This window comes from Triturus cristatus, chromosome 3_1 (assembly GCF_964204655.1).
Source record: "Triturus cristatus chromosome 3_1, aTriCri1.1, whole genome shotgun sequence".
Classification (NCBI taxonomy): domain Eukaryota; kingdom Metazoa; phylum Chordata; class Amphibia; order Caudata; family Salamandridae; genus Triturus; species Triturus cristatus.
In genome coordinates this window covers 932884834-932956922 of record NC_140583.1, presented here as the reverse complement: position 1 = coordinate 932956922, position 72089 = coordinate 932884834, and the positions used below count along the sequence as shown (strand labels likewise).

The following is a 72089-nucleotide window of genomic DNA, read 5'->3' as shown; positions in this document are numbered from 1 at the left end:
CGTAATTTAAGTTCTTTTTTTGTGCTTCCAATATATTTCTTAAGGCAAGGGCATTCAAGGGCATACACAACGAACTGAGTTTTGCAGTTAATCAGTTGTTCAATTTTCCATGTTTTATTGTTTGCCATTCGTAGCTCCTTCGTTGTTTTCGCGATGCAACAAACTTTGCATCCTGAACATTTGTAGAATCCTTTCGGTCTACACCATGCCTCCGGTTTTTTTGGTTCCTGAAAATGACTGTGGATCAATTTGTCCTTCAGGTTTTTTGCCCTTCGATACGTCACATTGGGGTGGTCTCCCACAATTTGAGATATTGTGGGGTCCATATGGAGAATATGCCAATTCTTTTTGAGAATCCTTGTGATTGCATGGTTGGCCGTTGAGTGGGTGGTGATGAAACGTATTTTGTCTGATTCCTCTTTTAATGATTGTTGTTTATCCATCAGTAAATCCGTTCTGTTGATCATTGTGGAGCGATTGGAGGCAATTTGTATCCATGCTGGGTTATATTTTCTTTTTAAGAATCTGTTAATGGACAGTTTCTTTTGTTCTTGCCAATCGTTCTCATTTGAACAGATTCTTTTAATCCGGAGAAATTCTCCATACGGGATGTTTTGTAGGAGGCTGAGTTGATGGAAGCTCTGAGCATGTAAAACCGCATTTGTCGCGGTACTTTTGCGGTGTAGAGTGGTATGCAATACATTATCTTTAACAAAGATCTCAGTGTCCAAAAATACAACCCTTGAATCACTGATTGTGTACGTGAAGTGTAAACCAAAATTTGAATTGTTCAAAATTTCAAAGTACCTTTCAAATTCTTCATTTGTTCCTTCCCAAATTAGCAATAAGTCGTCTATATACCTTAGCCATGCTATGGTTTTTTGGACTGCTTGATCATTTTCCGATCTCCATGCCCATGTTTTTTCCCATTGTCCCATTGTTAGGCAGGCGTACGACGGGCTAAAGGAAAAGCCCATTGCGGTACCTTTTGCTTGCCGGTAGATTTCATTGCCAAATAGGAAGATATTTTGCTCCAGGCACATCGAGATCATCTCCAACAGCATGTTGTTATGGTCAGTTAGCTGTATGCTTCTGTCTTTAAGAAAAGATTTAACTGCTTCGATGCCAATTTTGTTTTCAATGTTGGAGTATAGGGATATTACATCCATTGTAATCAGTTTATACGTTGGTTGCCATGGAGTATCCTGTAATCTTCTTAACATATCACCTGTGTCTTTTATGTAAGATGTTAAGCCCTTTACATATGGTAGCAGAAATACATCGATATAATTGGCAATAGGTTCTAGCAATGCCCCTTTGGCAGAAATTATTGGTCTTCCTGGCGGTCTAGTGGCATGTTTGTGGATCTTGGGCAAGAAGTAGATTGTAGCCATTTTGGGGAATTTAGTTCGAAGATATTTAAGTTCATCAATGTCTAGAAGTTTTTGTGAGAACCAAAAATCCAACTTTGTATCTAAATCTTGTTTTAATTTTGGTAGAGGGTTGGTTTTCAATTTTTCATAATATTCCTTGTTGCCTAGTTGAGAATGAGCTTCCCGCATGTATGCCTCCTTATCTAGAACAACGACATTGCCACCCTTATCTGCAATTTTGATTTCAATGGTGTCATCTTTTTGCAATGAGTTAAGAGCCTGGCGTTATTGTCTAGATAGATTGTCCTTGGTGAATGGTATGTTTAATTGGTAAAGATCTTTTACAACGCATTCCTGGAAGAAATCAATTTTGTTCCCAGGGGGGAGTTGTGGATAAAATCTAGATTTTGGTTTGATATTAGAAATTCCAGCCCCTAGCTGTACACAATATGTTTGTACTTGTCCACCTCCTTCTTGTGGCGTTTGACTTAATTCCATAAGGTTTACAAAGTGTTCTGCGTCCTCTATGGGAGTTTGGAGGGTTGGTAGAACGATACTTCTTCTATATGCAGCCATATCCGGTTTATCAATGAAAAGTTTTGCAAGTTTGATCTTCCTTATAAACTTGTAAAGGTCAATTCTGGTTTCCGCTAAATTAATGCCACTGGTGGGGCAGAAATTCATGCCTCGTTTAAGTACCTGTAATTCCAATTCACTGAGTTGTTTCATAGATAAATTGATGACTTGTAATTCTTGATCAGTGGATGTGTCCAATTGGTTTATTTCAATGTTTGTCATGTTTTTTGCTGGATCCGAGTTTAAGCGTTCCATTTTTTTCTCATGTTGCGTGTCATGGTTCCTACGCGGTCTGCGCCAGAAGCTTGTGCCGTATTTTCGCTTGCCTCTCCTTGTTTGTTTTGGGGTGTATTTCCCCGTCCTCTTCCCCTCCCTCTTCCTCTTGGATTCGTGTATCTGGGGGGACCCTTTGTTTTTTCCCAAGTCTTTTAGTTGAAAGCCAGTTTCAGATCGCCTAAAAAAGAATTCCTTGCTCTGGCTTCTCTTTGCTCTTCTTCCCCCCCACTTGATCCTGATTTTCAATTGATTATCTCAATGACACACAATTCTTTCTTTTTGTATGATAATATTTTGATAAATATGGGTAAACGTTTACCTCAACATTCTAATTAACGATAAAAATTAGTAAGGCAAACTGGATACGCCCACTGGATGGCTTCGATATTATGTGATGGATTGGGAATGTTAATTTTTCAATGTCAACGAGGTCGATAACCAATGTCTAAGTTAAATGTATTCACTTCGCAATTTGAGAGCAACTCGTGATCTCCCCCTTTTTTTTGTGTGTGTTGATAAGACATAATCAATGTTTGCGTACAGTTTTTGCAATTGGTTGAACAAACTACATGTCCCACAATGCCTGTATAACTTACAGGAAGTGATGTAACCCTATTTGGTTTTTCCGCTTGTTTTTTGATTTAAAAGCACAATTTCAATCTAACACTTTACCTGTGAGCAAGGTCTCCGTAGAGACCGAAACGCGTAAGGCTTTGCTGGTTGCTGCAATAAACGCATGGAAATTTGAATGAAAACCCGGTGTTGGTTTTTATTAACTCAGTACACGGGAGTGCACGAGGAACAAAACTTCCCTACGGGAAAAACCGAATCATATATATATATATATATATATATATATATATATATATATATATATATATATATAAACCCACCTTTTCCTAATGTCCCACTGGCTACTTCTTACAGCTGTATAGCACTTGTTGGGGATGGAAAATCCACTGCAATCAAGAAGCAAGTTTTCTTCAAACATGTCCTGGATAAAAACGTATGCACTGGTAGCTGGTGAATGCTGGTGTAGTTTATTGGCAATACAAAACCCAACATACTGGCACTCCAAGATTGCTGCTGTAATATGGAATTTATTCCTGATGATTACGCGTTTTTCTAATCAATATGCCCCACCACCTCACAAAACGTTTATGCTCAGTGTATGAACATAGAAAACCTACTATGCATGTTTGGATGCTAATATCAAATATCTACATAATAAATACTGATTGTAGCTCTTAGTATAAACCAAGTATTACATGCATACCTTTAAATGAATATATATGAACAGGTGATTTCCTCATATTGTATAGTTACAAAAAACAGAAGCTCTTTTTATAATGTTATAACATCAAAAAATAGCTTACACTTACCACAGTGTGTCAAATTGTTCAACGAGCCACATAATATTACAAATATAAAGATATTAATTTTAATTATCCTACGGACTCATATTTATCGAGTGCAATGTGTCTAATATTGAATTAAAGTGCCAATGTGAAAAAAGTGACAAACAGCAGGACTGCCAAAACGTAGCTTATGTGACTGATTTACCAATCACACCTTTATTCTCAGCAGTATGGCAGACAGATTACAAAAAAGGATGGGAGGCAGCAGCTTGGTTATTTGATGAAGCATATGTCAGTGAATTTAGCACCTTGGCCACCACAAGCTTGGGATCCTACAAGGGCAATCACTGTGGAAACAATTACAAGTGCTAGAGAAACTCTTGAAAATGGAAATAAGTAGGTGGGGAAGATCACATCATTAGAAATGTATCTATATTTAGCAGAGTGCCAAAAGGTCGCCACATTTTTATTATCCCAATTAATGAGAACACAAACCCCAAGCTATTGGAGGAAAGGTCCAAGTTGATGGGTACATCATCTAAACATATGATGGAGTTGTTGGTGAAATACACAAAAAATTAACTTGACTGTATATGTGTAGAACTCAAACAAATCAAATTAATTAAATAACAAGAAAGAAAAAGAAGAAATAAAAACATTTCAGGGGGAAATGGAGAAAAGATTAGAGAAATATGAAGAAGAACTGAATCAAAAAAAGCATAAAGAATTCTTGAGACAAGACAAGAAAGACTAAATGGATGGGAGAGTATTTCCTTTTGCTAGGAAGTTTGACAACATTAGAAATTAATATAAAGAGAAAACATACAAAGGCAGCAGGATTTACTTACATCGGAATCTAGTTCTGAGGCACCATCTGAATGGATGAGATTGCAACAACATCAGAAGAACACTCACAACCAATTTCATTATAAAAAGTCGGGGTTGCTCAGTTTTGATAAATATAATTTTATTAAGGTTTATGATCCTGCCAATCCATGTCTGTACTTATTACCACAAATTCACAAGAACTATCACAACCCTGCAGGATACCCTATATTGTCCTCTAATCTGAGTCTTCTTGAAAACACTGCTATTTATTTGCACTATTTTCCATCTCCAATAAAGAAGAGTCTACTGCAGAGTTACTATGGATTTTCTGTGCAAGTTTCATGGCATGGGTCTCAAGGCACTGGGGGAGGGGGGCTGCTGATCTGTCTGCGCTATGGTGTTCAATCGAAGAGCCAGGTCTTGAGGTCCTTCCTGAACTGGGTCTACGACAGGGATTTTCTGAGGTGGGTCAGCAGGGTGGGCCAGGTCTTGGCGGTGAGGTAGGAGCAGGATCTTATTCCAGTTCTTGTCTTGTGGATCCAAGGAACAGTGGCCAGGGCCAGCCAGGCCAAGCAAAGGTGTCTGGTGGGGACGTGGAATGAGAGGCGGTGGTTCAAGTATGCTGGTCCTGTGTCATGAAGAGCTTTTTAGGCATGCGTGAGGAGCTTGAAAGTGATCCTTTTGTTGACTGGGAGCCAGTGGAGTTCTCGGAGGTGTTCACAGATGTGGCTGCGCTGAGTGATGCCGAGAACCAGTCTGGCTGCAGCGTTTTCAATGTTCTGAAGTTTTCTGAGGACGTTTCTGGGTGACACCGGCGTAGAGTACGTTGCCATAGTCGAGTCTGCGGCTGATGAGTTCGTAGGTGACTGTTTTTTTGTCAATCAATACTTTACTTTTTTCGCATTATATCAATGCATAAAACTACAAACAAACATACGTTTGTTTGTACTTTTATGCATTGAAATAATGTCAAATAAAGTAAAGTATTGATATTGATTGACTGTTTTTTTGTATTTGGTGGGGATCTATATGAATGTCTTTCGAAGCAGGCAGAGCGTGTGAAACATGATGAGGGGATGGCATTGATCAGATGGTTCATTGTGAGCGAGGAGTCCAGTATGATGCCGAGGTTTCATGCATGGTCTGTGGAGGTGGGCATGATTACCAGTGTGTGGGGCCACCATGAGTCATGGGTGAGGGTCCTAGGATGAGGACTTCGGTCTTGTCTGAATTCAGTTTGAGGCAGCTGCTCTTCATCCTGGTGAAAACTGCCTTCATCTCAGACTCTAGTATTCTTTGTAGCCAGGCTAGAGCCTTCTTAGTAGATCTATGACTCAGATAGATTCATGAGCACGTGACCTGCCTTCAGTTTCCAGCAGCTGCTTAGTAAAATCAGGGATGCAGAAAGTAATGGGCATGGCATCAGTTGGCAGCAGGTCTGCCCAATTTTTCCTTGGCCAGGTAGCATTTGACAATTGTTGCTTCCCTATAAGATGAGATTTTAGAGATCAAAATCATGTGTCAGAAGATCTGTTTCATCTGTAAGCAGGATGGGGAAGGAAGCTGGTTTCCCACACCAGTCTTGGTGTCCCTTTGCTCCGCAGCGCTCTCCCCATCTCTCTCACTGCACCACCACAACTGCTGTCACCGGCTCCCAAATCTGCTGCAGGTTTATCCTGTATCTTCCCCCACGCAACAAACAGTGTATGCACAAATGCTGGAGAGAGGCATGGTACTGAAACAAATACTAGTTGTCCTGACTATGGTGACCAACTTCAAACAATAATACTTATCCAAGATGGAGCCACATTAAAATGTGAAGTCCAGTAGAGCGAAGCTTCTCTAGGGTGGAAGCACAGCAAAAGTATAGTAACTAAGGAAACATACTTCTCGGTAATTACTTTAATCTGACATGTGAGCAGGGCCTGCTCTTGTACTACTTTATGTAGACGTCTAAGCCAAATTCTAAAATTGAACTGGCACCCCATGGAGCCAATGCCTGAAGAGGTTCCCCCAAACAAGTACTGAAGGGGGGGTGGCCAAGCAAGATGGCTGAGAAAATGCGCTCTCGGGAGCTGCCACCAGCTTTCTTGATATCCTGCGACATCCTGGGCTGCTAAAGCCATATTCACCACTCACCTGATGGAATCCCTTCCCCGACTTCTGTCCTGACTGAGCTGGAGCGGTTCTGTGTCCCAGTGCCCCTGTGTTGTGGGGCTTATTCGGGTGCATGAATAGAGCCCCATGGAGAGGATTGCGCTGCTGGATCAAGGGGAGCGCCCGAGCTTGGGCTGACTTTTGGACTGACTTGGGCTGCCTCTCCTCTCATGCCCTGAAATGAGTGCCCCCACTCGATTGCCCATGGGGGGGCCCATGACGGCTGTGGAGGCAGCCCTAGGGAAAAGGACCAGCCCCTTCATTACTTTTGGGCACATGCTGGGATAGCGCTGTGTCACAGGGGCAAGGAGTACTCCTGTGACAACTGTGACTGGGCTCCTGGGGCCCATGTTGGACAGCGGAGGGAGGCACAGTGGGCTGGCGAGCCCCAGGGGCCTCTGCAGGGGTAAGTCTAGAGAGAAATTAGATCCTTTAACTCATCATTAACCGCTTTGTTTGCTCCAGCTGTGGAGGCCCCGGGCATCCAGCCCATATGCTGCTGGTTTCTGGTGCTCCTGGTGCAAGTTGGTGCCTCTACAGGAGCTGGGGTCCGCCAGGGGGCAGATGGCCTCTCTGCTCCATTAATGACAAATGATTTATTTAGGGCTGCATGGGGATTAGTGACTCCTGGAGGCCACGGGGTGTCTGCATGCATCCAGGCCTTGGCTGGGGCTCTTAGCTCGAGAGGCTTCGGCCTGCTATTTTGTTGGAGGGCGTGATTCAGCCCCTTATTGTTAATGGTGGAAAAGGCACCCATGGTTGTGATTGCCTGTGGGAGAGATGGGCCCTACAGTCTCTGTATTTGAGTATCAAGACCGGGGAACGTATTACACAAAGTGGCCCGGGGTGCAATGGGGGTTTGTACCTGCTTTGCGTGCCCCCGGGGCACTTTGGTATTACAGAAGGAGCCGCATACGCTTGTATGGCGCCTTCTGTAATACTGATAGCACTGGCACACATAAAGTACCAGAACTATCTTCAGGGGGTGTTCCCTCATTTGCATGGCGAGGTGCCCCAGGCAAATGAAGGAATCACTTTGCCTCTGCAACCGCGCCGTATTAGAGACGCGGGCGCAGTAGCAAAGAAGGTCTCAGGAAGCGTACTGTCAGTGCGCCCACTGAGAGCATCCCTCTGGAGGGAGGAGACCCACAGACATCCCCTTGAAAGCAGGTGCAGTCACGGACTTGACCCGCCTGCAAGGGGATCTCTAATGCCTTTTAAAAGTGCAAGTGGGTTGTCGCATACACTGTGAAAACACAGAGCAGCTTCAAAGCAGCCGCTCAGTTTTTTACATGAATGCGCTGGCCCCAGTGCAGCGCAAGTTCGCGGCTGCTCTGAGGGCAGTACATTCATCATAATACGGTGCATTTTCCTTAAAATGCGCCACATGTATGATGTGGCCCCAGGTCTGCTGGCACTGCCTCCCTGGGCTCCTGGAGATCACTGGAGTCTTGTCTGTGTGCTACTCGCTTTGGAGTGGGCCACAGCCTGTGATGAGTGCTTGGGCCCGGGTAAGGCTATCTAGTTAGGCTTTTGTTGTGGGGCCACAATGGCAAAGTTCACGCCAGCAAAGCCCGTATTGACTAATAAAATAGACAATTATACCCTCCCTCTGCCGCCTGAGAGTTCAGTGGGAGGACATGCCATACTGGGCCCCCCTGTGCCGCTAGAGACCCCTTTAATGGATGACATATTGGTAGCAATAAAGAGCTCACATGAGGCCATTCTAGTGAAAGTTGATACCTTGGCTGTGGAGGTAGGCCTGCTCCGTGCAGACTTTCTGAACATCTCGGAATGAGTTTCCATGACTAAAGGGCAAGTAACAGACCTCCAGCATGAGGTGACAGCTATATAAAAGACTGTGTCTGCACTCAGCTCACTCTCAGCGTGAATGGAGGTCAGGATTGAGGATGCAGAAGGGCGATGTAGAAGGAACAAGCTCCATTTTGTGAGCTTCCCCGAAAGAGCCGAGGGTCAGTCAGTGGAGTTATTCTTGAAGGAATGGATCACAACTTCTTTGTAACCACAGAGGGTCTCTGAGTTCTTTACTATTAAGATTGTCCACCATGCTTTGGCACCCATACCTAGACCAGGGTAGCTGTGGCGCATTATTATTAACCAACTGTTTAACTTTTGGGACCGAGATGCACTTTTGCAACATGTCTGTGTCAGGATCTGCCTAGGCTTGGTCTCCCTTGGGAGGTGACTGGTGTCCGCTATCATGGGATCAGGCTTGTTCATACAGCTGTGACATTTGAGGCTTTGAATCTCGGTAGAGTGCTAGAGGGACTAAGGCTCTCAGGTGTGGTTTTGGAATACTCTCCATCTCTCCTTGGTGGACAAGCTGGCGTTAGTGAAAATAATAATTCTGCCACGTTGTTTGCATGCTTTTCAGAGGACCATTTTAGAGATCCCTAGGAAACACTTTGTGGACCTGGATACACTGATTGTTGAGCTGTTAGTGGCTTCAGGGAGGAATAGGATTACTCTGTTAACTCTCAAGCGCCCCTGGAGGAAGGGTGGGCTTGAATTACCTTGCTTGGATCTTTATTAACAGGTGGCTCAGTTGCAACTTGCAGTGCATTGGCTTGATAACGGAGAAAACTGTGAGAAAAGATTGTTGTGCTGTACCTGCAATGGTGTTCCTTTGCTGGAGCTCTTGATGTTTGGTGCGTGGGCTCCAGAGTCGGTGCCATTTGTAGTCAGACAGGTATGTAGGGAGTTGAAAAGGCAGTACGACAGGTTCTGTGTAGGGCTCCATATGCACCTGACATTTGTATTTGGACTCTGTGTGTGTTAGCGCTCATTGTGCGGATGATGTCTGTTGATAGGTGGGGAGTGGGTGGGTGTGACACCTTACACAAATTATACCCTTGGGATAGATTTAGCACCTTGGCAGATGCAGTGGAAATGTTTACCTTGGGAACGGACCAATTTCTGAAATTTGCTAAGATTGCTACCACTGCCCGTGGAATATGGACCTCCTTTCCAGCTGTCCCACGGGAATCACTCACTTTGGGAACATTACTGAATATGGCTGGGGGCAAGAGACTGATCTCGCATATTTATAGGGCGCTGCGGGAGGATTTACCTTTCATAGACTTACTGGTGCACAACCAGTGGCATGGGATTCTCTGGACCCTTCTTTCTGATAAAGAATAAGTGGGAATTCATGAATGGGTGAGAGGGACATCTACTAATGCAGGGCTCAAGTAGCTTCAATACAATGTCATCCACCAGGTGTATCTCATCCTGACTACCATATATGCAATTTACCCTATGTGTCCCTCCTCCTGCCCCCACTGTGCTGGACAAGGAGTGGATCTTCTACATATGCTTTGAGGGTGTCCAGACTTGGATTACTTCCGGCCAATAATATTGGACTCCATAAATGTGGTCACAGTGTGGTCTGTTCCCAGAGATGTGGGTCACTGCATGTTGGGAATGTTACCGGTTCATAAGAAAAAAAAGCTTAGTATGAGGTTCTCTTCCTAAGTTTAGTTCTTGCAAAACGGAGATTAACTATCATGTGGTTACCTCCTGTTGTCCCCAATGTGTTATGAGACATGGCTGAATGGGCAGTGACAGAGGAGTGCCATATGGCTTGCTGGCATAGGCAGCAATGCTTACTGAGCTACATAAGCCCTCAGATGACCTGCCCCCATGAGCTTAGAGTGGGTTGGGTGGGAGGTGGGTCAGGAGCTTGATTGTCAATGTATTAAATAAGTGCATATATTGTATCCGATTCTAAGGGACTATAAAGTTGTCTCTACTTTTACTTTGGACCATTCTCTTTTCTAATGCGCTCTGTAATCCCATGATGCACTTGAATGGAGCATGTTGTGCAAAGTGTGTGGAGGGAATGTTAGAGGGTTTTTGTGAAAAAAATGTGTTTGTTATGTATGCAAAAGATAACTCGATGTGGTAAACTTGTCATATTAAAATGCTAATAATAGCTTATACAACAAAAATAAAATACTCAAGAGGAGTGACCCAAAGCCGCTCTCTATACTGTTGCATGTTGTGCAGTATAAATTGTGTGTTGTATGTAGCATTGACATGAACTCTGGCAGACAGCTTAAGATATTGTAGCAAATCCTAAAATGAATATCTCAAAAGTACTGATAGACATCAGTTAAGGCACTTTTAAAAAAAATAGAGCTATAAATATAGTTTAACTATCCCTGAATAATGTAGGAGGAAAGTCATGGAGCATTGGTTAGCATTCAAAAAAAGTAGATAAATGTTTCTATACAGCACTATCATATATCTTTTCAATAACACCCTAACTGACTTATTATAGTATCTGTGAAGCTTGTTTTTTTAGTGGTGTCCACTGCACCGATAATATGCTTAACACCTTTTTAAAAGTTTATATCAAGTGAATAACATTGCCCAGTGGCTGAGCAGAGTTTTCCAGTCTGAATATGTATTCTGTACATTTTTTTAACTAGACAGCATGTATATGAAATATTGTTTTCCTGAATAAATAAGGCTTATTTTATGGTTGGCTTGCTTGGTACATGTTATGTGCTGTTGTGTGTCTACTGTACAAATATATATTATTATTTGAAGGTACATCGTTTTTCAAAATGAACTTTAGGGTAATTTTACATTCATTGGTTAAAATATACTTTATTTCAAATATACATTTAGTCGAATTAATTTACACTTTTTTGCCACAATTTCCCTTATGTAGAGCAAATGTATATTTGATTAGACTCTATTCCATCTGTTCAAGACAGTTAATGAACTGGACTTGACATCAGCTTCTTTCAGGAATACACATTTCATTTTGACCACATAGTAACCAAACTTGAAAGACTCTTTTCAGATGCTGTGAGAAACGGGGTGTCTGTTGCAGTACCTCCCACACACTTTTTGCCTGGTTATCGATGCAACTTTGACTGAGGTGTACTGGGTTCTCTGCTAACCAGGTTCCCAGTACCAGTGTTCTTTCCCTAAAAATTTACCACAATTGGCACTACGTCAGCTATCCCTGTAAGTCCCTAGTAAATGGTACCCTTGGTACCTAGGACATGGGTAATGAAGAGGGTCCTCTGGGCCTGCAGCATGTATTGTGCTACCCCAGGTACCCCCCACTAAGCTGATGCATACAGCCATTGCAGGCTGCATGTCTTGGTGCAGAGATATCCGAAGAGTCGGCATGGTACACAGCCCTATGTGCCATGTCTCCCATACACTACATAAAGTATAGGTAAGTCACCCCTACTGCAAGCCTTTAGCTCTAAGGAAGGATGCACTATATGTGGGCATATCAGCATGAGCAGATATACCCCCACAATGTCCCGTCTATTCTGGGATATTGTAAGTGTACAGGGAAGCCATAAAGAGAACTTGGGCTGGATACTTATCAACATGAATTTCCCAGCTTCATGATGGCTTCACTGATTTCTAAGGAGTGTGGTACTAAACATCTTCTATCAATAAGTACTCACTGATGCCAGTGGTAGATTTATTATTAGATTCACACAGTAGACCCTTTTAAAGGGTCCCCTGAACACCCGCCAAGCACTGGTGTGGTCTCTGGCTTGTTTTCGCCAGTCTGCCACCACCAGGCAGGTCCCTGACTTCATAAGATGAGAGCCAGCACTTTAAGAGGACAGAGACAAAGCCTGCTCTGGGCAGAGGTGTTTCACACCTCATCCAGGACAGGGTGGCCCTCCTGGGTGAGAGGCTTCAAAGGAGATTCCACCTTTGAAATCCAACCAGGAACCTCCAGATAGTGGGGGTGGCCAAGCCCCCTTTCCTGCTTCACTTTTGGTGGGAGGATAGGTGGAAAAATGTGTTAGATTTGGAGTAGGGTCCACACTTAGCCTACACCACCCCTACGGTGGGGAAGGCAAGGTGAACCCATCTCCCAAAATTCCACAATCTTGGGCGGGTGGAGAAACAACCTATCAGGGCTAAGGTAGTGGCCCTTCCCACTGGAAGTGTTCCCTAGAGAGTGTAGACATCCTAAAGGTAAGTAGCCCATTGGATTCTACCTGTCTCCCCTTGTAACGCCCTTAAATTTAGTATTTAAGTGGCTCCTGAGACCTGAACACCAGATTTGACATACAAGAGAAGGAAAAGGACAAAGAAGAACTGCTGTCCGAAGGCTGATGCCCTCCTGCAGAGGAAATCGGCACCAAACTCTGCCTGCTGCATAGAAGACTCGACAATTGTGGTGTGCTGTCTTGGTCTGTGACTGTGAGGCCTCCAAGAACCCTGGAGCTCCTCCAGCCTTCATGACATTGCCAAGAAGCTCCCTTGGACTGAAGGCATCCCTCCCTTGTACGTGGCATGCACAAAGGCCACGAAGTCCGTTTCGTCGACTTGCTGCTCCCCAATAACCTTGACACAGCACCAAAGCAAGCAAATGTGAAACAGCTCCAGAGGGTCAGATCTATCTTCTCACGAAGTTTGGAGACACCAGGACCTACAGGAGCTGCGGCGTACCAATACCCAGGGTAACAGACCTCCAAAGGCAAACACCAAGAAGAAGAGTCCACTCCAGACTCCAACAACTCCAGAAGCAAGGACCCATTGAGGGACATTGAGACACCAGAGACCTAATTCCTGAGTGGCCCTGCTGTCCTGATACCACCTCTCCAAGTTGCCTGCTTTTAACCGCAAGGGCCTCAAGATGCACGACGCCCAGCTAACATATCTACTCTACACCCGGCCCCACCAGCCCCAGTAACGACCAACAAGCTCTGCTCCCATGGACCCCAGGCCCTTGCATCCTACTCCCTCTAAGGATCCCCATTGGACGTACCTGTAAGTCGTCCTGTGTAGTGTGTTTTCAAGTGGCCCCCTTCATCTTTGCACACCAGCTTTCAAGACCCTTAGCACTCTGCTCTCAGCTGAACGGGGATGCTCCCGAACTTATCCTGCTGGAACTTTGGACCAGGTCCCGACATCAACCTAAAACGAGAAGGAGAACATCGTGAACGCATTGCTTGATTTTATATGCATTTACCTGTTTTGCCCCATTTTTTTTAATGGTGCGGAATGATGCACAAAAGTGATATATTTTCGGAACTTTGCAAAATCGTTGCTCTGAAAGTATTTACCTTAGAACTGTGTTCTAGGTCTTAAAAATGATATAAAAATCTATACTATTTATATAAATTGGTCTCAGATTTATTTTTGAGAATGTGTCTCATTTATTGCTTCTGTGAGTACAACAAATGCTTAGCACAACCCTCTGACAAGTCTAACTGTTGGCGCACACTACCACAAAAAGAGCATTACAATTATCTACTTTTACCTCTGTATACCATTTGGGGATCCATTGGACTCACTGCACAGTGTACTTCGTTATAGTACACTATATAGAGCGACAGCTTCATACAGATGCTCCCTGAATATATATTTGCTGTGAATACCCACACTACAGAAAAGTCTTCAATAAGTCTTGAATACATTTACTTGTTTTTCCTCATGGGGTGAAGGCAATTCTTGTGATTTAATAATCTAGACATCAATGAAGTAGATCATACATCCATGTCAGGTTTGGTTAAATTTGATGCAAACAGCTTTTAGGAAGGTATGCTTTAAGATGGTCTTTAAAGAAACCCATGTTGTAATAGTGCTAATAAACGGACTTAAAAAAAATCATCCTTTGAGCTATGATTTCATTGATCAGTGTATAAAAATGTGAGTTTCCCCAAGATTTTCAACATTTGGTGAGCTTTAAGCAAAAAATGTTAAAATGTAGCCAAAAATAGATTTTTAAATCCCCACACAGAGTGCAATGTAACCTAAGTTCGAATGGCACGATTTCACCATTGTGTTACTATAATACCAATATGCCTGGCTATGTAAAGGATACATAATATGAAACTGATTATTGTGTACGGGGTGAGAAATGTGCATAATTTGCTTTCGCATAGTAATGCGAAATGACAGCAAAATATGCGAAATTGTGTAATTATGTGAAATACAAATCTTTCATTTCACACTATAGTTTAGCGCAAAATGTATCCTCCTGTCAATTGTTGGCACAGGAGGTTGAGATAAAGAAATAAGCATAAGTGAGCTAGAGAGAAAGTTCACTTTCCAAAGGTGACCTTTGGAAGGTGGGGGGCCACTTTCCCCGCACCTTAAAGCATCCCTGCATGGGCAGGTTGAGACCCAGGTAGGGCTTCAGGCAGCAAGGAAGAGGAAGCATGCTGCTTATCAGATGGCAGGTTTTGTGTTTCCCCATTATTAATGGCTTCCAGCTCTGGGTAACAATAACAAAAATAATTACCAGTAGCTGGCTATCTAGTGGGCTTCCGATACATAGAATAAGTAGGGGGTGAGGTAATACAAAAAAAGGAAGTTCAAAATTCGAACTTTTCAAGTTATGTAATGCCACTGAGGGGTTATTGTGACAATGTAAACAGTCATGTGTCAGACTGGTTTGTAAATACCTGAACTATGAGGAACTTCGATTTCTGATCACGATCGAATCGACCCGCCATTTTGTGCTCCGCCGCCATTTTATGTTGCCATCACTCAGGCAGCACGGCGAACAAAGTCTATTCTGCTTTTTCTGCAGCCTGGTGTCGAAATATGCTTTCTGCCTCTATTTACAAAGCTGGTGTTAGAACTAGCCGAGTACACAAATCCCTGTCTGGCTTTCCTAATCCCCGTCTCAACTATCTGTTGGCTCACACTATTCTTTCCTGACCTTATCTTATCATCTGGCCTTCACTGTCTCCTGCTAGCATTCTCTCGTTTCACAACTGTCCTCCAACACACACAAACGTATCTTGCCACCTGCAAGTTAGTTACAAATCTGTTAATAAATTAGCTTGAGGGAGGGGTGACAAACATAGTTGGAGGAGAGGTTTCTTCGAGCCATCCGACACTTCTGTTTTCAAACCTTTCCTATTGGTTCTGTCTTGTTTTCGAACTTTCCTTATTGGCTCTTTTCTATGTACTCAGGGTATGTAGTTGGCTAATGTATATTTTTCGTATGGGATATATAAGATTGTGCGCCACAGAGTGAAGTGGCAGTCTCCTGAGAACCTACTTTGTGTACTTCTAGGATAACTGTACTATCTGCAGCTAAATAAATCTGATCTTCTAACGCCGACAGAGTGTCCCGTGTCTCTGTGTAGCTAAGCAGGTGAACTCCGGAGACTTGGGCGTACCCTGCACCGCCAGGCCCAAAAGGTTCTGGTTCTTCAACTGGCGCCCAACGTTAGGCGGCTTCAGTGGTACCGGTTCTGCCCGAGGGTCGTGAGGAACCCCGCAAGAAAATTCCGGAGGGTTCGCGAGCCACATTAAGCGACCCCTGTATGTCGAAAGTGGTCCGAAGGTCTTTTGCAGCGCGGTTACTCCTTCCTGACGGCTACTGACGACCGCTGCCCTGACTGCCGCCCTGCTTTGGCCCTTCCTTTGATGATGTATGGTATGGCAAGACGATAGACGGGCCTCTGTTGGTGGGAGAAGACGTCCTTAGTTAAGTATTTTCGTGGGTCGCGCCCACAATTTTGTATTTCTTTGGGTTCTTAGATTTGTCTATTGCAATAAACAAAGCCGAGGGTAAGTGCATTTGTGCTGCGTAAACTGAGTTTTACTCCCTTGAAGTTTGTGAACAGTCTGGTGACATCTCGAGATGCCTGGTCTGACTAAGTTTGGAAGAATTTGTTGTCTTGGTTGTAATAGGGATTGCCGACTTGAGGACTATTGTCTGATTCCTTCGGTTGGAACTCCCACATATGAGCTCTATTCAAAACATGGTATCGGCCCCATTGCCTTTAACGAGACATGGACCCGATACACGAAGAAAGATGGTGTTCTAAAATGGCCAGAAAATGGTAGTTTTGATCCTGATGTGCTAGACAATTTGGAAGCAGTTTTATTCAAAAGAAAAGCCCGTCCGGCAATGTTTGACTCTTTCCGCCTTTGGCGTAAGGAAGCCAAACAGAAAGAAATTAAGCAAGCAAAACGAGATAGGAAAGCACAGGGTATGACAACTATACAGGCTGCCCAACAGTTTAAAGACGATGAAATTGACAATGCGACTGAAATTTCAGAAAGACAGCATCGTATGGCAATAGATAAATGCTATCCGATGTTGCCTGTTTCTCCTTCTGATAATAAGAAAGATATAGAAGAAGATCCCCTAATGTCCCACTTATTAAGGTTGCCTCCGCCCTATGCACAGAGTACTAATGTACCTCAAGCGTTACAGCCTGTTCAGCTGCCAGTGGTACTTCCGCCTGTTCCGGCTCTTCCGCATTTGCCTCTTCCAGTATTACCGCCCTTGCCGGTTTTACCGTTAACTGCGACTTCTTTGCCCTCATCTCTTGATCCTAGATCTCCTTTGCCTTCTGCTCCTCCTGCAATTAGCAGTTCTTCTCCTGTCAGTTCTCCTAATACTCTGTCTCCAATTCTCATGTCTAATTCTCCGTCTGTGCGTAAGCGTCTCACAGACACTGTCACTGGTATTCTATCTCCTTTCTTTGAAGCTTTAAATGTGTCTCTGGCTTTTGCTCGAAGACAATCTCGTAGTCAGTTCCCAGATTTTGAAGAACGAGAGAGGTTGGACTCTCTTGCACGAAAATGGATCAAGAAGGGTCCAGAATACAGTGTGCTTGATATTATGCCTACCTTTTTACAATGGAATGCGCCTACGCAAAGATATGTTTTTAATGTAATGTGTGACACTCTCATTAGAGAATGGGAAGATGTGAGTTCGAGTCCGATCCCACAAGATTTGTTAAATGTTCAGACTGATTTTGATAAAGGACTTATTGTGGGTTCTAAGGTTGAGGAAGCTGTAAGGACGCTTATTTCTTATAGATCCTTATTGTTTTCTCAGGCTTTCCTTGATTCTGATCCGTCGGTTAAACTGACGTTGAAAAATTATCCTATGAGAGAAGTTCCTCCAGTATGGAAGGAGGCGGTAGCGGGAGTAGGTGGTAATGCACCTATTCCTGCTCATTTCCAACGTATATGGGTACATGTCCGGGGGAGTATTTAGCACATTTTCAACACACCCCATATGGGATTTCCCTTAATGATTTTCTGTTAAAATTTGATTTAGTTATTCACCAACCAGCTCTTGATAAAAAGGGCAACATTGTCCCAACGTTCAAAGGGAGGGACACTGAGTCGGTTATTGACCATTTGTTGATTTCAACCCATTTGATGCTATTCTGCACAGTGCCAATAATTAAGGACTATTGTCTGAGCGATCATAATGCCCTAACTATGTCTATTCTTATCTGGGGCCCCAGAATTACGCATACAGGCAGGGTTGTCGACAATATTGTCCCAAGTAGGCCTAATGGAACCCGGATAAAGTGGTGCACAGAAAAATCAGAAAAACTACATAGTGCAGTTGTGGTAGGTGGTTCCAGGCAGATATTTCGCTGTCTGGAAGTCAATGCCCTCCCTAAGGGTATTATAGCGGATTTTGAGGATCTAGGCACTATTATTAATAGAATTTTTACTAACAATAAGATGAATTCTAGACGGGATAAGGTTGGCTGGTTCGACCATGCCTGTACAATAGCGCTAAAAACCCTTAAGCAAGCACTATCTAACCCCCCAAGAGACAGGGAAGTGATTAAAACCTTGCGGTTCAATTATAACATTGAACTTAAACGCAGGAAAAACGAACTTCGGGAACAAGCTTGGGACAATCTGGATTGTGCCGCAGCTCTCCGGGATTGTAAATTGTTTTGGAGTACGATTAATGCTCCATTCCTCCAGAAAGAAGATTTCCCAGTACTTACCACATTAGTAAGCGAAGATAGCTGGGTTCGATTTTTTTCAGGAATATTTGACCCCCCTGAGGAGTCTTATGTTAAAAATCTGTATGAATCCCCAGCTGACCCCGCAGACTTTGGGAATCACCATCCGAGAAGTAATCACGGCAATTAATTCTAGTAAAGGAGGTAAAGCCCCGGGACCTGACGGGGTCCCGATAGATCTTTACAAACATGATCTGGCCCTTTGGAGCCCCCTATTGACCCAGGTCTTTAATGCTGCCACTGATCTCTCCACCCCGGCAACCTGGAGTGAATCCGTTATTATCCCGATTTATAAGAAGGGAGATAGAGGGGAGGCCAAAACTACCGTCCCATCTCCCTCTTAGACTCCTCCCTTAAAATCATGAGCCGGGTACTACTACTACGTCTAGAGGAGTGGGCGACCAATAATAATATCCTGGCACAATCCCAATATGGTTTTAGAAAGGGTTTGGGGACCATTGACCAGTGCATTAACCTCAACCTTTTAATAGGTAAATATACCAAGGTCAAATCGGGCTCCTTATTTCTTTGCTTTGCAGACCTCTCTAGTGCCTTCGACCTGGTGAACCATTCCCTGTTGTGGACAACCCTTCTCGATATGGGAGCTCCCTCAGCTATTATCCATTTCTTAGCTAGGTTATATTCCAACCTTACCACTCAGATACGATACGGACCAGCAGGAGAGTGTACGAGAAAGATTATGGTAAAATCAGGCATTAGGCATTGGCCCCCTTGCTTTTCTCCCTTTTTATTAATTCTATGGAACAAGAATTAAAACAGGTCCAAGCAGATGCACCACAAGCAGGTGGCCTACCAATTCCAGTGTTGTTATATGCGGACGACACCGTTTTATTATCTAGAACCCCTATCGGCCTACAGCGGCTAATGAACTGTTTTTATGATTTTATCCAGGGCAAGAAACTCAAAATTAACAATTCTAAAACATTCATTATGGTCTGTGGCAAAAAGGTGAATCACCACAAGTCTTTTTATTTTAAAGATAACAGAATTGAGGTTGTAGATAACTTCTGTTATCTGGGCATTACTTTTAACAGTCGGGGCTCATGGACACCTGAACATGTTAACATAAAAGCAAGGTTGGGGAAGGCTACACTAGGTGTCTTCCGATTTGCCAACAAACTGGGCAGCCGACGGATTCCAGCAATGCTAAATATTTATAGACACAGATGTTCATCAATAGCACTTTATGGTTCAGGGGTATGGGGGTACGGGTGTAACAAAGACTTACAAATTCTGGAAAATTTGTTTTTGAAACGGCTACTTTGTTTACCCTCATCGGCATCTAACTACCTGGTCCACGAGGAACTAAGGTTGGACCATATAGCCGATTTAATCGAATTGAGACCCCTCCTGGTATGGAGGTCTATTTGGCAGAAGGATGAAACAAGTTTCACAAAGAGCATTATTAAAGATTGTCTGTCTTTGGATAACTTCAAGAGTATACCATGGATAAAGTATGTGACCACTACTTTTAGAGATCTCTTTGATTTGGATGTACGCAAAGATCCTGAGATTGTAACCTCTTTATCTAAAAAAGAGGTGAAAGATGAATTTATGAGGGTAAAATTCGTTAAACGGAAAGCAGATACAAGTAACTACTCAACCCATGCTTTCTATTCCTCCAATGCAAACGAGGGTCCTGGTTTGCCTTTCTATCTTAAAATAATCTACAGGCAATCTCACCAATTCGTCCTATCCAGACTTAGACTTGGTATTGTCCACAAACTTGTGGCCTTTCCAAAAATGAAATACTATACTACATCTGCCTGTCCATGTGATGAACTAACCAAGCAAAGTACCCTCCATTTTATGTTAATCTGCCCCCTTTATAAAGCCCTACGTATTGTTTACTTGAAACCGTTATTTAAAAAATATTCCGTGTCTTCTACTTCAAATGCCATGAAATTGTTATTTTCACTTGCTAGCCCGGATTTGTGTTTTTTTATAGCAACTTTTATCCTGAAATCTGTTGCTGCAAGAAAAAGTATGGTTTTTTAGCTATTTTTTTCTGGTTTTTGTATGCCCGATATGATGATATGTACTTTCCCTGTGTAATGTCACATGTATGATTTTATCTGTGTACTTTTATGACGTTTTTTAAACTGTCGAATAAAGTTTATGAACTGAACTGGGTACATGTCCCTTGGAAGAGATCTGAAGTTTTGGCCCTTAAGCAGACTCTACCGGATCCTCGTAAAAACCCTGCAGGTTATTATAAAGAATTATCACAGACAGTTGATGCTTGCATCATGAACTTAGCAGATATTGATATGCTAATGGGAAATGTAGTCCCACAGACAATATGGGCTAAGATTCGTAGAGAGGATCACGCGCAGGAACTAGGTGCTACTTGGGATGTTATAACTACTACAGATAGAAACCAAGTGGGTGGCGCAAAGCCTGACGCTTTGATCTCGGAACTCCCTGGTAGAATTATCACCTTAATGAAAACTATGATGCCTGCATTGAGAGCTAATTGGGATAAACTAGCAGCATGCAAACAAAAGAAAGATGAAAGTGTCTCTGATTTCTTTACTTGTTTCGAGGAGACATTTATCGATCACAGTGGTCAAGACATGGCTACAGAGGGTGGACAGCGATTGTTTGTGGACAAATTTGTATTCAATTTGCTTCCCGAGCTGTCACACAAATTAAAAGATTCTGAAAGTTCATGGTCTGTTTCTTCCTCTGCCCAGATATTGGCTACTGCACAATATTATGAGAATAGGGACAAAGAAGAAAAAGAAAAACAAGAGAAAAAGACGAAAGAATTAAAAACAAAGGTTCTCTTGCAACAAGCCTATCCTCTACGTTATGCTCAGGCTCAATTTCAACAGCCTCCGCAGTTTCAGAGGTTGTATCAAAAACCTGAGCCATACATTCCGCGACCTTTGTTAGGACCTAATCAATGTGCCCATTGTAGAGAGGAAGGTCATTTTAAGAATAGTTGTCCGGTTTTATTGCAGCGCAATGGAGCATTATCTGCTCCACGAGGTCGTGCTGGCCTCCAGTCAGCAAACAGAGGTAGAGGTCGAGGTGTGTTGACTCAAGAACAGCGTGCCCTTCCTTCTCCCAATTCCATGAACTACTTTGATCAGCAAAATGTGAGGTCTACTCAGTATTACAATGAAGACCATTATGTTGAAGGTGGAAATGAAAGTCTTCATGCTAACTAGGACAGCCATGGACAAAGTAAGGGAGTTGTGCCAATCCCAGTAGATCAAAATGGACCTTATGTTAACGTCACTACAATGGGTGTTTCAGAGCCATTTCTTCTGGATACTGGAGCAATGAGAAGTTCTATCATTCATTCTAAACTCCCTGGGGCACCTTTGTCTGGCTTAACGAATGTTTCTGTAGGATTTTCTGGCGCCCCTGTTCGCAATCCAGTTTCTTGCCCTTTGCCTATTTCAGTTGGTCCTTCTGATTTGGAAGGTCCACTTCTGTTGACGAATGGTTGCGGTGAGAATGTGTTGGGTCTAGACCTATTGAAAAGAATGCATGCTACGATATATTGTTCTCCTTCTGGTGTACATCTTACTCTAGGACAGAAATTGATCTCCCAATGTATTTGTCCAAAGATCAGTTTTCTCCTGAATTACTTTCTCTTCCAGCAGCGCTTTGGGCCACGGGTCCGAACGATGTGGGTTGTCTTGAGATTCCACCTTATGTTGTCACTCTCAAGCCCAATGTTGAATTGCCACGCATGCCACAGTATAAAATTTCTGCTGAAGGTGAGAAAGCGCTTTTGGGAATCATTCATGACTTGATTCAGAAGGGTGTGGTTGAAGAAACAAGAGGTAACACATGCAGTAGTCCTATTCTTCCTGTTCTCAAATGCAATGTTCCTTCTCAGCCTCCTGTGTACCGTTTTGTAATTGAAATTTCCTGTTGTTCCAGATATCACTGCTTTGTTGACAATGATACCTTCCACAGCGACTTGGTTCTCTGTTATCGATCTAAAAAATGCCTTTTTTAGTATCCTCATTGCAGAAGAGAGTAGGGACATTTTTGGCTTCTCTCTTGGAGGCCGAAGCTTCCGGTTTAAGCGCGCACCTCAAGGCTATTGTGAAAGTCCCTCCATTTACAGCCAAGCTTTAAAATGTCATCTCGATACTTTTCATTTGCCGTCTGGTGCTGCTCTTATCCAGTATATGGATGACTTGTTAGTCGCCGCTGATTCAAAAGATATCTGCAAAGATGTCACTGTTGCATTGTTACGCCATTTGTTTAAACTGAATCACAAGGTTTCACCTTCCAAACTACAATATGTATGTCGAGAGGTTACCTACTTGGGTCATCTCCTATCAAAGGAGGGACGACGATTGACACCAGAACGAATACAGGCGATTACGCGAATGTCTGCACCATCCACACAAAGGGAAGTACGTGCCTTTCTGGGTATCACTTCTTACTGTAGACAGTGGATCCCTAACTTCTCTCTAATAGCCAAACCTTTGTTGGCACTCTCTTTAAAAGATACACCTCAGCCTCTTCCTTGGACTGATGAGTGCCAAAAGAGCTTTTCTGATTTACGTACCGCTCTGTGTTCTGCTCCTGTACTAGGCACCCCAGATTACACTAAGCCTTTTACGCTCTATGTTCATGAGAGAGAAGGTTTTGCGTTATCAGTTTTAACACAGCAATTTGGAGACAAATAGCGGCCATGTGCCTATTTTTCGGCTACATTAGATCCCGTAGCTAAAGCATTGCCCAGTTGTCTCAAGGCGACAGCAGCAGCAGCAATTTCTATTCGACAGTCTACTGGAGTGGTGTTGGATAACACTCTCATTGTCATGGTGCCACATGCAGTGGATACTCTACTAAACAGAATGAAAACACAGCATCTTACGAGTGCTCGTCTAACTGGATACGACCTAACGCTTTTGTCTAGTCACATACACATCAAACGATGTAATACCCTGAATCCAGCTACTCTGTTGCCCCTTCCAGATGAGGAAAGTGTTGAGGAACAGCATGATTGTTTCTTCCATACTGAGGAAGAGACAAAAGGAAGAATTGACCTGAAAGACACACCGCTAGAAAATCCGGATGGAAATGAAATGAAAAAAATATTTAATTAAGCGCACTGCGGCCAAGCGGCTTCCTGGCGCTGGTAGCAAGAGCAACCGTCACAAAAAACAGCCCGAAGGAGTTAACCGGGGTACGCCTGAGAGAACAGAAAAGTTTTCAAAGATTTACGAAAATGGGAATAGATGGGGATGGATCGCATGGAGAGGGGAAGGCTATTCCAGAAACGAGGGGCCAAAACAGAAAAGCGTGTGCCTCCAGTTCTGGTTTTGCGAAAACGGGGGACATTGAGAAGGGCCAACGATGAAGAGCGAAGAGTGCGAACCGGGGTGTGAGAGGAAATAAGGGAACATATGAATGCAGGAGCAGAGCGGGCAAGAGCCAAGAAGACCAGACAACCCATTTTGAAAAGAGAACGCTGGAGAACAGGGAGCCAGTGAAGAGACCTGAGGACAGGAGTAATATGATGGGTTTTGGGAAGGTGAAGAATGAGACGGGCGGCCTGGTTCTGAATAGCTTGCAAGCGGCGTAATTCGTAGGCCGGGATGCCCACGTACAAGCTGTTCCCGTAATCAAGACGGGAGGTAATCAGGGCCGTGATGATGATTTTAAGTGCCTCTGAGGAAAAGAAGCGTGAAATCTTTCGAATAAGGCGAAGGGATAGAAAGCATGAGGAAACAACGGAACTGATTTGTGCATGCATGGAGAGATCATGACTGACCTGGATACCCAAAGTTCTGACAGAGGAGACAGGAATAGGAAGAGGGCCAAAGGAGGAGGGCCAAAAAGCAGAAGACCAGGGACTGGAAGAGCCGCCCGTCAAGACCAGCTCGGTCTTGTCCGGGTTAAGTTTGAGATGGTTAGAGCTCATCCAATCCGAGATAAAGACCAAAGTAGAGCGAAATGTAGAAGAAGACAGAGGTGAGGAGGAAAGATCAAAGACAAGCTGGAGGTCGTCGGCATAGTTGTACACGGAGACCCCCTGAGCAAGAAGAGCGGAGATAAGAGGGTGAATGTATAGATTAAATAGCAGAGGAGAAAGAGAAGATCCTTGGGGAACACCACAGGAGACCAAGCGGGGGGGAGCAGAGAAGCCAGACAAGTGAACAGCCTGAGAGCGGCCAGAGAGAAAGGAGGCAAGCCAAGAAAAGGCAAGGCCCCGAATGCCCGCTGCGCTGACACGGTCCAGAAGGATGGAATGGTCGACCGTGTCAAACGCAGCGGATAGATCAAGGAGAACCAGGGCTTGAGGAAGAGAGGAGTCAGCCTTAAGTTTCAGCTCATCGAGGACGGCCAAAACCACTGACTCCGTGGAGTGGCCTCGACGAAAGCCTGCCTGATGAGAGGCCAGAACATGGTTCTCCTCGATGTAAGCAGTGAGGCAAGAGGTGACATAGCTCTCTAAGACCTTGCCAAGATAGGGAAGAAGGGATATAGGCCTGAAATTAGAAGGAAGTGAGGGGTCAAGGCCGGGTTTTTTTAGAATAGGCAGGACAATAGCGGTTTTGAAGAGAGAAGGGACTAGGCCCAAGGCAAGAGAAGCATTGAGGAAAGAAAAAGGGGGAGAGGGACAGCTAGTGAATAAAGCTCTTAAAATCCGGGCCGGAGCGCAGTCGGCTGGAGAGCCTGACTTGATTTTAGCGAGCAGGGTAAGAAATGTATCCGAAGAAATAGGGGGGAAAGAATCAAAAGTAGAAGAAAGAACCGAAAAAGAAGAAGTAGGGGTAGGGGGAGGGAGCAAGGGGATGTTGGCTTTAATCTTAATGATCTTCTCAATGAAGAATTCATTAAGCGAAGAGCAAAGGTCTTGAGAAGGGGAAGGGATAGAGTTGGTACGATTCGAGAAAGCCAGATCTTTGACCAAGGAGAAAATCTCCTTGGATTTGTTGGCAGAAAGAGCCACTTTCTCAGAAAAGTAGTTGGTTTTGGCTGAGAGGACGGCCCGCTTGTAATCCAGGAGGAGATGTTTATATTGGGCCCGAAGAACGGGGCAATAATTTCGTCTCCAGTGACGCTCAGAGCGTCTCAGATCTAACTTCAACGCTTTAAGCTCGGTATTAAACCACTTATAAGCGTCATAGGGACGAACGGCCTTAGTCTTCCTAAGCGGGGCGACCAGGTCGCAAGAGGAGGACAGCCAGGTGTTGAGCGCTTCAGCTTGGGAGTCCAAGGAAAGTTCGGAAAGATCAGGAGTAGAAGAAGCAAGAGAAAGGGAGAGAGAGTTGAGGTCAACCCGATTCCAGTTTCGAGCAACAAGGTTTTTGGGTAAGGAGGGCCTGTCGGGAGCACCAAGAGTGATGGAAAAGGAAATAAGAGAGTGGTCAGACCAGGTGCAGGGTGAAATGCTGGGGGGAGAGAGCGTGCAACTTGAAGACCAAATCTGGTCAAGTGTATGACCCTGGATATGGGTGGGGCCAACAACATGGGGATGAAAATTAAGGCACTGAAGAGTAGCCGAGAAATCCTTGGAGGGCAAGTCCTCCTTAGCGTCGCCCGGCCAAAAATTTAAATCCCCCAACAGGAGGACTGAAGAGTTGTTGACCACAAGTGTTGCAAGAAGTTCCTGAAGGGTAGCAACGAACAGGGGCATGTGCTGGGGAGGGCGGTACAGAAGGACAACCGTGAGAGGGGCAGGGAGGTTAAGTGAGCGGGCAACCAGAAAATCCACATTGGGTATAGGAGAGTGAGGGAGAAGCTGGAACTCTATGGGTAGACGGTTCTTGCTTTAAAATGCCTAATGGAGATACAGTTTCAGCCTATGCTGTAACTACTTTACATACAGTTGTGGAAACTGCACGCATTAGACATAATTCAGCGCAAGCAGCAGAATTAATAGCATTAACGAGAACTTGTGTATTGTCAAAAGAGAAAAGAGTGAACGTATACACTGACAGCCAATATGCTTTTGGTGTAGCGTTCAACTTTGGGCGTCTCTGGAAGGAAAGGGGTTTTCTCACTTCACATGGCACCAAAATACAACATGGTCAATTAGTGACTGATCTCTTCGAATCACTTGCCTAACCCACCCAAATAGCAATCGTGAAGTGTAGTGCACACAAAAGGATTACGGATGATGTTGGTCGAGGAAATGCATTTGCAGACGAAATAGCGAAAAAGACAGCGAGAGATGCTACAAGTCAAATGTATGTGGCAGGTCCTGCGAATTGGGTCAGAGAGGGAGGAATGTATGAGAATACAGTGGAAAGTGTAAAAGCGATTCAGAAAGAGGCTTCAGAGAGGGAAATAAGCAAGTGGGAAGAAAGTACAGGAATGTTAGATGAGATGGGTTGTTGGGTGGAATTATCTGAACATCAATGTTGGCTGTTACCAGATGCCTATGTTCTCCCAGTGGTTACTATGGCGCATGGTCCAGCCCACTTAAGTGCAAAAGGTATTTGTAAACTTCTGGCTCCAGTATGGCAGAATGAAGGTATCCCAAAATGTGCAGACAATGTAGTGAAGCCCTGTATTGTTTGTTTAATGTACAACCCAGGAAAGGGAACCCCAACTCTGGCGGGTCACTTTGCTCCCCCTACATATCCATTTGAGGTGTTGCCAATCGATTATATTCATATGGAGCGATGCAACAACCTCAAATATGTTCTGGTGGTAGTATGCGCCTTTTCAAGATGGATAGAAGCATATCCTCTAACAGATAACACAGCCTTGTCCACAGCTAAAATTCTACTAAAAGAATTTTTCCCCAGGTTTGGCTTGCCGCGCATTGTCTGGAGTGACAATGGGAGCGAATTTGTTGGCCAAGTCATGCAAAAAGTTTGCGCAGGTCTTGGTATCAAGCAAAAGTTCCATGCAGCAAATCATCCACAGTCAGTGGGTTTAGTAGAATGTTACAACGGAACCTTGAAGTTAAAACTAGCAAAAGTTCAAGCGAGTACAGGACTCAATTGGCCTGATGCTTTGCCGTTAGCCTTGCTATCCACCAGAACTGCAGTACACTCTCGTTTGGGACTCAGCCCTTACGAAGTGGTTTTTGGACGTCCGGCTAACGTATGGGGAGTCCCTCGCCCTAAGAAATACTCAGATTTGCCATATCCAACGCTGACTGACTATTTGCATGATCTTACGACTAAATTGCATGTTCTCCATCAACAGGTTCAGAGTGCTCTGCCGAAGGCTTCCACAGACCCAGGTCATTCCATCCGACCAGGTGACTGGATTTGCGTAAAGAATTTCCAGAGGACCCGCAATTTGGAACCCAGATGGCGAGAGCCCCGGATGGTTTTGTTAACCACGAGAACAGCAGTTAAAGTCGAAGGAAAGAAAAATTGGATTCACGGTGTGCATTGTAAGAAAGGGCCTTTGCCTTTTCCCTACGATCAATGGGTACGCAGGGGTATTGGTGACTGTGAAAGTGAAAAAGTTCCACAATTCGTGCCTTTTAGCGATGCACACCTGAATGGGACACTGTCTGAGAAAGAGGACGACGACGTTTTGCAGGAAGCAATTCCATCACATCGTCGCTTGGATATGACCAATCCACGAACATTGTTCCAAGACCAGAGTGTTCCGGGGAAGGAACGATACGATCTGAGACCTAGACCAAAGAACACTTAAAAGATTTCTCTCTTGTGTAGTATTCTGTCCCGGTTGCAGGGTCACGGTAGGAGTCTGGATCACGACCTGAGTAGTGGCAATAGGCCTGCAGGACTTACAGTGTCATAGGACGGTAGACAATCGTGATTGAGCGATCGAGGAAGATTGCCGTGAGCATCCATTAGAAAGATGGAAACTACACCAGGCAAAAGAGAGAGAAAAGATGAAATAAAGAAAGCATCCTGTAAAATAATGTACAGTCGTTTCAGCATAACTTTATGTATAATTATATCATTGTGTATTGCTTTGGCGTTTGTCGGTTGGATTATTTATGCTCTGCAGCCAAAAGTTGTCTCCCCTTCTTCCTCTTCGTTCTCTTCTACTATCCTCTTCCTCCACATGAACTCATTAGAAGAACTGAATATTATAACAATTCCTTTGTCCAGCTATTACATCAGCACCAGTTAGTGGTCAATACAACCAACTGTTGGGTGTGTGGTCTTATGCCACATACCACAGAGAAAGGAATGCCATATTGAGTTCTCCCGTTCTCTTAGGAGGGTTCTGCTTGGGCTTACCTCGTCATTTTCTCCAATGCTTATCAAAGCAAATTCAGACGATCCGTTAGTTCACATGTTAGTGATCCAGATTTTAGTCATAGTTCTTTGATTAAGGGAATGGTAGCTATGGCTAAAGTCATGGAAAATAGTAAAATCTCCATTGACGAAAGAAAAGCGTACACTAACTGGAACGTCACCCAATATATGTCTAGTCTTAGTGACAAAGTTAAGAAAGGAAAGTCTTCACCGATTTGTACTATACCACATCGGGGTAACTTCTGCTTACAGATAAACAATCGCTCTTCTGACACCATACAAAGAAATAACTGCTCCTACACGTACATTTATTCCTCTCAAAAACTCGCCTCCTCTAGTGCCGTCTCAAGGCACCTATTTCCTTTGCTATAATAGAGCTTATACTTGGTTACCAACGGGTTTCTCCGGTAATTGTTAGATAGCCTTTCTTCTTCCCCCTACTTACACCGCTTCCGCAAATCATCATCGAACCAGATACGGCAGAGGGATTATTGATTCAAAGGACACAGCAGGACAAGAGGGAGGAGATTTCCTTAAAGGATTTCTTCCCTTCTGGGGTCCAATGGCCAACAGCAGAAATATAAGGCAACTGGTCCGTGTCGTAGAAACTACAATAGACATCACTGTAGGTGCCTTAAGTAACATCACGGCAGAACTACTGGCGGACCGTCTTATGACATTACAAAATCGAGTTGCCTTAGATTTTGTTCTTGCCGATCGTGGTGGAGTATGCAAATTGATCGGGTCAAGTATCTGTATTTTCATACCTAATGACGCTCCGACAGTATACCAAGCTATCTCCAAGTTGCACATAATCTCTGAGTCTATTCATCAAGACGAAGGAGATTGGTCTTTAACGGAGTGGTTTTGGGGACTACTGTCTAAATGGGGTTGGAAAGCATTGACATTTCTTGGTATAATTCTGACCATTATTTTCTCCTGTTGCCTTTGTATGCACTGTGGTCCCGCTATCTGTGACCTATGTGCTACTATGTCCATCCCAAAACCCAAACCGAAAGTAACATAAAACATAAGAATGATGTTACAGCAACAACTCGATGACCTCATGACTATCGACATTGACTCAGATTAGCATCTGAGTTCTGGCAAAAGGAGGGTCTGAGGAACTTCGATTTCTGATCACGATCGAATCGACCCGCCCTTTTGTGCTCCGCCGCCATTTTATGTTGCCATCACTCAGGCAGCACGGCGAACAAAGTCTATTCTGCTTTTTCTGCAGCCTGGTGTCGAAATACGCTTTCTGCCTCTATTTACAAAGCTGGTGTTAGAACTAGCCGAGTACATAAATCCCTGTCTGGCTTTCCTAATCCCCGTCTCAACTATCTGTTGGTTCACACTATTCTTTCCTGACCTTATTTTATCATCTGGCCTTCACTGTCTCCTGCTAGCATTCTCTCGTTTCACAACTGTCCTCCAACACACACAAACGTATCTTGCCACCTGCAAGTTAGTTACCAATCTGTTAATAAATTAGCTTGAGGGAGGGGTTACAAACATAGTTGGAGGAGAGGTTTCTTCGAGTCATCCGACACTTCTGTTTTCAAACCTTTCCTATTGGTTCTGTCTTGTTTTCGAACTTTCTTTATTGGCTCTTTTCTATGTACTCTGGGTATGTAGTTGGCTAATGTATATTTTTCGTATGGGATATATAAGATTGTGCGCCACAGAGTGAAGTGGCAGTCTCCTGAGAACCTACTTTGTGTACTTCTAGGATAACTGTACTATCTGCAGCTAAATAAATCTGATCTTCTAACGCCGACAGAGTGTCCCGTGTCTCTGTGTAGCTAAGCAGGTGAACTCCGGAGACTTGGGCGTACCCTGCACCACCAGGCCCAAAAGGTTCTGGTTCTTCAACTACATCAGATGCTATCTGATATGTGTTTTCACATTATATGATTTTTGAAAAAAGAAAATGTGTATTCAACACTTTGCTACATAATACTGCTGTATGTGCTAGTATACTGTTCTAGGTTTCAGTCTTTTATTGGTGGAAATCTTTAATTCACGAGGATAATGAAATTTTGACAAATTAAAAAAAATAGATTTTTCATACATATAACACAATTTCTGAGAAATATGATTTTTAAACCACTTTGGAGGACCATTATAATTAGGCTTGGGAAAAAATGTAATTACGTAATTAAAGGGATTAGAGTATTTACACATTACTCATGTGATGCGAAATTACTGAAATTACATAATTACGCCATCTTGAGTAATTAGGAGTAATTTGGGACAAAAATCCTACCACAGGAGCACAGAAACAGTGAGCTAAGAGAGAGCAAGTGGCTGTTGGCTACTGCTGTCGGTGCCCTGTAGCACTTAGTGCTAAATCCTAATACAAAATGCATCCTCAGGCCAGGGCCGCCTTAACAGTATAGGCCCCCGGGCAAAGCAGTGACCTGGGCCCTGCCTACACAACCACTCACAAGAATAAAAATGGAAATTATCGATAAGATACTGAGGTGGCGGGAGATTTGAATGTTGAGGCGGGTGATCAGAAAATTAGTGTTAAATTCTTGTCTGTGCATAGATTGACATGGGGCCCCTATCCTCGTCGTGCCCCAGACAACTGTCCAGCATGCCCATGCGTTAAAACCGCACTGCCTCAGGCCCATTTTGGATGGAAGGGTGCATTTTGCACTAAGAAAATAGCGCCAAATGCTGTATTACACTTGTCACACAATTGCGCACAATTATGAGTCATTTTGCAGTAATAAGAGTGCCTACACTTAGAGGTTTTCGCCAGTCCCGCCCACCCCTAATTATAATCATGATCATAAACATGATGAATTTCACAACGTATAGTTAGCTATGGCACCTTAACACCACTACTTTCACAGTTCATGCACTGACATGCTCTGCAGCCAAAATGATCATGAATTATTAATCTCTGGGCATTCCTAAGCCTAGAGATCACTTGGTAGAGGTACCTTGATTCAAGTATCCGTTGGGCTCCTTGCACCTCCGCTCAGTTATTGTAATTGTAATTGCATTTATATAGAGCTTTCTACCCCCTGACAAGGTGTTGAAGTGTTTTATGTGAGTAGCATGCTACTCCGAACCCAAAGAAGAATAGTGGTGAATCAGTTTAGAGAGATATGAAATTAATTTGAGCGGTGGATATGTGAGTTTGATATTTGGATTCAAAAAGGATAGTGGAGTGATAGAAGAGGGAAGGGTTTGCATTTAAATAGCGCTTGCTACCCCTGATGAGGTGTTGAAGTGCTTTTCAGCGGGTAGTACGCTATTCCAGAACTTAAACAGGATTATTGGGGAATTAGTATTTGGAAATAGGAAATTAATTTGAGCAGTGGACATGTGAGTCTGTTAGTTGGATTGAAAAGGATAATGGAGGGATAGAAGAGGGAAGGTTCTAGAACATGGGTACTCACAAACATTTTCCCAGGAGCCACAAAGTTGTTCTGTGATGTGACTGGGGGCCGCATTGATTACAGCAGGGTGGCAGTCCGGGTTTGGGTTGGGGCAGGAGGGCTGGCCGTAAGGTGGGTGTAGGGGAAGTGTAGCATGTACATCTAGTGTTTGAATTGCACAATGTGAAACCAGAATCTTGGGAATAATCTTGGCTTCTCCACTTAACCAAATTGTGTGGTCTTAGTAAATTGTTTTATTACACTTTCCCTTGTTTTTCTTCATTATCACATACGAGAACCTTGAAATACATGACGTGCGGATGTGTGCAGTAGGAAACCACCTCCTGTATTTGATTTAATAAAATATAATGTTGTTCATGTGTAATAGAAACCCATGTCACCCAAAGAGAGCACACAAAAAAAGGAGCTGTCTCTTAGTTCACTATTGGCATTGTTGTTAGAGTGGGGTGAAGAATGAATGTTTCCAAATTCATGTTTGAAAACTATCACTTTAAAAAAAAAAACTTCTCAGTGCACTGATATAATCTGATGTACTAAGGTGAAACAGTTCTGCAGGTGAATGATGTATACTTCCTGAAGTTTGAACAGACTTGATCATACTTTTACACTTTTGCTGCAAGATATCTATAAAAATGAAGGTGTTGCTAAAGTTAAGCGGTGCAGGACACCCTAGTTACTTCCTTTCTTCAACTTAAATGAACCTTTACATGAATGCTTGCCTGCTTGTGTAACATCTTTTTCATGCTAGCGCGAAGAGTAAACAGCAGCTAGTTGTCTAGTTGCTGCTGTTGATGAGGGGGCCGCATGTAGAGGTCAACAGGGCTGCAGGCAGCCCCCGGACCGCACTTTGAGTATCACTGGTCTAGAAAGTGTTTTTTGGAGATCATAGCAGTAGGAGGAGGTTTGGGATGAGCAAAGGGGGGGTGGAATTCGGAAAAATCAGAGGGCACAGAATGTGTTCTGCAGCCAGACCACTTGCACAGTGCACCTATTCGCAGAACAGATTGGGCACTGGACAGAGGAGATGGTCAGCAGTCCAATCCATCAGACGAACGTTACTAAAGACATATAATCATGGCTTCTTGGACATGACAACATTGGACAGATGTCAAAGTCTAAAACAGACGATTTCTGGTTAACCTTTGCTGGTTTTTGTCAGCTCTCCCATGCATGTTCATGGTCTACCTTTGCTTCCTCAAGTCCCTCTCAGGTCTAGAACCGTAAAGCAAAGCCATTCTTTATCACTTTATAGGTAGGGGGCCCAGCCAAGAGGTGTGTTTTTCCTTTAATTACCTAGTGGCTCTGGTTCCTGCCCCGGAGGTGCCCAGTCCATAGACAGAGCCCACTCTGGTGCACCAAAGGCCCAGCCATCATATACAAGTAGGCAGCGCAGGACCCTGCAGCTTCAGGACCAGGACATGTGGGAGTATCAGTGGCCCTCAGCACATTCACTTGTGTTACACGCTGCAGGTGGGAGGTCGGACTTGTTCTGGAGTTTAATATGTCCCACCTTTAATCCTCGAATAACTAAGCAGTCCTGGTTCAATTAAGTGTTTACACTGTGTGAAGACTGCCAGACATTCCTAAAACCATCCTAGTAAATTGTGGGCACCTTAGCGTTTCGGGCAGAGCCTCTGGAATCATGGGACAAGGGAAGAACAAATTATGAGGCAGGCAAATTATGTGGAGTAAAGCTGCACACTTTGCAATAGTATTACTTCATTCTTTTTTTGCATTTTTACACATGCTAATACTGTCTGGGCAAATGTGTCACCGCATTAGTACCAGTTTGACACCAATATATAGCAATAAATAACAGAAGGGTGGCAGGTCAGCCTTTGAAAAGGGCATTCCGCTGCCTGGCAACACGTGCCCATGCGTTTTCAGTAACTTTGAATTAGAGGCAACATTTGTGTTAAAATCTGCAGATTATGCAGCTGATGGTGTAATGTGTGGCAAATGTGGGTAAGTCATAATTATGCGGAAAAGGTCGCGGCTGAATAATCGCATAATTTAAGAGTGGGCTCGCTTTCAAGGCTGCGTCTCCCAACAGGAAAGGGCGTAACTCCGTGCACGCGCCTCCTAATGCAATATAATGATATATTGTAATATTGCAGCCTCGCCTACACGAATACTTGCAGGTGAAATGCAGACCACCTATGATACTCCGGTTCCATACCTGTATATAAATATTGGCAGCGAGCTGCTAAAGCGGATCTATTGAGAAACCTATTTTTGATAAGGTCATGGGCTTTGTTTTCTAAATAACAAACAAGCAGGTCTTAAATCTGCAGCCGCGGAGCCCGGATGTGTGCAGCCGCATCCACGTTCAGACAGGCACATGAAAAATTCCAATTAGACCAATGAGCTGTCTGTCACCCATTACTGACAATCTATTAAAGGAGCCGGCTTCCCTCGTTTAATAACTCCGAACCAAAACAAATGCGCGCGCGGTTTATTGGCTGGCTCAAGGCACGTTATGCGCGCGCGCGTGTGCTTCCTGTGGGGTGGACAGTATTTGCAATGATGCTCTCGAAATCCACCGTGAAAGCTTTTCATCCCCGCAGCTCACCCGAGGGGTGTTAGAGGCACTGAGCTTAACGCCCCTCTTGACACGTGGCCCCTCGCTGGCTTGGGGTAAAACCGAGGTCGAAAGCCGTACAGCGCAAGGGAGCGGTGTGAACTTGCCTGAAGTGTAAAATGATGGGGGAAGGAAAATAATGTGAAAATAGAAAAGGGGAAGAGTGGAAGAGAAAAGGGGGAAAGGGTAATGGATGAGGGAGGGAGAGGAAAAGAAAGTGAAAAAGAGACGCGGATAGCGCCTAGACATCGTCGGGTATTAGCGCTCTACAAATGGTATTTCATTAATTCATTCCTTCATATGAGAGAAAGGGGAGAAAGTGAGCAGAGGGAAAAGGCAAACGCGAAAACAGCAAGAATGAAGAGAAAAGGAACATGAAAAGAGAAAGGGGCAAAATAAGTATGGAGAGTGAAGAGAGGTGGAGAAAGCGGTCAGTTAGAAAGAGAGGGGAAGCAAAACGGTAGAAAGGGAGAAATGGCAAACAGAAGAGAAATCACTGAGAGCGAAATAGAGTGGCAAGAGAGAAGGAAAAGAGGTAATAAAAAGATAGCGAGAAGAGCTGAGCAAAGACTGAGTAAACAAGTGGAGAAAAGAGATAGCGCGTGTAAGGAAAAGAGAGGGAATGAGTAAGGGAAAGGGATACAAGTATGAGAGAGGCTGAGAGAATGAAACTGCAGAGAGTGAGAATAGAGGGCTCCCTGCTAGGGAATGGGAAAGACACTGGTAGAAAGGGGTCATAAAATAGTGAGGGGAAAGATGGAGGGAGCAGAAAACTGCTTAGAGGTTGAGGAAAGAGGTAGAGAGTGGGAAAGTAAAAGAGGAAGTCGGGAAGTCGAAGTGTGCGGAAGTAAATGGAACTGAATGAAACGCACTACGTCTTTCCTGTTAATATGCATAGCCGCGATTTTTACACTCATGTCATTGTACTTGCATGAACATCCTTTCGGCGAGGCCAGTGGCTCCCAGGTACTGCCTATGGGTGTACTTTGATACCCAGAGTGACCCTGCCCTGCACTCTGAGGACATAAAGGCAGCGCCAGGAATAGCAAGTGAACCGGAGGCAAAGTGCCCGTATGTACGCTCCCTGCCCTTACCTTAGCCCTTCCCTAGCAATTAAGGAGCTGTTGAGGGACCGAGCTGTCGCTCATTAATGACACCAGTGGTCAAAGGGTTTGTGATGTCATTTCCTCCAAACTTGGCATTTAAGTAACTCTGCACCAATGCCTAATTTCCTTTCAGCAATTGAAGTATGCATCTATATTTTTAGCTGGTACTTGATACTTTTTCGGCTAAAATATTTACCTGTGCTCCAGACGATTTGAAAGGCGGTTATATCCCCCCGCAACCTCTCCAAATCCCCCCCCTCCCCACACACACACACACCACCACACACAGCCAGCGCCACCCTGAAGACAACAGTTCTACTAAACATTGAGCTCTGGAGGGAAAAGGGACTGAGGGAGACTGTAACAGAGAGAAGCGAAGAATGAACAGCGAACCAAGAGAACAGAAGAATGGGAAAGGGATGTTATATTGTGCAAAAGGAAGCAAAGAGAATACGTGGCATGAAAGAAAGGGAACTGATGGAGGAGTCGAAAAGTGAAAGGGAAGCTACATAAAGGAAGAAAACAGAATGAGAAAGAGAAAGGAGGGAAGAGAGATATGAAACAATTTAGGAAAGAGAAAAAAAAGGTAAGGAGGAAGGGTGAAAGCAAGTAAAGAAAGAGGAGGGGAAATTTGGCAAAGAGAAAAGGTGAAATTGGCATGTGAAATGAAGTAAAGAGGGAGAATGAGGGAAAAGAAATTAAAGAAAGAATGGAATATGAAGCAACGAGAACGAAGCAAATGAAAACGAAGGTGAAAGGAAGAAGACAGAAATAAAAGAAAAAAAGGGTGCTTAAACAGGGAGAAAATTGAATCAAGTTATGAAAATGGGAAAGAGAAAATGGGCAGAGAGAAAATCACAAATAAAAGGAGCGGATTGGGATGAGAGAAAGAAGCTAAAGAGAGAGTGTGTTGACGAGGCATGAAGAGAAGCTAAAGAGAGAGTGTGTTGACGAGGCATGAAGAAATAAAGACAATTAAGAAAGGGGGAAGAAGGCAGAGTGAAAGAAGCCAGATTTGCAAAAAAGGAAAGGAAACAGGGAAATGGCCCAAAGAAACTGGGGGAGAAAAAACTTAAAGAGAAAGGAATCCACTTATAATAAAGAAAGCGAAGAAAGAAAGGTTGAAATTAAATCGGAAGAAACAAAGCCAAGAAAATGGAACAAAGGTAGAGAGAAGGACACTAAAGAAAGGGGAAGAAAATGGATCAGGGAGAAAAACAGCCAACAAAGAGGAAGCGAGAAAGGTAGTGAAAAGGAGAGGGTCTTGAAAAGAAGGATGTTTGCTGGAAAGGACATGAAAAGGCGGCAGAGAAGCTATAAGTGTGCGCAGCCACTGAGAACCATCGCTGCTGCCTTGCACGTTCCAGATGTGAGCAGCTGCAGGAAGCCGACAGCCAATAGGCGAACGCAGACCTACCGGGCTTTGAAAGCGGAGTACCATGCACATTAGAAGAAAATTACGAGGTAACAACGGCGCCGGGAGCTGCACGTTTCAAGAGCGCAGGTAGAGAGCCGCCTCTAAACAAAGGTGATGCAGACAGACGCCGGATGAAGTGAGTGCTAGAGGCCCTCTGGTACCCACCCAGCCAGGGGCGGGATGCAAGAGCTATATGAAGAGTAAAGACAGGCCGCCGCTTCCGGTCAGGGACTCCAGGCGGAAGTCTCGGGTCATCGCATCCGAACATTAGTCAGACCCTAAGCATGCACTGCAGCGTGCGCGGGGCCCATCTAGTGACAGCTTCCATCCCTGGGCCACAACATATGCCTGCAATACATACATAGTGTGCGGGTCACCGCGCCCAGACACAATGCACGAGCAGGGTCTCTCTGGTCGCTGCAACCAGCCACAGTGTAGGGCACCGTGACCCCGGGTCACAAGACAATGGGGGATCACAGACATAGTGGGCGCCCCCTCCGGTCACAAGACACAGTGTGGTACTCGCACGTCACCAAATCCAGACAAATAATGCGGGGTCCCCGTGGTCACCTCGTCCAGACAGATAACGATCGAGTGCCCCTCCGGCCACGAGACGCTGCGAGATTTTCATCACCAAGTCTACACAAACACAGTGTGCGGGCACCTCCTGTCACAAGACACCGCGCGGAACTTTTGCCACAACGTCCAGACAGGCCAACAAGTCCGAGTCCTCTTTGGTGACCACCCCAGTCATTTCAGAGGATCTAAACACTGGCACAAGGCAAGTGTGTGGGACCCTCAGCTGACCATGTCCAGCCAGACACCGTGTGAGCGGCCCTCGGGTCACCAGGTCCAGTGTAACTGTGTGCGGACCCCTCGGGCAGCCAGGTCCGGCCGCACAGGAGGGGGCCCTAAACTGGTCATGTCCAACCGGATACATTGTGTGGGGCCTCCGGTACAAGGTGCTGCCAGACACACTGCGTGGGCACCAATGGTCATAATACACGGTGTACGGGACTACAGCGGTCACTGTACTTGGTGTAGGGGGCCCCGGCCTCGATACGTCCGTCCAGCAACACAGTGTGTGGAGACCACCCGTCACCCCATGCAGCCTTCGCGCAGACCCCAGACATGGAGATGCGAGCCACTGCTTGTGGTCTCTCTGGTCTTCAAACACAGTATTTGGGTCCCCACTGGTTACAATAATCGGTGTGTGGGGCCCCGGATGATCATAAAAAAAGAGTGGACCATTCCGGTCACAATACAAGGGCCCGCTAGTGTCTGGAGAGACCCTACCACACAGATTCCGGCCATTCTGACCGCGAAACACAGTGGGGCATATTAACAACGAGGCGATACAAAATTATCGCCGCTTTTGCGGCCGTTTTCGGCCGAAAAGCGGCGATAATTTGATCGCGTTATTTACAAGGACACGCTATCGCGTGTTTCCTTGAATCAGCTCCTGTTTAGTTTACGCCTCACTTTGCATCTCTAATGAGATGCAAAGTAGGCGTTCCCTGCAAAAACTAAGGGAAAAGGATCTCTAACTGCCCTACTCCGTATTTACAATACGGCCCAGGACACCCTTAGCGATGTAAAATACAGCGTTAACCACTGTTATCGCCGGTATTTTACGTCTGCTAATTTTCATGACTACCCTATCTATGACATGGGAGGTGGATTCAGTGGCTGAATCCACATCTCCCTATCATCAAGGTTTCTTCTATCGCTGTGGGAATATCGCTGGTTTACCAGCGATATTCCCGCATAACGCCACTTTTGATGTGAAATTTATCGCCCTGGAGTAACGCGTTGTTAATAACGCGTTATCCAGGCGATAAATTACAGCGATAGGCAGCGCTAAGCGCGCTTTGCGATATTTATCGCCGTCTGTTGCTGATATGCCCCAGTGTGCGGGTCCCTATGGTCACCATACAATGTATGAGGTGCCCGCTGGTCCTCATAAACGATGCGGGCCCAAGCAGGTCATCATACAAGATATGCGGGTCCGCTAGTCGCCATGTACAGTTTGCGGGTCCCCGCTGGACGCAATACACAGGGCGGACTCCCCTGGTCACAATGCACGGAGTGCGGGGCCCCCTGGTCACAGTACACGGTGTGCAGGGCCCCACTGCACGTAATACACAGGGCGGACTCCCCTGGTCACAATGCATGGAGTGCGGGGCCCCCTGGTCACAGTACACGGTGTGCGGGGCCCCACTGGACGCAATACACAGGGCGGACTCCCCTGGTCACAATGCCCGGAGTGCGGGGCCCCCTGGTCACAATACACGGTGTGCGGGGCCCCACTGGACGCAATACACAGGGCGGACTCCCCTGGTCACAATGCCCGGAGTGCGGGGCCCCTGGTCACAATACACAGTGTGCGGGCCCCCGATGGGCGCAATACACAGGGCAGACTCCCCTGGTCACAATGCCCGGAGTGCGGGGCCCCGCTGGACGCAATACACAGGGCGGACTCCCCTGGTCACAATACACGGTGTGCGGGGCCCCCTGGTCACAATACACAGTGTGCGGGGCCCCACTGGACGCAATACACCGGGCGGACTCCCCTGGTCACAATGCATGGTGTGCGGGGCCCCCTGGTCACAATACACAGTGTGCGGGGCCCCACTGGACGCAATACACCGGGCGGACTCCCCTGGTCACAATGCATGGTGTGCGGGGCCCCCTGGTCACAATACACAGTGTGCGGGGCCCCACTGGACGCAATACACCGGGCGGACTCCCCTGGTCACAATGCACAGAGCGCGGGGTCCCCTGGTCACAATGCACGGAGTGCGGGGCCCCCTGGTCACAATACACGGTGTGCAGGGCCCCACTGGACGCAATACACAGGCCGGACTCGCCGGGTCACAATACGGGGCCACATTGGTCTCAAATCTTCTCACGCGGCTCCTCCCATCACATGACGGTTTGGGGTGGGACTCTCGGGTCACTGGCCATGTTACAAACATGCAAGCACTGAACACGGCAAGATGTGAGCACTTTCCAAATCTCGATGTCGAGTTTTATTTAAAAAAGGAACACGCCGCGATAATCACAAGCCCGGTTTGTTGGAACAGCCCGGAACGAGCAGCCGCCCAGCAGCAAGGGGAATATCCGTAATGGGTTTAATACGTGTCTATCCGCAGAGTGTTTAAACAATATTGGCTCTCTCCACACGTGCTGATTCCACGTCTCAGCGGGACCCCGCATTTGCATAAATATAATATGTGTGCGTTTATCCAACATGAGCATCCTTTAAAGGCGTCTTCGATGCACTTTAAATGAGTCCCGTATAGTCTGGGGGGAAAAAACCTAACGTACATGCAACAGCGTATTTTTAAATATCACCCGGTGGCCGCGCGGAAATGCGTATTCGGAACACACTGGATTTCGAACAGTTCGAGAAGGGTGCTTTTAGCAGAAACGTTTTCGAAAGGGGAACTGCTGCAAACACTACATTTCTGTTTTTTGGAGCGCTATGCCCCCTGCAATTCTAGTAATCAAAACAACGCTTTTCTCTGTAGCTTGCAGTAAGGCTTTTTAGTGCCGCCCCTCCCCCAAAATAAAAACTCATCTTTAAAAAAAAAACATCTTTTCTCTTCCTCCATTTAAAAAACTGACTGAGCGCTTTTCCATTTTCCATGGAGGGAAAACAGAACAATGTGCTTCGATGCATAGCCCAAAGAGTTGACGCAATTGAGGGGAGAGGCTCCCGTGGACCCCGTGGAAGACGCGTCTTCATTAATGTGTAGGTGGGGGTGCGCCCTCGGTTCACCTTGAAGCCTGGCCAGAAGCAGGTGCATTTTGACAAGTATTCTTCAGGCACGGGCACCGATCTGTTTACATCTTCATGGTGTATGTCCACTTTGTAGATTAATTAAGTCATTTGTAAAGGAGAGGCGCCGCTCTTAGGTATAACACAACCCTTTGCCCTCGGGGGCGTCGGCTTCCGTTAAAGAGGGGAAACCCTCCACTTGACCTCAGCAAGGTTTGTAAACACAGACTGGCGGATACCGGAATAAACGTGCGGCAACTTGTATTTGAATGCAAGCAGTTTCGCTTTTCGCTCTTTCTTCTCGGCCCGAGGGGATGTAAAAACATAAATAAATATAATAAAAGATAGTCGACCCGCAGATAAAAACGGAAGCTCTCGAGGCGCTCAGTGAACTTCGTTTTTTCCTCATTCTGACAAAGTTACTACTGCGTGAAATATAAGCCTCCGTCATATAAAATTCATAACAGACTCTGGCCAGTGGCAGCAGCCGTCTGTATTATTCATGTCAATTTATGAAGAGCGACAGACTTCTTTATTTTACAGTTCCAAATTCGCACAGGTTCGGGGCAAAAACTCCGACAATAATACAATCGCTGCGAAAGGGATATTCCTACAAACTCAATCCTGTTTTTAGGGTGCACGTTTTTACTCTCTTGCAATTAATTTAGAAAAAAAGAATCATTCGATGAAATGCTCTGTCGTTTGAAAATCAAGTTCATATTCCCACATAAATATACATTTTAGCACTACTATGGATAACAAACTGTTCGATTTCATTTCGCCCTCTATATAAATAACCAACATAAAATATATTTTTTCAGGACAGCACCTCACTCAGCATTCTTCTCTCTCGACCCCTGTAAAAACTCTAGAAGCGCGAAATTGATAAATGTGAATTTGTTTTCAAGTCTTCAACGTGTCGTTTCATCGTGCGCTCATTCAAGCCAGAGAGGCGACTTCGTTTACATGTTTTTATTGTTGTAAACATTAAAATTGTCTTTCTTTTAAAGAAAGAATTGTCAGGTGGGGGAAAGGTCCACGACTCTAGTTTGTCATACACCATAGAAAAAAAGGCAGCGACTTGTATATTGTGCCATACTGAAATGTACAAAGGAAAAAAAACTACCGGGTATGGCAATATTAAAAATGTTCACTTAAGCTAGAAATAATATTTTAAACTGACATATTTTAGACATGAAAAAATAAAACGAAAAGTGCCGAGAAGGTTCCAGTGAATTCTGTATAAATACAAGCACTCTGGAAACAGTCAAAGGCTGCTGCATGCAAGGTTAGCGCTAAACAACGAAATGTTCCAGATATAAACGCTTTGTTTCCATTGACAATAGTACGTACAACACTTACAAACGAGGAATGTCTGACCGGTGTTACAAACACTACTGCCTCACTTTTTAGGAGTTAGCATTTCCGTAATACTTGTGCAGTCTTTATTATTATTATTTACAACTGAGAAAATGGTTAACCTCAGATATCTAACAATCTTTATTTTAAAAAATTCTAGCAGACTACATAGTGTCTGAAATACTATTTATATAATACAGGCACGAGTGCCTATAATCTTTCCAGCCTATATCATCATGCTATCCTCTTATACAAGTTTTCGTAATTATTTCTTTTGTACAAATACACCCTCCAGTGTTTAACATGTATTCATAAATAGGCACAAAATAACTTAAAAAGCCAAAATGCATATGTTAAATTTACAAGCATGTTGCCTTCTTAGGGGTGTAGGCTTCTCTCCGCTCCTGTATATATATTTTATATCACAGCTTCTGTCCATTGCAGACCATGTAAAGCGGTTCCAGAGGAGTGGGGTTTCAATAATACTTTATAAACAGTCTGTAGCTGCGACTGGCCTGGTCTGTTTTTGAGAGCAAGCCTGGGTCTCGCTGGACACTGCGAGTGCAGTCCGTGCTCTGTGCCAAGGGGCCGGCCTGCCCTGGTCATTCTGTTCACTGCTGGGCACTGCCCGCAGCCCCAGGTGGCAGCTGGCCCCAGTGTGGCCCTGGAGGCGCCTGGAGGTCCGCAGCCGGCCCCAGTCCCATACGGTCCGTTCGAGCCCCCTCCGGGAGTCTTAAAATGGCAGCGTGTCCAGGAAGAGCTTGTCGATAATGGCGGGGGGCGGGACCAGGTCTTCCAGCTTCAGGTAGAAAATCCGCTGCAGGCCCTGGGTGCACAGCGTGCGCAGCTCGGGCAGCTTGCCCAGGAGCTTGGACAGGTAGTTGGGGCGGTTGAGCCCCCCGTTATTGAAAGTCACATGGTCCTTCAGGCAGTTGACTATCTTGTTTTGGAGTTCCTCCACTCGCTTCGGTTCCTTGAGCCCGTGCCTCTCTGAGGAAAAAAGGAAACAAGAGATACGTGTTAGCCTCTTCCGTACAGCAGCACCGTGCCCCGTGTCACCGTCAGACCCTGTATCAGGCACTTACACAACACCGAGCCGAGAACGTAGGTCTGCCTAAGTCAGGTGTGAGGGGCCCACCTAGTGTTTTGCTCCGTTTTTTTTTCATTTTGGGTCGTGCATCCCACAGTTTAAATCGAAAACCAAAATTCTACGTTATGGGGGGTAAACATTACTCTATTGGCTGAACGACTCCCACGTGATCCGGAGTGCACGAGATCTCCACCTGTGCGCCCCTTACCTGAGATCTACTGGGACCTCGGAGTAATCCCCGGGAACTCTTGCAATCCCAAACTGCTGGACCCGGACCCCCTAATCTCTTTACGAATGTGTGGGCCCTAGCGACACGTTACCCCCACCTTCCCATATCCCCTTCTAAGGGGGTCTTGAATACTTGTCTCCACAGAGCGGGACCCCCAGATTTCGAGGTCTGCACTTCTGTCCTTGACGTCCTGAGATAGCTGCATTGAAAAACTCTAGCCACTCGCTCTTACTCCACACTTGGGCCTCTCGTCGTCTCAGTCTCCTGGCTACTGGCCTGGGGCTACCCGAGAGGCCAGTGGTGAGAGGCTATGGGCACTAGTGACCTCTGGCCCGAGACCCACTCTCTCCCTGACCATCCGCATCTCTATATTGAGACTCCGGGTGACAAGTGGCAGTTGGCCTGGGTCTCTCTGCTGACGTCTGCAGTCAGAAGCATGGGGCACAAGTGACAACAATGTAGCGTGGTTGATTTTACATCCACAAGCTAGACTGACCAGAGACCCCTGAGGCGTTGGCTCCTGTCACTGGCATCTGGTGCCAGGTCAACTGGGATGACCACGTTGAAAGGCTACTGGGAGGCTGTGGTTATGTGATACTTCAACTGGGAACCCATGATATCTTGAACCGCTCCCCTGAGACCTGCAACGTCTCACTCTTGGCCCAGCCCCCCTCTACCTCGAACGTCTCACCCTTGGGCCTGCTCCCCTGAGACCTGTAACTTCCCACCCATGGTGCAGCCCCCCTGAGACCTGCAACGTCTCACTCTTGGCCCAGCCCCCCCCTCCCTGCCTCGAATGTCTCACTCTTGGCCCAGCCCCCCTACCTCGAACGTCTCACCCTTGGGCCTGCTCCCCTAAGTACTCGAACTTCCCCCCCCCCCCCATGGCCCAGCCCCCCTGAGACCTGCAACATCTCACCTTTGACACTGATCCACTGAGACCTCGAACTTCTCACTCTTGGCCCATCCCACCTGAGACTTCGGACGTCTCACCCATGGCCCAGCTCCCCTGAGACCCCGAACTTCTGGCTCTAGGCCCATTCCTTCGTGCCCCCTGAGACCTCTAACCAAACGTCTCACCCTCTACCCTGCTCCCCCTGAGACCTCCATCGTCTCATCCTTGGCCTGCTCCCCTGAGACCTCGAACATCTCACCCTTAGTCCTGCTCCCCTGAGTACTCGAACTTCCCACTCATGGTCCAGCCCCCCTGAGACCTGCAACGTCTCACCCTTGACCCTGCTCCACTGAGACCTCGAACGTCTCACTCTTGGCCCATCCTGAGACCTCAGACGTCTCACCCTCTGCCCTGCTACCCCTGAGACCTCCATCGTCTCATCCTTGGCCCTTCTTCTCTGAGACCTCGAACTTCTCGCCCTTGGCCTAGCCCCCCCCCCCCCTCCACTCCCCCCGCCGAGACCTCGAATGTCTCACCCATGGCCCAGCTCCTCAGCTTCACTGAGACCTCGAACTTCTCGCCCTTGGCCTAGCCGCCCCCCCCCCCCTTCCCCCCCAGACCTCGAATGTCTCACCCATGGCCCAGCTCCTCAGCTTCACTGAGACCTCGAACTTCTCACCCTTGGCCTAGCCCCCCCCCCCCCTCCACTCCCCCCGCCGAGACCTCGAATGTCTCACCCATGGCTCAGCTCCTCAGCTTCACTGAGACCTCGAACTTCTCACCCTTGGCCCAGCCCCTGAGACCTACTACTCTTCAACCTTTTCTGCTGGGTAAGAGTGCAACAGGACAGGACGAGGCTGTACAAGTGACGCTGGCTTGGGACACACAGAGATGCCCAGGTCACAGGTTGTGAGTACTTTTTCGAGCTGGTGTGGCACCCAAAGATCTGGAACAGTTCACCCCTGGACGTCCGGTTAAGAGACCCGCACTGAGAGGCTGTGAGGAAGAGTGATGTCTGTCATGGGAAACCTGGCGTCCCTCTCTCCCGCCCAGGCCCATGTTGCCGCACTCGAGGCACGTGGGTCAGACCCCCTGAGATCTCGAACTGCAAGCCCCCTGAACCCCAGACACCCGCGCCGAGCCCGCCGAGGCACGCACCTGTCACCATGGCCAGGGCGGCGATGCAGGAGAAAGCCGAGATGTCGATGTTCATGCTCTGCAGGTTGGAAGAAAACTCCACGATGGCGTCGATCCACTCCCCGAAGCCTCGCACACACTGCAGCCGGTGCAGCACCACGGCGTTGCAGAAGATGAGCTTCCCCTCCACAGGGTTGGACCTGAGGGGACACAAGAGCACACCTGGCACTTAGGATGCGTAGTGAGAGGCGCTGGTCTATGCTGGCAGAGGTGTAAACGTATGTCAGAGCACTTGAAGCTGTATTATTCCTCACGAATAATATGCACACCGCAGGAGGACACAGACTCTACTGGACTCACTGAGTGGATGTTTGTGTGCAGGGGGGGGGGGGCATATTCCTTTTAAGACACATTCGCGTTCCAGGTGTCAAACATGGAGCAGCTTGGTGCTGGTGTTAGTGATAACAACTTATGCCGGGGTGAAGGCCACCAGGGTGTACCAACGACCTATATGTGTGGGAGCAAGCCCTGGCCCACTGTGCTTACTGCAGACATGGGACTCCTACAATAACAAGTCTGACTCTCTCTCTGGAAGAATTCTTGGTGGTGGGCAACTTTACCAATCTGGTACAGTGTGTTAGCTGTAGGCCTCCAGCATACCCTAAAGCTCACACACACAAAAACACAGGGGGTTATCTGCAGAAGGGCCATTCCTGGGCCGAAAGCTCCCACAGATGTGTAAGTGGTTGTGACCGCAGAAGATTGTGTGTGGGCCTAAGGCACGCACGCATTAAGAGGCTGTGTCTGTTGAAGGGTTCTTGGTGAATCTTTGTGTCTGCTGATGGTTCTTGGTCTGTCCGAAAGCTTAAACCCACCGTAAGCAGGTTGTGTCTACTGAAGGGTTATTGGTGAGCTGGAAAGCCCCCCCAAGGAATACGTGGTTCTTTCTGCAGACAAGCCATTGGCTGACCGGAAAGCTCCCACCCACGTGTAAGGTGGTTGTGTTTGCTGCAGGGTTATTGATCGACCCGAAAGCTCACAGGCATTTAAGAGATGGTTGTATCGCTAAGGGTGCTAGGTGGGCATTAAGTAGCTTGTGCCTGCTGAAGGGTTCTTGAGTGTGTGGGGGCGGGGGGAGCTCAGGCACGTAATGTGGTTTTGTCTGTTGAAGTGTTCTTGGTCGACCCACAAGCTCGCTTGCACATAAGTATGTTGTGTCAGCTGAAGGGTTTTTTCGGGGGGGGGGGGGGGTGGAAGCTCACACCCACGTGTGCGGTGCTTGTGTCTGCTTGAGGGTTCTTGGTGGGCTCAAAAGCTCACACACACACAGGAAGCAGGTTGTGTCTGCGGAAGGGTTCTTTGGGGCGAAGGGGTGCACACGTAAGGTTGTGTTTGCCTGAGAGCTCACACGCACGTCTAAGGAGGTTGTGGTTGTGAAGTGCTCAGTGTGGGTCCGAAAGCTCACACGTTTCTGCAGAAGTGCCCTTAGTGGGTCTCAATGCTCGTGTGGGGTGGTTTGCGCCTGCGCGAGGCCTTGTAATCCCCTGTAACACCTGTATAGGCCCGACTGGATGCACCACGACCCCCGAGAACAGACCCCTCCCCCGTACCTGTAGGCCAGCCGCAGCACGAAGAGCTCCAGGAAGGCGGATTCGAAGAGCAGGTCCTGGTCGTGCTTGGGCAGCTCCAGGAAGCCCGGGATCTTCTCGGCCCAGCCCCGGATGATCTCCATGGAGCCGGTCAGCAGGTCGTAGAACTGCTGGATGTGCTGCGTGTCGTCTCCGTTCAGGTGGTAGTCGGGGTTGGCCTGGAACTGCGTGGAGAGAGAAAGAAGCGCGCGCACACTTAATGAGGTTGGCTCAATTATATCACCCGTGAAATTGCCAACCCCCCCCTTTCGAGGAGGGGAGCATTGTCTTAAGATCAATTAAAGCCATCCCTGACCAGTGAGGAAATTAGACGTTCCGGGACAATTAATTCAATTAGGGACAGGGCCGTGAGGCCGCAGCGCCAGATATGCGGCGTGACATTTCCTAAAACAATAGGAACACAGTCCGGGCCGGCTTTATTAGAGCACCACAGCGCACTCCAAGATTGTCAATTTACTGGTCGCCGCATTTAAGTGGGTACTTGTGCGTGCAGCGTGCCTGCTCTGGGTGTTCGGCTAGTTAAATGTGTTCACAATGCGCACCAGTGGGCAGTGTAATGCTGCATTTCTGCTGCGGCACACAGGAAGTTAGTTAGCTAGCCAAGTGGCCTAACTCCCACCAAAAGTGGAGTCAGTGGTACGCTACATTCTCCACTGAAGCATGTATTCTTTGTGGCAGGTGACTTCAAATCTTATAAAAATTAAATAGAACTTGTATGCACGCAATACTATATCTGTGAGTACAGCTGGATCACCGTGAATAATGTTGACGCACGTTGGCACAGAGAAGTGGGCATTTCACACACTTGCACATCGTATGGGGTCTGCGAAGTGCAGCTAACACACACCCCTCTTCCTATACAATTGACCACAAAATGGAGTCTACCTGTGGGCAGTGGGTACCACTATGTGTTGTGGGAAGTGGAGTGTACTGTTCTACCCATCTCGGGTGAGGGTGGTCCACGCGTTTTGTGTGGGCACGGTGGTGCCTCCGGTGGCATCGTGCCCCCCAGGTTCTGGGCTATTCCTGAAGAAAGTGGTGCCTCGTACTTGTGCTATACTTTTTAGCAAGGTGTGATTTGTGTTGTGTGCTAACTTGCGGGGCAGTGAGGCTTCGTGTAGCCTCCTATGCTTGTGGGCAATGGGTGCACCACGTGGTATGCAACCCTCCTAGAGGAGGGGCACCTACACATGTGGTCACGGAGTGCCCACGTGGTGGGATGTATGTGTGGACCATCGGCGCCCTGTGGGGTTTCATATCATGGAAGGAAGGTTTTACCACAGGTGGGCAAAGATGGCCTGTGCAGTGTATTATATGTGTAGGGCCGAGGTGCCCCGTGCAGAATGGTGTACTTGTGGGCTAGGGTTCGTCTGCACAGAGCGCTAGACGTGTAGGCGTGGTGTCACGTGTAGTGCACTGTACAGGAGGCCACGGGTGCTCAGTGTGGTGGTCAGAGGAGCACGGTGCTGTTTTACGCACCTGGGTAGGGTTTGCAACATGAGGCGTATTGCAGTTGCGGACACGGGAGCCCGACGTGTCTTTTTTTATACTCATAGATATTTCTCGTATGACTTGTTACAATTGTGGGCCCGAGTGCCTAGTGTGGTGTGATATACTAGTGAGCACAGGTGAACTGTGCGGTGTGCTATACTTGGGCAAAGAGCGTTACCTCTGGGGTGCTGTATGTGTTAGCACGGGTGCCCATATAGCGTGCAATGCATTAGATGTGCTATAATTGAGGGCAAGGGTGACACCTTGTGGTCTGTCGTACTTGAAGGGTCAAGAGGCGTGTTGTGTACTATACTTGTAGGGTGAATGAGCCCTCTGTGGTGTCAGAGCGATGGGCAACTAAGTCCTGCGTCATACGTGTGCCCCGTGCCTTGTTCGACACTTGCGAGCAGGAAGTGTGCGCGTGAAGCTACTGTACTGGTGGGCTGGGGGTGACCATGTAGTATGTTATGACGTGCTATACCTGTAGCGTCAGAAGACATGTGTTCTACTATACTTGAAGGGCAGTTGGTACTCTGAATGGGCAGGTGTAAAGAGTGGTAAGCTCCCCTTGTGGGCACTAGGGTGTATGCGTAGGATGCCACGCTGGTGGGAGCGGGCGCTATGCGTGGTGTACTATACTTCCGGCCAGCGGGGCCCGTGCGGGCATGGGGACTCGTGTAAAGTGTTATACCTTCCGACATGGATGCGACATGTGCGCCGGGGTGCCCGTGTGTAGTGCTATACTATCGGACATGGATGCCACATGTGGGCACTGGGCATGGGTGCCCCGTATGGTGTGCTCTACCCGTTGGGCAGGGGTGCGGCCCAGCTCTGCCCATTCTGGCTCCCACTTACCCTGGAATAGTCCAGGCTGCTCATGGCTGGGTTGGAGTCGACGTGGGCTCTCACCAGGGCACTGATCAGACTCACCGGGGGAGAGGGGGGAGACGGCTCCTGCGGGCTCTTCGGCTTGGAAGGTAAGCGACCCCGTCGACCTTTCAAACTGTCGGTGCGAACCACTGCAAGGCAACGAGAAAGGACACGTCAGCTGATTCTTTTATTTTGGGTCATCTTAGCAGTGCAACAAACTCTCGGAAAACATGGCGACCCCGTTTTAAAGTGGATTTGTCGAACATGACGCACGTGCCTTAAGGCACTGACTGGCAAGCCATTAAAAAGCACGCGCAGGCTCTGCAAGGGAGGGTGTGGTGCAGGAAGGGGCATGTAGTCGTGGTACTGGTTAGTTTAGTATGCAGGTGGGCGACGGAGTGTGCAATGTGTCAGAAGAGGGGTGACAGCTTAGAGCGTACAGGTCGTGCATTCAGAAAACTGGAGACCTCTCTGAGTTATGCCCTTTGGGAACCCTAGTCGATGCTTATGAGCATATGTTGTGTATAATGTTTAGAAAACCGGAAGTGACACCTGCTAGAATATAACGTATCTATTATTAGAAACCCTAATGGCACTACATGGCAACACACCGTTAATCTAACGGACATGAACTGGTCACCCACCAGTAATGCGGTGTAAGGCGAGAGTGTGTGTGGAGGGGAAGGCAGGGGTAAAAAATGATTACGTGGTGTTTTAGTAGTAGTGGTGTCCCACTTCAGGGCAGATTGTATGCATTCAGTGTGGTCTCACCTGCAGGCATGTGGTAAATGTTATCAGGAATGCCCATGTGCGTGTGTGCATACTGGGCCCACCTGTTAACACGCGGTATAATGAGTGCTGTGTGGATACTGCTTAAATGCCAGCACGTGGCCCTCTTATAGAATCTAAGGTTACATGTTAGCAGGAGCGGTAGTCTGTTGTGAATACCGCAGGTCGGACGTTCGCATGAGCTTGACTGTGCGTGAGTGTCACGAGCAGTGAGTGACTACCAACGTGCGTGGTATGTTATGGCGACCAGGGCGGCCGTGTTAGGCGTTTAGCAAATAAGGGGGTGATTTATGAGGAAGACTCGGGGTCAAGCATGAGCAGGTAAGTGTAATAATGGTATCAGGGAAAGGGGCTGACGGCATCTCAATAGACGGGGGGGGGGGCAGGCGATACTGGATGGAGGTGGGGCATTAGCGAAGGCTGCAAAATGTTTCTAATAGAGTTATGGAGCAGTAGAAAGAGGAGACACGTGCGACTGGAAAATAAAGTTCCTGACACCAGAGCGAGGGGATTCACATTAGTAGGAGGTGCCAGACAGGAGAATGGGGTGGGGGCTGGACAAAGGGTGATATGCTTACTAGGTCCCAGGTAATAGAGTGATGTGTTAGTTCAGCATTGGGAATGTGGTAGCACTGCGTGGGCATCAGGAGTTTGAGGAGAATGTTATGGTGTAGGTCACATTTTTTATGTGAGTGGTCCATGGCAGGAGAAATATGTTTCCTGTATTAGCAAAGATGTTCCATTTGAGGCCTTACAGATTAGGAGGGATGTTCTATGTGTGGTGGTCTGTATTAGGACAGATGTTTTATGTGAGTGTTGTGTATTAGGAGAGGTGCTCTTTTAAGGCCGTCTGTATTAAGAGAAAGATTTTATGTGAGTGGTGTGTATTAGTTCTGATATGTGAGGTGTTATGTATTAAGAGAGATGTTCTACGTCTGATGTTCTATGATGGTCTGTACAAGGAGAGATATGTTATGTGACCCTCATGTATGTGGACGGATGTCTACATGAGTGTTATGTGTTAGTACATATGTTTTATGTAAGGCATTATGTATTAGGAGAGCAGTTCTGTGTGAGCTGGTCTGTATTGACAGATGTTTTGTGTGAGGGTTATGCATTAGGAGATATGTTTTATGTGAACTTATCGGTATAAGGAAATAATATTTATGTGAGGAGTTCTGCATCAGTAGAGATGTTTATGTGAGATGTTCTGTTCTAGGAGAGATGTCTTAGTTGAGGTGTTCTGTGTTACAGAGGTGTTATGTGAGGAATTCTCCATTAGGAGAGATGTTTTATGTGAGGTGTTCTGTACTGAGAGAGATGTTTTATGTGAGTGTTATGTGTTAGGAGATTTTTTTCATGAGGGGTGTGATATACAAGGACAGGTGTTTTATGTGAATCATATGTGTTAGGAGAGATGTAAGGTGTTATGTTTAGCAGAGGTGTTTTACGACAGGTGTTCTGTAATCGGAGAGAGGGTTTATGAGCAGTGTTAGGTATTGGGAGAGAGGTTTTATATGATTGATATGTGTAAGGAGATCGTTTCTATGTACCGTGTTCTCAATCAGGAAAGATGTTTTCATGTGGGGTGTTATGTATTACGAAGGAGGTTATTTCAGAGTTATGTATAAGGACATATATTTTATTTCAATCAAATGTAGTAGGAGAGAAGGTTTATGTTGGGTGTTATGTATTAGGGGCCAGTTTTTATGTGAGGTGCTCTGTATTAGGAGACAGGTTTTGTGAGAATGTTGTGTATTTGGGAAGGCGTTTTAGGAGAGGTGTTATAATAAGGTCAGATGTTTTATTTGACTCATTTATTAGAGGAGATGCTTTATGAGAGGTGTTCTGTGTTAAGGGGGATATCTATGTGAGGTGTTCTGTGTTAAGGGAGATGTCTATGTGAGGTGTTCTGTGTTAAGGGAGATGCTTTATGTGAGGTGTTCTGTGTTAAGGGAGATGTCTATGTGAGGTGTTCTGTGTTAAGGGAGATGTCTATGTGAGGTGTTCTGTATTAGGAGAGAGGTTTCCTGTAAGGTTTTCTATATTAGGAGTGATGTTTTACATTGGGGATTATTTATTTGGAGTGGGGTTTCCTCTGAGTGTTATGCATAATGACAGATGGTTTATAGAAGAGATGCTTTGTGTGAATGTTATGCATATGGGGAGGTGTTTCACGAGAGGTGTTACGTATTAGGAAATATCCTTATGGACGTGTTAGCTATTCGGAGAGATGTTTATGTGAGCGTTAAGTTTTGCGAAAGGTGTCACGTATAAGGACAAATGTTTTATTTGAGTCATATGTATTAGGAGAGGAGTTTACTTTGAGCCTTACATTCTAGGAGAGCTGTTCCATGTGAGGTGTTCTGTGTTATGAAAGATGCTGTAAGTGGTGGGTTGTGTATTACTGTCAAGTATTGAGAAGAACAGAGTCGAGAGCAGAACAAGGTCGAGTGCGGTAGAAAGCAGAGCACATCTGCAAGGTGAGCTGTTATGTGTTAGGAAGAGGGGTGTCAGGGTGTACAGTGGGGCACGTTGCATTAGTAAGATGCTGTCAAGGACTGGAGTGAGGAGTTGAGTATTAGGAGGAGGCATGTCAAGTTCTGGGGCGAGGGACTGTGCATTAGGAAGATAGAGTCTGAGCTTAGAGTGAGGTGATATGTATTGAGAAGATGGTTGTCAGGATTTACGGTGATGTGTCATATATTATAAGAAGAGAGGGGTGTGAATAAGGAAGATGGTGTCACATTTCAGAGGGGGTGTTCTGAATTAGAAAGATGGCCGTTTGGGTTTAGAGTGAAATGTGATGTGTTAGAAAGAGCGATGCTAGGTTGAGAATGAGTTGTTATGTGTTGAGAAGAGGGGGGTCTTGTTTGAGAGGGGTGTCAGGGTTAGAGCGTGAGCTATGGGTTAGGAAGAAGGATGCCTGAGTTAAAAGTGAACCCAGATATCGGTCTGAACAGATAATAAATCAGACATGGGCCTTGTGTGTTCCATGCTTGAAAGTGTAGCATTATGTGTTATTTGGAGGGATGCATTTACGAGAGAGTGAGGTGTTATGTTCTCAGAGTTTGAGACTGAGGTGTTATGTTTTACAGCTAGGAGTGCCTGGGTTTAGAGAGAGGTGTTGCTGCCATGAAGAGTGGTATCCGGCCTAAAAGTGGGATGTTATTCGTGGCCGCCATGTTGGAGAGGTTACCCTGAATGTAATAGTCATGCAAGGTGCCTAAAGCACGCCCCGAGCCGTACCTTCTTTTACCATGCCCACGGCCAGACACTTCTGAAACCGACAGTACTGACATCTGTTTCTGCGACGTTTGTCAACCGGGCAGTTTTTATTCGCTAAACAAACGTATTTAGCATTTTTCTGCACAGTGCGCTGTGGTGGGGAGAAAAGGAGAGGGCGTTAGTATCTTGGTGCTCGTTCCCATTAGCTCCGCCGTCGCATCTGACCAAGATAAAGCGTCTGGGGCGGCTGTAATTTTTGCAGGGCATTTAGCGCCGGGAAATGCAGAGCGTTAACACGCGAGCAAACCCCCCAGCTCCGAGTCCTGCTTTGTATGCCAAGAGGAGCAGGAGGCACTCAGTAAATACAAATCCGTGGGCATTCATATTATTTACATTCCTTGGAGACTGCCTCCATTTAAAATGATAAGATTATTCAATCAGGATGGTGAAATAAAGAGATCACTTAATTTCACCATAGGGAATTCGGTTCCACTTGGTTAGCTCAGACACGGCTCTCTGTCCTATCCAATTTAAATCTGAAGGCAGCTTCCAGCACATGCAAATTACCCGTGCTCGCGTTGAGGCAACTCAAAAGCGGCAAAAGACCCTGAGCGAGTGTGTGAAAGCGCTACGAGCAGGGGCCTCGCTGAGCACAAGGGGAGGCCTGGGGGGTGCTCTTATACTTGAGCAGAAATAACACCACCCAATAGCCTTTACCAGATAATAAGCAGGTATTGAGACTACCTCGGGACTGGACACCAGGCATGCAGCTGTGAGGAGGCCTGTGACTACTGTGCATAACAAAGGCAATTTATGGCAGAAAATGGTAGGGATGTTTACCCACTGATTTGTGCTGGAGCCTAAGGCGCTTTGGGTGGGGCATAATTAAGTTGAGAAATGTTTATATTCTCGAGCTAGAAAAAAAACAGATGCCCCTCTAAAAATGGAAAGATGCATTGCATGCTTTAATGAGGAAATCTACCTCTCATTTGTTAATGTCGTCAACTTCCCAAATTTTCACACGTGCAAAGCTACCTATTATAGCATGGCCCATTTAGAAATTCCAGTTGACCAGTTACAAGCGGTTCCCACATGATCGAGCTACTGGCTTTGAGGATTCTGTACATACATTAAGCTCCCATGAACACAATTTTGGTTCGTTTTAAGCTGCATCGCGGTATTTAAAACATAATTGCATGCATTTACTCAAGTCGGTATTTTACATAAACAAATCAAGTCTCACATGTTCTTTTCCTGTCCGAAGTCGATATGCCACAAATCAAAACCACTTGCAAGCAGGCAATTGTAATTTCCACCAGTAGTAAAACTTACATATGTACAGAAATACTTTCAATGTGACCATATGACTGCATGTCAAAGAGAGGCAATATTCCAGTCACGTGCCTAGTGTGTGTTTTAGCAAAGGCATTCTTCAGTGGCTGTGTGCACTGTAAGCTGAAGCCCAACAGTACCCCGCCTGCTAGTGATATGGCCCCGTATATGTACCCGTTATGTGAAGTGAAAGTATGGAGTGGGGATGAAGATGTCAAGGGAACGACATGTTTCCAACCAAACCAGCATATCAAGGGCAGGTGGCCTACACTGTAGTGTCCTGGCGCCAGATGGACACCGTATATATGTACCATTAGAGGGATGTGATAGTGCACCTGAGAGTCAGGGGACACCGTGCTTCCGGGCCTATGTGTTTTTGCTGAATCAGTGCATTTTGTGGCCTCGGTTCAGGAACTAAGTGTCCTGACCTAAAGTGTAAGTGTACTTTGTGCAGTAGAATTCAGGACTGGTGCCCTGCCTCCTATTGCCATGATCACCATATATGTGCCATTTGTGTGGGATGAACATGTACCTGCGTAGCAGTGTGAAACCATGTTTCAGGCAATATATATTTGTTTTGCATACTATGCAGTGGTTCAGTGGATAGTTGGCCTAAATTCTCACTGCACTCTGTGCAAGGGAGCAGACTTTCCCAGATCCTGCAGTGTCACTATACTCTGTGCAAGGTGGCCCTGAACCAGCGTCATGTCCCCCGGTGACATGATTATATATGTGCGCGTCAGGGGGCGCCATGTGTCTCGTAGTGGCTAAATCTTCTAAAGTCGCAGGGTGTTGAGTGTAAGGGGGGCAAAACCAGTGGCTTGCCTTCCAGTGACCTAAAACATGACATAGGTGCCCTGTGTGCTGGATGTCCTTGCACATGCGTTCCAGGAGGGACGTCATATTTCCAGTGGCCCCCAAGTGTCCTAGAGTGCAAGTGCACTTGGTGCATAGTGGCTCAGGCCTGGTGGCATGCCTCTCAGTGACACGACCTCATAGGGCACCGCATGCTACGGGGTGGCGCAGCCTCTTACCTTGAAGAATCCCTTGCAGCCCTCGCAGGTGCGCACCCCATAGTGCTGGCAGGCCGCGTTGTCCCCGCACACGGCGCACAGGCCCTCGTTGGACGGAGAGCCCCGGGAGGGCGGCGACGGCGCCTGGCTGTCCATCAGCTGCGAGGCGTGGCTCAGCTGCAGGCCGGGGAAGCCCATGGAGGCCTGCTTCCGGAGGGGGTTGGGCACGGCGAAGGCCTGCTCGTGGTGGGCCCCGGAGGCCTCGGCGCTCAGGGGCACGTGCAGGGCGCCGTCGAAGCGCATTTGGCAGCTGGAGACGGGGGTCCCCGGAGGGGACTGCTTGAAGGAGAAGAGCGAGAGGCGCGGTGGCGCTTTGCGCGGCTCCAACATGTGTGCGCCATAGCCCTGGTGGAAGCCGTGCAGGGGGCCTGGCTCGTCCCACATGGCGCCGCCGCCGTGCTGCGCATGGAAGCCGGGCCCCGACGGCGGCGAGGAGGGCTTGTAGTACCCCCCGTGCGGGGGAGGCGGCAGCAGGTCCTCGGCCGGCCCCAGGTGGCTGTGCTGCGGGTAGCCGTGCATCTGCAGCTCCTCCACCTTGATGGCGGTCTGCTGGCCGGACAGCGGCATTTGATAGAGGCAGGGAGGCTTCACGTCGTAGCCGCCCGCGTTGTAGTTGTCCATGAAGGTGCTGAAGCTGGGCAGCGAGGTGGTGGCTGAGATCTCAGTGTTGGTCAGGTCCATGCTAAACTTGACGAACTCGGGCGTCAGGAAGTCGGAGCTGTACTCGGCCGAGGAGTGGTAGCTGTAGCTCTGCGAAGCGGGGCTGGCTCCTTGAGGCGACGACCCATACTGAGCCTGAACACAGGGCATGGCTGTAAATGAGACAGTTTAATGGATACCCATACTGTGCAAGCACACTCAGCCCCATTTCACCTCCAAGCACCACAACGCAGCCGCATACGGCAGCAGGCCTCACACACTGGAGGGGGCCCCCTCCTAGTACCTGGACAGTTGCGTCCTCTTGGTATTAGGAGCGGACCCACCTCTTGGAATTTGGATTGTGGCCTTCTCAAAGTATCTATAATCTAAGATAGAGACATGTATGTCTATAGTGACTGGAGAGGGGTCTTCTCCCGGTGTGTGGAGCATGACCTCCTCGTGGTGTCTAGAGGGGTCCTCCCACCATATCGAGAAAGCAGCCACACAGGGTGTTTGCAGAGACGACCCCAGGTGTTTCTGTACCCAGTGCAAACATTCACCTTTCGGTACGCGCTATTTCTAAAATGCCCACGATGCTAACGTGAACATTACACGTAACAACTCAACAATGCCACACACTATTCTAGCATACAGACTCTAACCCACATAGTGAAGCTGCATAACCGTAAATCTTATTCACTACACCTCCCGAAACACACACACGCACATACAGACAGAGCAAAGGTCAAATGTAAGGACAGAAAACTATAGAGAGCACCGACAGTAAAACAGTGGCGCACTGACAGGTAGGAATTGTGATCAGCAAGGAATTATATGAACACACACGCCATGTACAGACATAGAGAAACACGTCATTAAAGCCACACACACAGCTAGATAGATAGAATGTCAGATAGACAGACAGATAGCTTATAGACAGATAGCTAGATAGACAGATAGCTAGATAGACAGATAGCTAGATAGACAGACAGGTAGGTAGATAGACAAACAGGTAGGTAGATAGATAGATAGATAGATAGATAGATAGATAGATAGATAGATAGATAGATAGATAGATAGATAGATAGATAGATAGATAGATAGATAGATAGATAGATAGATAGATAGATAGATAGATAGATAGATAGATAGATAGATTGATTTGCATTTGCAATGTAAATTGTATTACTTTGAAATGTAAGCGCAACCTACCTTCAGCCGAGTCACTGGAGTTCTCGAGGAAACTAAATGAGGACAGTGTTGTGATTGTGGCAGCGTCCGCGACGGGAAGAGTTGGCGCTCAACGCTGGATCCTGTCTGTCGTGCCAGGTACCTGAAAGAGGCACACAATGCGCTTTATGTCATTGCGTCTGCAGTATCAGTGTATCGCACCTCGAGTTACAACACAAACACGCAGGCGCATTTATCAGCCCCTACCCCACGACTCCCGTGTTTAAGAATACAAGTGCGTCTTTTTTTTAAAACCGGGCCCGCCACCCGTTTGATAGCACCATATACGTGGCCTGCTTCAGGATTTAAAGTTTATTATACCGTTTTGGCACACAGCCCTTGACAGAGTTTTTATTGTGTAGATAAGAGGCCTATGTAGGCACTCTGTTAACTACGCAATTATCATTTTGACTAAAAAGATCTGAAACAAGTAATTTTAATTTCTAGGAACAGAGTTAATCCTTTGGGTGAGGTAAAGCGCACGTTTATTGGGGAAACCGCCAAGCCCTCCGGCATTAACGAGGAAGTACAGAGCACAGGAGGGGGGAGGGGTGCAGGTGTACAACTGAAAGGGCACACAGTGGCAAGAGGACTTTCTCGCTCTTAGAACACACATGCAGGATCAACCTCGTGTGGTACCTCTCCCAGATTGCTTAGAAAGGGAACCCCAGGGAAAGCGAAAGCAAACTGGTGCAACCTTCCTGCAACTTATAACTGCACACCAGCTTTCCTAGGTGACAACAACTGTTCATATTCGTGGGCACGGCGTGTGAAAAGTGCTGTACACGCGAGTTGTTTTATGCCTCTTCTCAACAACTGAATTCAAACTTTGTTAAGGGGCAAATCCGAAGAACAGACCCTTCCTGACTTCAAACGTAATATACACACCTGGTGTGAAATAACACGCAGTAACAGGTCGGCGGGTACAAGAGACACTTCCGCTGGCCCCACACGCCCGCATCTCACTGCAGAGCAGGGCGTCTATTTAACAGCGATGGAGCCTTCTAACGAGTCTGGGGCTGAGCAGCAAGCCATGGCACTCGACTGCCGGCTAATTGGCTGCCTCGCGTCTGTGCTTGACGGCCAGTGTGCCGTAGCTAGGAGACCGAGACACCACCGCCCCCCGAGCCAGCCGGAGGACTGCGGGAGCCGAGCCGGCAGCAGGTACCAGCCGCTCCCGGCCTACACCGCGGGGCCGCCGACAGCTCCCTCCAACGGCCTGCTCTGGGGCTGTGGAAGGAAGGAGGAGTGAGCTACAGAGAATGAGTGAGCTGCAGAGCACAGGGGAGAGCCACAGATAGGAATGAGGCACAGAGAACGAGTGAGCTACCGAGAGAGAGGCTGGCAACTACAGAGGAGTGAGCTGCAAAGCACAGGAGAGAGCGACAGATAGCATCGGGCTACAGCGAGCACCGGGCTACAGAGAAAGAGTGAGCTACAGATAAGAGGCTGTTAGCCATAGAGGAGAGAGTTACAAAGATGAATGATCCACGGAGAATGAGCGAGCAGCAGAGAAGGAGTGAGTTACAGAGAAGGAGATGGCTACAGAGGGCAAGGAGATAGAGAGGCTATCTACAGGGAAGGAGTGACCTACAGCGAGAGGCAGCCACCTACAGAGTACTGAGCTGCAGAGAAAAGGAGAAAGTTACAGAAAAGCAGAGAGCTACAGAGTAGGAGCGACCTGCAGAGGAGTGTGAGGAACAGATGAATAAGCTACAGAGGAGTGAGCCACACAGAGAAGCAACCAACTGCAGAGATGGAGTGAGTTGCAGAGTAAACAATGAAGTACACATATAAACTACATATAGAGAAGGAGGGGCCTGCAAGGAGCAGGAGAGAGGTGCAAAGGCGTGAGCTACAGAGAAGAAATGAGCTACCGAGACGAGAGGACCACGGAGAGACGTGGTGAGCTACAGAGGGAAGCGGTGGGCTACTGAGAAAGAGTGAGCTCCAGCGAGAGGGGATTCAGGTTGAGTGTACAGAAACGGTCTGAAAACCGAGGCAGCAGGTACTGAGTGAAATATACAGAAAGAGGGTCCCAAGGGCAGCTCTAGGAAGGGGGTTCTTTGCAGCAGCAGAGTGAGCCCCGATCAGCATGTACGAAGCGAGCTTCAAGTGCCAAGTAGAGAGCAATGCCTTGGGGCAGGGGAACAGGACCGGGACAGCAGGTGCACGCTGAACTCACATAGAGATGCAGAAAGTGCAGCGAGAGCAGCAGGTACAGAGTGAGCCACAAACAAGTAAATAGTGTGAGCGCGTCTACGACAGCGGCACTGAGTAAACCCTGGACAGCAGACACAGATGGAGAGGGGGCTCCGAGCGGCGTACGCACAGAGAGCTGGGAACGGCTGGGCGAGAGGGAGCGGATGAGTCACGGCAACAGAACTGAGTAAACACGGAACAGCGTGGAGCGAGTGAGCGCGAGCCTGCAATGACATGTGCGGAATGGCCCCGTTACACCAGCACAGAGTGGCCCCTTTACGCCAGTACTGAATAGGTCGGCATAGCAGAGTCGAGCTGACACTAGGCAGCAGTACGGACAGTAAAAGAGTAAGGCAGGTGCCCAGCACAGGTTGGGCCGGGTAGAGCAGGACACGCTCAGGGCAGCAGCCTATGACAGCATGGAGGGTAAGCTTGATACAGCAGCACATGGGGTGAGCTGGGGACAGCAGCACGGGGAGTGTGCACAAGGCAGCAGCACAGAAAGTGAGCCTGGGACACCAGAGCGAGCAGTGAGTTAGAGACAGCAGCAGTTGGAGTGACCTTAGGACAGCAGCAGGGAAAGTGAGCCCGGAACAGCAACATAGAAAGCGAGAGTAAGGCACAGAGAGCGAAGCTGGGCGGGACAACCGCAAAGTGTGCTCACCGAGTCGCAGGTACAGTCTCCCACCAGGATAAGTTCATAGGATTACAGAGGTGGCCCTCCTACGGCTGATCACTGCCGAGGAAGCAGACTCCCAAAATATAACAGCAGGAGGTGTGTCTGGAGCACTACGTACAGGAGATAAGCATAGGGGTGCGAGCCACATGGAGGGCTCCACTCGCCTGTTGAAGTGCCCTGCTTTGATGGTTCAGTTTCCTGTCACTCTTGTTCTGCCTGTCAGCACTGTCAGCACTTAGCATACAGCCTGTCAGTGCTTAGTACACAGTCTGTCAGTTTATAACGTACAGGTTGTCAGTGTTTACTGTATAGAATGTCACTGGTCAGTGTAGAGACTGTCAGTGCTTACTCTGCAGACTGACGGATTGCAATACACAAGCTGTCGCAGAAGGAGAAACAGAGTGGCAGTTTTCAAAAGACATGTTGTCAGTGCATAGAACACAGGCGGTCAGTTATTAATCTGCAGACTGCCAGTGTTTAGAACATAAACTGTCAGTTTTCAATGTACTGGCTGCCAGTGCTTAGAAGCTAAACGGACTGTATTCGATGTACAGACTTTCCATTCTCAGCGCAACATTAGTGCTCTGTGTACAGATGGTCGGTGCTCGGTGTGGCCAGTGACAGTGGAGAATGTGTAGCCTCCCGCGACTCTATATACAAGATGACCTGACACAGGGTTAATGTCACCTGTCATTATATAAATGCACAGACTGTAAAATCGGATCCTACCGAGGTCGAATGTAGGGAGCGACAAAACACAATGCTTAGAATAACAGCTCACAGGTACAGAACTTGAGACCACTCAGCTCGCCCTACTTGAGTCAGCGTTGCCCAACTAATAGTTTGCAGTGTGCGCCCATCATTTCAACATCTGGTCTCCACCAATGTGTCCCAGTGCCACTGCACTACAGTGCCCCCGCCCCCCCAACCGTAAAACAAGAGTATGCCCTGAAAACAGTGTGCCCTCAGCGCTGGAGACTGGTCCGCCTAGGTCAGCTAACGGAAACGGTACTTACTGTGGTGCCCGGAGCTCTGCTCATCGCCTGCTCTTACATCTCCAGGGAGCAGTGGCACAGGGGCGCTGCTAGTGCTGCAGACAGTTCAAAGAGGGCAGCACGGGGAGCGCGTGCCGGGCGGACTGGCTCTGCCGCCTCCAATGTGCCTTTGTTTATGTGCTCTCCCTATTCACGGTTAACAGGCATCCCAGCCCTGCAGGCGTCAGGCGACGTCAGCGCAGCCAGCCAATCCGAGCACAGCGAACCGCTCGAGCCCGCAGTTGGCCAGCTCTGGCTTTGGTAAATTTCCGACGTGACGTCACGGTCAAAGAGGCTCTTAAGGTGGGAGCGGCTCAGGGCGTCCTGTGCAGTCCGTCCCCTAAAATGTGTGTGTTGTGAGCCCCCTGAACCCACGAGTGTGCACGGAGGACGCCCGTGTGGACTCCGTTACACCGCTTCTCTGTCAGGTTCACGAGGAAGCCTATTGTACCGCCAAGTATGAAACACAGAGGTGCGTGGAAGGCCCACCAAGAGCTTTGGCGGCGACGCCAAGTGCACTGCTTAGACTGACAGGCGGCTCCAGACAGCATGGGCACGTGTGTACTCTAATCTAGGCACGGCAAGCGGCACAGACACACTTTTTTCGGAAGTCAAGTGTAATCACATGCACTACCGTACAGAGAGGTTCTCACGGGTGCACTTGTAATTGCAGACCACAGATACAACTCTACTGACAGACATGTGCAAACAGGGCCTCGCAGACAGGTGCCAACAGACATCACGGATGCATCTGCAATGGTAGTTTAACACTGACGGATGATGATAATACAGACATACTAGCAGCAAAGTGTACACACACGTGTCCTCACATACAAACAGGCACTGACAGACCCATCTATTGACAGACATGTACACACGGGGACTCAGAGACAGGTGCTGCTAGACACTTGTATGGGGAGTTAGGCACTGACAATAGCCCAGACATGCACTTACACTGGCAAGCAGTGATAGTCACATACTAGCAGGGCCTACATACAAATAGGGTCGGGCATAACAGACACACCTGAACGGACAGACAAACGGGATCTCATTTACAAAATATAACAACGTACATACTGGCAGACACTAAGGACAGACATATACAAACAAGGTCTACCCACCTAACCATCAGTAATGACTGGTAGGTTGACAAACAAGGTCTTACTAACAGACGCTAAAAACACACCTGTACTCACATGCAGGATGTCACAGACAGCTAGGTACAGGGAGACATCTGAGACACATAGTTGTATTTCCAGGCAGGTCTCTAAATACAGAGTCTCAGACAGGCGCTGAAAGGCACACCTGCAATGGCCGACAGACTGACTAACAGGATATCTCTGAGAGACACTGTAGGTGCACCTGTACTGAAAAACAGGTGTACATACCCAATCTCACAAAGACATAGGTACTCCAGGCACATATGCAGTGGAAGCGTATATAGCATATGCTTACCAATACTGACAGACACCACGGGAATATCTGCCATTACATGTGTACATTCAGAATCCCAGACTGGCAATGGCAGGAACTTCTGAACGGATACATAGCTTGGCACAGAAAATCTCACCAGCAGGTATTGCTAGACACCACAGCCACATCTCAATTCACAGTTCGGTGTAGAAGTAGGACTCTCTAGATCGACAAGATCTTAGGCACAGGTGTAATGACAGAAACTAATAGACCTCCTGAAGACTGCTAATACAGTAACTCTCTGAGTGTCCTTGTATAAACAAGCATAGACTGCCACGCATGTGCTACAAGCGATACCATAAAGACAAGCAGTGGTATGTGCTGGACCTGCTACCACCAGTAGTGACCCATGCACAGACACTGACCATACTAGCTGACATGGTTTGTAAACAAAAAGTCATTTACTGACACAATCCCTATACAGGCAGGGACACACTATAAACAACGACAGGCACAGACCTGTACAGCTTGTGGCCCAATCTACTGAGAGAGAGAGGACTTTAATGTAACTTACTATAACGAGGGATCGACAGATAAGGTCTATATACGTAAGACATAGAGATGCTGACAGATATGCTAAAAGCCAGTGATGCAAACGATGCTGTGTAACACACAGTGAAAATACAATAACGTACTAACAAACACAGCAGGCGGATTTCATACACAGGCACTTGGAGAGACGCATATTTAGCAGGTGCCCTAAACCCATGCACTACTACTACGGGCAGGCAGACATATGGACAAATACTGACAATCAAACACCCCTGCCAGGCCTACATCGGCGATCCTGGCAGTTATCAACAGTCAGACTCGTATTCACAAAAAGATGCCAAAGACCACTGCCAGACAAAGTACAGACAACTGTGCTGATAGACGTGCCACAAACTGGCACTTGCAGACACTGCATCCAATCCACCGCTGACAGGCAGGAACTATATAGTGACCAGTTAAGACACAGCTGACTTGCCATTGCAAATCAGTATTGGGAAATGACTTGCGCTGACATTGTGGTGCCACAGACAAGTATCCAAGTACACAAGATCTACACTACAATCAGCTTTACAATCAGCTATAGCTATACTCAGCTACTGATAGCTACAGGTTCTGACAGAAACACAGTACATATAAGAATTGGCTTCCACACAACATGTACAGAAAGAAAGGCGCATAACCCCTCCGGGCTGCGAGCGCAAGATTCCTATGCCTGCCATATACAACCGAGGGAAATGTAACCGAGACTTTCTAGCGCTTAAAATACAGAAATATACGTCTGTACACCTGCACGCTCTAGACAATGCTGACAGACACGTACCGTCCTCAGAAGTGCACAATTACTGCAGACACCCGGCTCCACATGGCTGGAACGTCACACCTGACTGCTGCTCCTCTTCTGATTGCCTCGGTGTTCTCGGCAGTCTTACAGACGCGATGGATGTCCCGTCCCCTAACTCCTCCTACACTTGTCAGGCTCGTTGTTCTTCGAGCACCCTCTTGCGCATGGTTCACTCGGGAGCATGCACCCAGTGCTATGTGTGCGTGGCTTGGTTTCTTTCCTCGATACATATAACTAGGAGCTTCAAACGGGGACCTGTCACATTTTCCAGTTCCGTGTTTCATTATGAACGAGACGATATAATAATACCACTATTCCACTGTTGTCGTTTTTAACGTACACTTGCTCTTTGTAAGCAGACGCGACAGTCTGTATCCTTTAGCGACCTCTTCAGACACCATGCATGTCAAAGGTCGCGTTCAGTCCCAGCCCCTTACTCACCTTGTATATAAACCCCATGGAGGTGAAAATGGTCTCTTTTCCAGAACAGTTAATAGCTCCAGGTGCAGGATAGAGTGCAATATGTTGGTTGACACAGGCCATGACGCGAAGACAATTTACATAATCACGCGTTCCTACTCTTCTCAGTGTAAGGGGGAGACTGTGTGAGGGTACACGAATGCACGGACAATACAACCCCCAACAGCAGTTAATGAAGCACACGCAGCACATAATAGAAGCTTTGTTTTAGGGATGGACGAAGTTGGTGGAGAGAGAGGTTGGTGTCATTTCCACTATAAAAATTGGGATTTTTATGTCAGCGGAATGCATTTGCCTGACTTCCTTTAAACGATTTCAATTTCCACCTGGTGCCAGTGACTATGGACACAAGTAGACTGAAAAAGAGAAACCTGCACAGCAACCATTGAAACAACTGGACAGAAACGGAAGTTGCTGTTTAAGTTAAGTTTGTGCACAACCACGTCGCACAACAGGTGACCTTATGTTTCTGCACATAGGGGCGAGGGCCTGTGAAAGTCAGAGTTCTCCACGTCTCTCTGGAGAGGAAAACCGGTGGCAGATAATACAAAATGGCGAATGCTACAGTTTAGGCCCGAGGTGATCTCTGCTCGTTAATGAAGCGGGTGGAAGGCGAGGCCTCAGAGGAAAGCCTTGTATGTGCTGTGCCGGAATGTGATCAAACTGGATGGAAACCCAACCTCCTCAGGCAGCGAATACCACAGTCTGGGAGCGGCCTGACGTCCTCATTACAGTGAACTTGATAATGTACGTAAGCAGACGTTCTTTGATCGCCTGCAGGTCGCTCCTTCTACAGCAGTACGTGTATTTCTGAACGCAGACACATATAAGAGACGAGCAAGCACTATAGCCCTTAGGGTAAAATTGCTATTTAAGTCCTATACAGCCAAAATGAGAAAGGGAGCCCGCCCTCATGTTTCAGTGGAACATATCACGTTAGATCACGGATGTTTCTGGTGAGGAGTTCAAATGCTTCTGCCATTCAGATGGTTCAAGAATTATGTCAGAGAACGGGATGGAGTAGTGCCATCTCTCTGTGCCTGATTAGGAGGCAACTCTTTGGCGAATTTTAGTTGCACCATGAGAATGTATGTCGGCCATCAGAAAAGGTGGCCTTTCAGAATTCTCAGGTATCTCAAGATGTCTTTACTTTATAAGCATAGAGGAACCTTCCTCTGGGTGACCTCTTATAATTCGGTGGTATGATGGGAAGCAGGTTGTGAGATGCGAACACTAGGCATCTATACAGCTGTTATGCCTGCAAAACCTTGGCTGTAGCAAGCTTGATCCTTTTATGTAGGGCCTTGTGAATGATGTATAATGCTTAGAAATGAGTTCTCATTCTAACTTTAACCAGCGTCTGGCCTTCTGTACTGATGTGGACAGAAGGGTAAAATATGAAGTTAAGATCAGTAGCGTGGCTCTGGCCTTTTTGTAACTTGGTGACCAGTTTGGCTCATGGCACAGAATACGGAGCAGAGAGATTTTCTTGAGATCAGACAGACTTACAGATTTTAAAGTAATGTTGGTTTTCATCTGGCAGGTCTCTCAAGTTGTGATAACATATTTGGCCATTGTTTGGGTCTGTACTCATGCCACCTGTTCTGCAGGCTGTTTCAAACATCATGAGGGCACACCCTCATATGGAATTATAGCACTCCAAAGCTCAACTAGTTTGCGTACTTTAGGCCTGGAAGAAAGGTTGTAACTTCTACTTGTCTTTTCATGGATGGCAACTGCACAAACAGGGTGCTATGTTGGGCCATCCTTTGCTCATACGTGTACTGCAGCTGTTGTTAAAAAAGATGGGGTAAGGCTTAGAGGAAGACTCAACTTCAGAGTTTTGGGAGTGGCAGACTGCCTGACAGCTGTGCATGGGACCCCCTACGACTTTGTCTACCATGTGGGAATAAGGTTGGGACTGACCAGGAGCCAAGAAAGACATTTCTGTAGCTGCAAAAGAAACAGAAGCGAAACTAACAGCCTAGAAGATAAGACAAGCACTTTCTTTGATCACTAGCCTAAGTAAAAACACAACGGTTGTGTGGTATGATTTTCATGGATGTTTACACCTTAAGTGTTGTGAGTGTCACAGCACACTTGGAGCAGTGGTGGCTAGTGACATTTGAAAGTGGAGAGGCGTAAAAGTTGTGTATGACTTTTATGTAGAAGGCACGATCAAACTTAATGGACAAATGTAGGGTCCAGGGTGGGTCCTTCTCCAGAGAAAAACATTGGCAAATGGTGTATTTTAAAGCAAATTAATTTAGTGATAAAGCAAGGCTTATAAAGCAGTGGGAACATATAGTCTTGAAATATTAAACACATTAAAAGTGGCCCTATATCTTACTCCATTAATACGTTCAACAGTTACTGTAATGTGCAAATTTTACAGCACAACAACTTCATCCTTTAATCAATTTAGGAAGAAAATGCTCTATCCAGGCTTTGGGAAGCACCCACAGCTGCTGGCTGCAAAAAAGTCATATAGAAATATAGGCAGACAGGTCTTTAAATGGGATGAAAAAAGTGGGAGCTCTCTAAAAGCAAACAAGTAAAATACATTTCTGTGATTTCCAGTGTGCCACCAGACTAGCATTTTGGTTTCTCTCTGAGATGTAATTGCATCCACATATATAAAACAACAACTGACATACAACTAAAACCTGTCAGTACAATTGGCTCTGTCAATGGTTGTTAGCTGTTTAAGATAAATGAGTAACAGCGAGTTGGAAAAAATAATTAACATTGAAAATGTTTCAGTTCTGAAATTGTGAGTCTGTGAGGCCTGTGGAAAGATTTTTGACATTAAGCTATATGCGCTTTATATTAGATATGTATGCACTTTTCTCTGCATATCTCATCCATATGCATATCTTCAACCGCCTCTCTTTCCTCATGAGCAGCCTCTTTTCACTCTTTCCTGAATGCACTTCCTCGCACCTCCCTCACTTCACCACTTCCAAACATACACTGCTCTCATTCACATTTAAGCAATTTATTTCCTTTTGACATCTGTATACTCCCATCAAACACATTTCCACAGAATTTCAATTGCAACTGGAATTCATGACCATTGCTCTGTGTGCTCTGCAGAGAGGCCTACCCCTGACAGGCACTTTGCTTTGGCTTCAGCCTCAGTGTCAGAGCTTGCAATCAAAGTCCCTCATAAACACCTGGCACAACTCAAAGTATACACTATGCAAGAGTAATAAGATGCATGGAAAAAATACAGAAACACAACCTGATAAAATAGCTAACAGCCTTGGGGAATAGAAGATTGAGTAAAACATGTGAAATAAGAGAGGAACAAATCTTTGACATGCATTGCCATAACGTTTTAAACATTCTTTGGTCGTAAATCAATCCCTGTTTTTGACATTGATATTAAGGCCATGAAGATAGGGCCATTTATATCGCCATACAGAGATAACTGTCATTACTATGAGAACATATTTCTCCCTTCGCGCTTAACTCAGATATTTGGATCAACTTGGCAAGGGAACAAAAACCCTGCTCTCTTTTGGATTAATTTCACAGGGGAACAAATACAGCAGTTCTACTTCTGAAGAGGCTAGAGACGTGCAGTCACCGCCTGGGGTGTCAGAGCAGGGGAGGTTAGCGTGACCAGGGGTCTCAGCAAAATATACACAACACAAGATTAGCATTATAACACTTATCACTACCAAGGACAAGGCTCCAAATCATACATGCGTGCATCCACTCCTATGTGTGACGAATGAGAAAGTGTGGGATTTATGCCTGCAAATGACAGGTGGCTGCCCTCACGCAGGGACAGAGACCACAACGCCCGAAACCGTGATGCTGAAAATGTCACTGGCTTATAGTGGATACTACCATAGGCTACAATGCCAATGAAGACCTTTAAAACTGTAAGGCCTGTGTCGTGCCTCAAAGTGCAGAAAGTTGATTGACTGCCTGACTTCCATCTCTTGCTTCAGAGCAAGATGGGGCAGGCAGCCTGGGACAGACAGCCCAGACTTAAATACATCGATTTGTTAAGAGATACGACTGGATCTCTAATTAAATCAATCTATTTATTATTTGTGCAGGAATGTGTAGGCATTTCAGTGGGGAACAGCCCAGAGCCCTAATTGAGTAACTGCCCCAGACTTGAAGAGTTTCTTGATGAACTTTTCACAAAAAAAGGGCACTGGTGCTCTCATTGAATATTTCAGAAGGGACAGACACGATTTTAGGAACTCTGGGAACTGGTTCTAGGGATCCTGGGGACATTAGGGATTAAAGAACTTCAATCATGCCAATCGCAGCGTTTTACACGAGGTGACCTGGAGCCATCTTACTATTAGGCACAAAACGGAGTACTAAGTAGCCCTTTAGCACTTTGGGCCTCAATGTAATATGGCACAGCACTCCAAGACTTACTCACCGAGGTGGTGTGGCCTACAAAAGAAAACTCAATTTACTCTACACTGTACTAAATACCATATATAAAAGTATAAATGCACATAGAGAAAAAACAAGACATTTAAAATAGGGTTTTCACAACCCCAGACTCTTCCAAATGACTTTAACACAAGTTCTTAACAATCTTTTTTTTATTAAATGTATTGTTATTTGGAGGCACATACAAAGGCCAAAAATATAGAACGAAAATAAAACAATTACATGAAATTGACAATAAATATTAAATAGTGTATACTTTCATCAGCTTAATTATTTTCTGTCTGAATTCAAACTATTATCAACATTTCTATTGAAGTCTCAGTCATGTTTGTAATGGAAGAAACAAATAAGCATCTCAAACATCCCAGCTTATTCGAATAAATAAGTTTTATAAATAATCATAACCATGCATCTTATTACCATAAATGAGGCCCAGAAACATTATAAAAATGTTACCAGACGTGCAGGTTTAGTGACTTAGTCTACTCGACCTAACTGTAATAATCTTGACCCATAAACTGGTTTCAAATTTAGTGATCCTGGGCAACTATTTTAATTCACTGAGCCATCATTTTCTTCATTATCACATATGAGAGAACCTTCAAATATGTGAGTTCAGTATGTCTGCTGTACAAAAAACTCTTTAGTTTGATTTATTTAACTATACTTTTGCTCCATATAAGACACATGTAGCCGCCTATATGATACACATGCCCCCTGACTTGCTTCTTAGTTTATTAACAGCATTGTCATCAGGGAAGGGGCAGCAATTTTTCTCAAATCATGTTTAAAAATCATAACTTTGAATAAATATATAACTAAAGCATGAAGTGGTAGAACACTGTTAGTTGCAATCAGCACATTTTCTATTGAAAAAGCCACAACAATTCCCACTGACATGCAGTTTTACTGATGAAACTGTATAGTGTGCAAGCAATACTATTTGGAAGTCGAGTTTCTGCAAATATTTGTCATTTGCACACCACCAAGTAAATTATTCTGATTTTTTTTGCTCCTATTTAAATCTTTGTTTGCGTTACACTTCTGAATTACAAAACAAATGGTGCTTTTGTTATTTCTGATACATTTCAACATATTTGTACTATTCATTTAAAATCTATTTGAATGTTGTGTGTTAGAAAAAAATGGACATGCTACAGCCTTTTGTTTTACAATGACTGAAACAGCTCACTTTAAAAAATCATTTAACTGTAACAAGAGAAAGAAAAGTAAACACACATTTCTAGGATAAAGAAGCCATAATTAGTAAAAAGACAAACTGGTATTTGACCTCTTCCCTTGAACAGACAGCAAATGTGTCATGATAAAAACAAGATTTAAAGCAGTGATACTCAGAGTAGGGTCCGGGGGAAGCTTGCGGCCCTCTTGACCTTCAAAAATGTGTTTACCCCCTCCCAGTGAACAGTAGCACGAGCTGTTTACTTGCTGAGCACCAATAATCGGAATTTATTTTTTAAACAAACGGGCAAGCATTTATTTGCAGGTTAAATTAATTAACTACTGTGGTGTCCTGCACCACTTAACTTTAGTGAACCTGAAAATAAATGCTTACCTGTTTATTGAAAATTTTTTTAGACCTCCTTACACAATCCCTGACCCACCCAGGACCCCCTGCCGCCTCAGTGCGGTTCTCGATCACACCACTGACCATACTTTGTGGCCCCAGGGCAAATGTTTATGAATACCCATGATTTAAAGGCATCTTTATTGCTCATTCACCTTTTGAATAAACAGAACACCTGTTTCTTTCCAGCTCAAGTGTGGACCAGGAGGTTCTTAAACTAGCTCGCCCTGATAAAATCTGACTCGCTACAGTGAGTGGACCAGTAGATTTTTCGAGGCCTGCATAAATAGATAATAACCCAATAAAGAAATCATCAGGGTTCAGGGAATACGTATAAAGAAAAGTTTTCGAGGTATAATAATATAGAGCTCCAAAAGTTATTTAACCTCTTCACCGCGGCAGGAATTCCGCCGCGGCGCTGGGGGGGTTTGGGGGCAGTTGCGGTGCCGCCGTGCTCATGACGGAACCACGCCGTCATGAGTCACGGGTGAGCTGTGCTCATGACGGCGTGGTTCCGTCACGACTCCGCCCACTGCGCTAATCGCCCGCACAGGCGGGGAATTAGCGCCGCGTGGGCGGATCGGCCGCCAACGGCCGCAGCATGATGGAACCACTCCGTCATGAGCACAGCGCACCCGTGGCTCATGACGGAGTGGTTCCGTCATGGGCACGGAACGGGTTAATCTTGTGCACTGCCCTATAATATGAGACCAATTTGCAACAACTACAGCTTCACATCTAAAGCAATTTACCAGATTTTCTGCCCACATTTTATTTAAATAAGCCGGAGTATAATCAAATTGCATCTTTCGAGAATTGGCTCCTCTTAACACTGAGAAATTAAACATGTAACTTCTTTTCCACATCTGAGTTGTTAAACAATATTTTCCTTCTGGATCCATCTGAATGAAATGTTAAGAATTAGATTTATTTGTTTGGTCTGTGTAAGATATTGTTTCCATGCCAATCCTTTATTTTACACCCCTTCTCCTTTAAATTTACAATGTATTAATCCTGATCAAATATGA

At 46.3% G+C, this 72089-nt stretch overlaps 1 protein-coding gene across 5 annotated transcripts; it reads right to left on the bottom strand.

Moving 5' to 3' along the window:
* Positions 1–41797: 41797 nt before the first annotated feature.
* NR4A2 (nuclear receptor subfamily 4 group A member 2) lies at positions 41798–64634 on the bottom strand. 5 transcript variants are annotated; one of them, XM_085645522.1, is made up of 8 exons: positions 64548–64634; positions 57830–57950; positions 55940–56790; positions 53595–53724; positions 49542–49705; positions 47157–47359; positions 45568–45746; positions 41798–43185 (listed from the first exon to the last, which is right to left on the bottom strand). In XM_085645522.1, the coding sequence occupies exons 3-8, from the start codon at positions 56786–56788 to the stop codon at positions 42929–42931; spliced, it is 1782 nt and encodes a 593-aa protein (XP_085501648.1). In that variant the 5' UTR covers positions 56789–56790; positions 57830–57950; positions 64548–64634; the 3' UTR covers positions 41798–42928. The 5 variants fall into 5 exon arrangements, with proteins under 5 accessions (XP_085501648.1, XP_085501650.1, XP_085501649.1 ...); XM_085645524.1 differs by having other exon boundaries at positions 49617–49705; positions 64548–64631; XM_085645523.1 differs by lacking the exon at positions 64548–64634 and adding an exon at positions 61745–61898 and having other exon boundaries at positions 49617–49705.
* Positions 64635–72089: the final 7455 nt, after the last annotated feature.

What these genes read in the sequence shown, in the direction of transcription:
- NR4A2 (XM_085645522.1), bottom strand. Translation starts at nt 56,788, where the DNA reads ATGCCCTGTGTTCAGGCTCAGTATGGGTCGTCGCCTCAAGGAGCCAGC. An exon ending in CGTGGGCATGGTAAAAGAAG is followed by an intron (nt 49,706 to 53,594) that starts GTACGGCTCGGG and finishes GTTGCCTTGCAG; the next exon opens with TGGTTCGCACCGACAGTTTG. An exon ending in GTGCTGCGGCTGGCCTACAG is followed by an intron (nt 45,747 to 47,156) that starts GTACGGGGGAGG and finishes GTGTCCCCTCAG; the next exon opens with GTCCAACCCTGTGGAGGGGA.